At 28.8% G+C, this 63,663-nt stretch overlaps 1 protein-coding gene across 4 annotated transcripts; it reads left to right on the top strand.

Annotated features, from left to right (window-relative positions):
* Nucleotides 1–3,369: 3,369 nt before the first annotated feature.
* Nucleotides 3,370–49,397, top strand: LOC111632101 (serrate RNA effector molecule homolog). Of its 4 annotated transcripts, XM_023376468.1 has the most exons (17): nucleotides 3,442–3,556; nucleotides 20,310–20,570; nucleotides 22,697–22,866; nucleotides 26,459–26,564; nucleotides 26,639–26,708; nucleotides 32,315–32,432; nucleotides 32,913–33,098; nucleotides 36,062–36,222; nucleotides 36,298–36,438; nucleotides 40,070–40,258; nucleotides 40,335–40,502; nucleotides 40,784–40,937; nucleotides 41,039–41,147; nucleotides 45,243–45,396; nucleotides 48,194–48,401; nucleotides 48,474–48,558; nucleotides 49,207–49,285. In XM_023376468.1, exons 2-17 carry the CDS (start codon nucleotides 20,560–20,562, stop codon nucleotides 49,283–49,285), a joined length of 2,109 nt encoding a protein of 702 aa, XP_023232236.1. In that variant the 5' UTR covers nucleotides 3,442–3,556; nucleotides 20,310–20,559. The 4 variants fall into 4 exon arrangements, with proteins under 4 accessions (XP_023232233.1, XP_023232235.1, XP_023232234.1 ...); XM_023376465.1 differs by lacking the exon at nucleotides 20,310–20,570 and having other exon boundaries at nucleotides 3,370–3,556; nucleotides 49,207–49,397; XM_023376467.1 differs by lacking the exon at nucleotides 20,310–20,570 and having other exon boundaries at nucleotides 3,370–3,556; nucleotides 48,934–49,397.
* Nucleotides 49,398–63,663: the final 14,266 nt, after the last annotated feature.

Genomic DNA, 63,663 nt, shown 5'->3' with positions numbered 1-63,663 from the left:
AAGCTAACACATTTTTAAAATTCTTTAAGTTGTGTACAGTAGAAGAATAAAGAATTTTTAAAATATGTTAGATTGCTCACTCGGTGTGATAAACCTTTGTACTTACATAAATCAAATACTGTAATATAACAAATGTTAAAACAAAAATCATATAAAGAGTTTGGTTATTTCAGCCTACCATTGCTATGCTTATCACAATACTTGGGTGGTACAAAATGGCACAATTTTATTGGTCAAGTAGATATCAATTGAAAATGCGATGTATTAAAAAATTTATGATGATATAGTAGAGCATCAATTATCCGAATCAATTGGGGGACTAGGAAAATTGATGTTCGGAAAATTGATTTTTTGGATAACCGATTATGTATGAAAAAATACATTATTAATATAGTATATTAGTATATCCCAATAATNTTTTCAACTGAAACCAATGGCAGTAATCAGTTATTGAGTTCATTTTGGTATTATATTGAAATAGTTTCATCTTTTAATCATTAATTAATTTTTTTAAAAGTGAAATTTAGTGAATATGGATAAGTTTTAATTGTTTCAGTATATTTTCACTGATGGTTATAAAACTTTTCACTATTATTATAAAAATGCTTATTAATGATAGATGTAGATTTGTTTAATATAACTATTTATTGGAAAACAAAAGGATAAGTTTGAGTTTTAAAGGATTATTGGTAAATGTATCATTTCTGTAAAAATTCTGATTGCTCAATTGATTTGAGCAAAAAATGGCTACAGCAAAAATTAAGATTATTAGATTATTTTGTACTTTTAACACTTATATTATATTATACTATAATATTTGATTTATATTTATAAAGGTTATCTTACATAAGAGTTTATCATATCAAGTGACTAAGCTAACACATTTTTAAAATTCTTTAAGTTGTGTACAGTAGAAGAATAAAGAATTTTTAAAATATGTTAGATTGCTCACTCGGTGTGATAAACCTTTGTACTTACATAAATCAAATACTGTAATATAACAAATGTTAAAACAAAAATCATATAAAGAGTTTGGTTATTTCAGCCTACCATTGCTATGCTTATCACAATACTTGGGTGGTACAAAATGGCACAATTTTATTGGTCAAGTAGATATCAATTGAAAATGCGATGTATTAAAAAATTTATGATGATATAGTAGAGCATCAATTATCCGAATCAATTGGGGGACTAGGAAAATTGATGTTCGGAAAATTGATTTTTTGGATAACCGATTATGTATGAAAAAATACATTATTAATATAGTATATTAGTATATCCCAATAATAGTATATTAATATATCCCATGTTTAAATTTTTCTCTGTTGCATATTGTTTTGTGTTGAATTTTCATCGATGTTAAGCCTAGCGAAAATTTTTATAATAATAATCGTGGCTATTGTATCTTTAAGAATTATTTTTTATTTTGTATAAACAAAATAAATATATTGAAAAATATGAAAACAAAAAAAATTATACTTTAAAAGTTAATCTAGTATCAAAAACATTTGATTCAGCAGGACAAAGTCTGACTGGAATGCTTTTGGTTAACTGACGATCTACTGTATATTTTTTCTAATATTAACTCTAAGAAACTACCATTCACAGCAAATGTCAAATGGTAATCTGCCAACCAATCAAATTTCTCAAAAGAACAGACCAAATATTAAGCTCAACACCTTGGAAAAAACCACTTAAATCATATTTTTCACTCATTAGTAACATTGTATTATGTAATTTTAGTATTTGAATGCCATCACATTGCTGATCCAATAGAAAGAAGGGACTGTTGCGGAAGGGGGTTGAAATTAATTTGACCAAAAGTAGTAGTTGACCTCCTCTTGGAAGAGAGAATGTTCAATGACTACTACTTAATACTGGTGTACTATTTATATTTGAAAAGTGATTCATGTTAGACAGGTTGTGATAGTCTTGCATGTGATTGAAGTTTTTAACCATAATGTCCAAAAGGCTTCATATAAGACTTATTTAAGTAAAAAGTCTTGTAAAAATGCAAGAATAATTGCTTTTATATGGTAATAGTGTTTAAATTTTGGCAACAGATTGTATAAACTACATGGGAAGTATGTTCTCTTAAATATTGTGTTTATAGAAAAATTATTGGGCTGCAATTTGGAAAAATTGTACACCAATAAATTCTGACTGTCATTCCCTCTGTCCTATCTTAATCTCAAGAAAGGAGTTAGATAAATGAAGGTCGAGACCAGATGTGGAAAGCTTAGACCAGGAGATTCAGATTAATTATATATAAACTTCTGGTTTGGAATGGAAGTAACATTACTTTTGATTCAAAATTTTGAATGGTGTTAGATGATCAACATGACTCTACTGATAACAGGAAAAGTATGTTGTACAGGAGCAAAACACTCCACACAGACAAGTGCTATGTGCTACCTTTTGCAGTAATGGTGAAATAGTGCATCTTTTTCATACTTTGTCATTGTTCACTTTTTCAGTGAATATTATAGGCTATATTTTTAAAATTATATCCTTTTTTGTAAGAATTATATTTAGTTAATTATTTTGTTAACTTTTTTTTCAATAGCTACATGTAAATCCAGCAATCAAATGTAGACAGAAATTAATCTATATATAGAAATCGAATCAATAATTTTGGGTGGGATGTATGACATGATCTAGGTTATAGATATTTGAATGCAACTGCTGGGTTTTGTAGCAATTGGTTGAACAATCTAGGCGTGCATAGCAAACAAATAAACATCTTCATTTATATATATAAATATATTGTTTCTGTAAAAATTCTGATTGCTCAATTGATTTGGATTGTCATTTGCATAAACTTTATTAGGTTTACATATCACAATAAAGATTTACTTAAAACTGAATAGGTATAATAGAAGTATAGTAATTTCATATTTTAAATAAGAAAATCATATATTATGATTATAACTTACAAAATATATATTGTAAAATGAAATTTATGGAAAAGCATCATTATATACATCTGTAGACATACTTTGGATAAGAAGAAGCATTTGATTGACCAATTCAAAAAAATACATCACAGACATTTGGGTTTCCAGTTCAAATGAAACTTGGTGAGCATATAGCCCTAAATACAACATGTTAATTTAAAACAAATATGTGAATTTAAGGTAAAAACAGTTATTGTGAAAGCATGAATCAATTGCAAAAATTGAATTCCTGTGGCAAGTTTCATAGAAATTCTTACGCCAACAAATTTTAATTATATTTGAAGATTTAATATGTAAATTTGAATTTTATTAATATTAAAATACATATTGAATATATACAAAGGATATATTCAGAATTTATAATATAAAAAATAAGTATTGTTTCATAATAATTTTGAAATATTTGAAAATTTTATTCATTTCAGAGATATGGAACAAGGTATAACACAACCCCCTATGATGACTTTTAAACAATTTCTTGGCTCTCAAGATGATGCTATTGATGATCAAGAAGCTGTGAAAAAGTATAATGAATATAAATTAGAATTTAAAAGACAACAAATAAATGAATTTTTCTTGAATCACAAGGAAGAGGAATGGTAAGTTTTTATTTAATTTTATTTCATAATATAGGATCTAAAACATATTTAAAATTTAAATAGAAATATTAAAGTGAAGCTTAATTTCAAATTAAATTTTTTAAATATTAAAAAAATGTTTATTGATGTTAAAAATTAATTTATTTTACTAAAAAATAAGTAAGTACTTTGTATGGGAAAAATCATTTTGTAAGTGTATAATGCTCTGTAAAAATATAAAATTTTCATATAAAAATTAATCATATTGATCCAGTTTTAAGAATAATGTGTGAAATTGTAAATAATTGTTTGCTTGTATAATACTTTTTCATGCTAATTCTTTTGCATCAAAAGGCTGATGATTATAAGATAATTTGAAATAAATATACAATGATGATCAAGAATATAAAATAGTCACAAAGATAATTCTTACAATATTATCATTATTGGCAAATATGCCTAATCTTTCATAACAATAATATATTTCTGTGAACATAGAGGATATATATTAGGAAAGTTAATTAATGACAATTTTTATCGTCTTTTATACAATTAAAATTAAAAAATTGTGTGACTCTTTTTTATGATACAAATATTTCAGTATTGCTCACACATACATAAATATTATTGTTATTATTACAATATTACGAAAGTTTACAATTTAAACATCAAAGATTTTGCAATGTTTAAAATCACGATATGTAATTTGACTTAAATTTTGTATATATTATTTAAAAAACTGTTAAGATGTAGTATTGTCTGTGTGTGCATGCGCATGCTAACATGAATTAATGTAAAATATTTCTCTATTCTTTTCCATCTTTGAACACAAGTTCTAAAGATAAAAAAAAAACATAGATAATACATTCAGTTTGGTTCATACATTTTAAAGTATCACACACTGTCCTTATCCATATTATATATCAAACCTAAATCTTTGTTCATTTCCTATACTTTATTTAAGTCTTATTTCTTTATAGTCGTGTAAGTTATTTCATAGATATGGTTTCATTTGTCCATTAAGCTTCAATCTTCTTAAAGGCTAGACTTAATGGAATAGGACTTATGTAAGTATATAAAATATATATAGGACAAACAGGACTTAATATCCGAATTCTATTAACTGATATGGATTTGACTTCTCACTTAGAAAAGAATTTTATTACTTTATTTCAATCAGATTCAAAACAATTACAATAGAATCTTGATAGTTTGAAGTAACATGGACTGATGACACCTCAGATAATAGAGAATTTGGATAAAATGAACAGCCACAACCATTTCAGATTAAAAATTGCAAATATAAAAAGATTTAAGAGGCTGCACTTGTCCCATTTTATACATTACTGAATTTAATCATATTTAACAGCAACAATTTTTACATCATTTATTACACAGATTAAAACGTATAATAGTTTTAAGAATAAAAATATGTATTATTATAGTTACATTTTAATATGAATGATTTGTCTCATGTTGAAGCTAAATGACAAAAAAGTAACAGAAACAAATCATTTTGTAATACATGTTATCATTTTAAANTCAAAGTACAAGCAAATTTATGAAATGCAATTAAATAATTGTTTTATAAAAAAATTTTTTTTTTTGGTTCAAATTATTTGTCAGTCTGTTCTTGAAATCTATTGTTTTATTCATTTTTAATTACATTTTGAGTATTACGATAACACAAAATGTTTAAATTACAAACAAATACAATTTTCTATGAAAAAGTAAAATGAAATAAGATTTCTTGCATTTATTCTGCTTTATATTGAAATATAAGTACAGAAGGTGATCTGGTGATTACAATTTATTTTTCAAAAAGTTAAAATCAATTTCAAATAGATATATTTTGTTGTTTATGATCTAGTTGTTCACTGGGAGAATGATTAAATCATGAATAATCTGTGAAATAAAAATATAATCAAAAATCATTTTTATTTTTATGTGAAAAATTTAATATTGAATTTTGTCAATTTTATATATATAACAACACATTCAAATACAGTTTGATCATTTTTAAGATTATGATTATTTGTTGTAAGTTGTTATATTCAGTATAGCTAACATTGGTTCAAATTATTTTGAAAACAAAAGTGTTGCATTTATGTAATATGATGTATTGATTTTTAGAATGAACCAATATTGAAAGTTGTTATTGGGCTGCAAGTTTAAAATTGCAAACCTATAAATTCCCACTGGCACCATCTGTCTGTCTGTCATTCCTTAATCTTGAGAACTGAGTTAGATAGATGAAAGCCAAGACCAGATATGGAAAGCTTAGGAGCCAGAGGCCTCAATTAACTATGCATGTACAGTACAATCTTTTGGTCAAACCAGAAGTTGCATTACTTCATTTCAAAAATTTTCCCCAGAACACAGATACAGTAGATGACCAACAAGGCCCACCAGTGGCCAAGAAATCTGTTCCCTGAATACTTGGAGTCTGGTCGTGGGTTCACGCCTTGCTCGGATGAGTTGGCCATGTGGAGCTTTCCAGGTTTTCTCCACATCTGTAATGCCTAAATAGGGCCAGTTTCTCTTAAAATACACCTCCCGGAAGGCATCCTCCCTAGGCAGATTGTCCAAGTGTTGCATTGCCATAACTAAACAAGCAAAAGATGACCATGACACTCTTGTTGACAAGAAAAGTATGATATACAGGGGCAAGACTACTAAAATCAAGAGCATTGTGCATCAAGATCTAAAAATTGCAGTCTAGCATTGGGACAGTTTGCTACTTTTTTATTTTTGTAATATAGCCAAATTAAGATAGATATGTTTTGGTCTTAAAATGAGATACAATGTAATGAAGAGAATATCTTAATTTCTTTAAATGTATTTTAAAAATTATTTTAATATTTAAAGTTACTATTCTCATTATGGGATATTCTAATTGTTAATTTAATTAACATTCAATTAATTAAAAGTTCATTAGTGCATTATTCATGTAATTTATGTACTTAGTTGTATTACTATGATATATTCTAAGAAGCTGCTGTGGATTATTTACTTTAGCTTTTTTTAAAATTGCAAAAATACTTTGCTTCAGCTTTTACCATTGTTTTTAGACCATTCTGTTTAATGCCTTTAAAATTAATTGAATTTGATGATGATTAATCTGCATAGTGTTTTAATTTTGAAAATTGCAAAAATTTATAGTTAAGATGTTAAAAAATAAAAAAACTATCTAAGTAACAGTATAGAAATATAGCAGCAATAGCACACTTGAAACTTTGATCTTGATATAAAAACTTTTATTATTTATGTATGTTTATGATAGAATATATTAATTTCTGAAAGAAAGAAATTTGAGTAAACCTTAAAACTCCAACTGTTATTGTTGCTCAATAAATTTTCAAATAAAAGTAAAGTTTTTCAAAAATGACACTTTATAAGCGTATAAATGAAAAGTACAGTGGAATTTTGTTAAAATTAACTTTTTATTTTATTTAGAAAAATTAAGTTTATATTATTTGTATCAATTTTAATTATTCAATTATTTTTTGCTTTGTATATAAATTTTATTACAAAAATATTAAATATGCATGTTATCAAAAGCACACAATAGCCTATCTTCAAAAGGATTTATCATCTTAACATTGAGAAACACAACCAAATATTTTTGTATCTAGATCAGCTATAGACAGTTATTTTGACTAAGTTACAGTATCATTTAAATAATTAGTTCATTTCTAATGTCAACTGATAATTTGATATTCTATTTTTTGAATTGTGTCTTAAGTTCCACTTGGAGAACTGATGATAAACTGAATTAGTCTGAAAAAAGTTTTTGTAATAAATATTTCAATTTCTTTAACTTAACAATTTATTTTTGGAATTTTGAATATGGTATTAAGTTTATATAATTCTTTGATCTTGTTTAAATTATAAGCATAAATTTTACTCAATTTCATCTAATAAAAAGCTTATTAAACAAAAATTATAATTATATTTAGCTTTGCATGGCAAAGAAATTATCAAAATTATGAAGGTTTTGAAAAAAATCAAAACTAATAGAATAAAAATAGCACAGAATATAGAACAACAACTAATTTTATTTTATTTTTTGCATTGAATTACATAATTGCAAATGGAGTATTTTTTCCAATGTGTTAACATCAAGTTATTTAAATTAAACAATGGCTAAAAATCACTACAACATAAATGACAATCAATCAAAATGCAATAACTTTCTGATCAATGGGAATTATCCATTTTGTGATGTGAACGAAATGGAATGTGAAATGATTGAAATGGAGAATGTTTTATGCACATTTATACTATTCAATAGTTGGTTAAAGTTGTGATAGTGATAAGAACAATCAGTTCTTTATGATGATAGATGATTAACAAATCCAGAAGATACAAATATTGTAGATAAACAATGATTAAAGTACAAGAGACTAAAGCTCTATTTGAAGAAAATAATACTAAGTTATTATAGAAACAGAAAAATTAAAAGTTTTGATATACATCTGATCAAAAACACTTAAAAATTAATATTTAATTTATTATGTTTTATATTTATTTATTCATATTTGCTTTGCTGAATTACTTCATTTGTTTTGTTTATCAAATGAATATTAAGGATTTATAAACTTGTGCCATCTCATAATCACAAAATAGTTTACAGTGGAACTTGCTTAATGATTATCTCTCATAATGAGTAATTTTCATTACATGCAAAACAAATTGTAAAAAAATGACTCACATAATGAGTGACGAGGAGAGGGGAAGTCCCAAATTGTGTGCGTGTTACATCAGTCTGTGTTTAGCACTCGTTCTGCTAGTATCTTAGTGTCATTTGTGATCACATATTTTTTCCAAACTTGTGTTCAGACATATTACAAATAAACTTCAACCACCATAGCCTGTTATATAATAAACATGCCAAATGATATGCCAAATTCTTGGGCTATGTAAAGGCTATAATTAAATACAGTGGTACCTCAGGATACGAATGTCCCAGCATATGAAATTTTCAGGATATGACATGAAATTCGAACATATTTTTGCTCCACGATATGAACAAAAACTCACTATACGACGTTACATTAGTTCACAGTGCCATTTTTTATTCACTTCTGTTCATCGGTCTCAGTCCGTGTGTTTGCTTCGTCGTGGAAGGATCTCACTCGATAAAGGAAATCTTGAGGTATTATCAGAATGTGACAGATTTTATTGAAAAGAAACATTTCGAAAAGGTTTACACTGACTTAAGCAAATGTCATTTTAGAAACATTTTAAAAAGTAGGCAAAGCCAAACCTCTTTGGCTAGGTATTTTACCAAGCGATCTCTATCCAGTGAAAGTGCTGGTGGAAGTGAGGAAAGAAAGCAAAAAGTAGTGAATAAAAATTTTAAAAAATATAATTTTTTTATCTTTTCTAAGTTATTTTTAAGTTATTGTTACATTATGTTATGTAAGTTANCCTTCTGTGAAAAAATATTTACTTCAGATGAATCTGCCACTCCATGTCTTGCTTGTTATGGACAACATCCTCCAGACCTACAAGATGATCTCTTTGAAGAATTTATCAACATCCAGTATCTGCTTCCCAACACTACTTTGTTACTAGCAGGTTATTTCTAACTTTGCGAAGCTCTACAGTAAAGCTCTTTTTGAGCATTGTTTTGATGTAACTGAAGGACCAATCTCACTCTCAGAGTTTTGGAAATATCTCTTCCACATCCTTGCTTGCGTCAAGATGATCAGGAAGATGTTACCAAGAGAATCCTCACTTCTGTATGGAAGAAGCTTTGACCATAGAGCATTGTTGAATGTGACTTTGAGAGGTTTGAGACAGTATCTGTGGAGCCTGTAGTCAATGAGATTGTGTCTTCGGCCTGGATCATGGAAATGGAGGTGGATAACAATGATATCGATGAGCTTGTGGAAGAGCACAGCCAAGAGCTGACACCGAAGAGCTTATGGAGTTGCATTGTGTTGTGGAGAGTGTCAGAGGAGCAAAACAACTATCTTCTGGCAAAATAGGAATTGTTGACTGAATTTTGATATTTTATGCAGATAAAGGTCTAGCTTAATGATATAAATGAATAAGATAGGTCAGGAATAGGCAACCTGTGGTCCTCATTAATATTTTTTATGGCAGGCGTCGCATAAAATATGAATAAATATATCAGTTTCGTAGCTTAAGGAAGCATGCAGCAAAGATTCAAACATTATTTTCTACAACTTATGTATGGGAATAGTTTTTCCCACAATGAATTTAGTAAAAATTAAAACAAGAAACCAGCTAACAAACTCAAATCGAAACTAATTTAAAACTAGCAGTGACTAATATTCAACCAAATATTTTTGATGTATTAACTTTAAATCAGTTCCAGAAGCTAAATTAAATATACCTATGCTAATTTATAATTATACATGAATTAATAAATGTGATTTACCAGCATTTTTTCCTCTTGTATGCAGCCTGTGTCAGTTCAAAAGTTTTGAAATGTGGCCCTTACATAGAAAAAGGTTGCTCATCCTTGAGATAGGTGATGAACTGGAAAAAAACAGTGGTTTTATATATTTTATACTATAATAGAAACCAATTTATTGGTCTGCTAAAGAACTATTGAACAAAGTACCTTAAAATGAGAATGTTATAAAACATAGTCTTTTTATTGTGGAAGTTAAGATGCACAAAAGTAAATACTGTAATTTCATGCAAATAATTTATGGACTGGATTTAAGAGTTAGTTTGGAAACATATGCAGGGTATCTGCAAATTTTAAATTGTATTAAGAACTCACCAAACAGCTTTTATTTTGTCAAAACTTATGGAAAGAATTTTTAAAAAAAGTGAAAAATTGTTTGTCTAATAGACATATTTATCTTTTTTAAATTTTTTTTTTTTTCAAAATTACTAAAGGCAAATATGTTTAGCTTGTAGTTCTCTTGTTTATTTTATACATGCAAACTTATACTTTAATTGATATTAAACTATGCATTTGAGAGACACACTCAGAGAACTGTTGAAAAATTTGACTATCAATTTTGTTTGTGTTAGTTCTTTACAGCAAAGAAGAGTGAAGAGTTGACTCAAATTTGCATTGTTGGATATTATAGTCTTCAATATTTTAGTAAAATTAACAGTGAAGATGTTAATAGCAATTATTTTATTCATATTTATAACTAACTCTACATCTTGTCTAACTCTATATTCCTCTAAGGCCATACCAACTTTGTTGCTATTTCAAACTTGATCCCAGATTAGGCTCTTCAATGATCAAGTATACATTAAAATAAAAAATTATATATAAAATTACTTTAATATTATTTTAGCATTTATTATCATCATTATCATACATTTTATTTTTATTATTTGTTAAGTAAAACAGAAATGAAGTAGAATAAGGCCAAGACTCCACTAGCGTAAAAACGGGTGTAAAAACCTTCGCTGTAAAAACTTTTAATCACGTGATCTATTTGCATCTGCGTCTGGATTGCGGTGGAGGTCCAGTTAGCGAAGTTTTTATGGCGACGCGACAGTACTATCGAAGTTATAAAGACAATGATTATATTCTACGAGTTTTTTCTGTAATATAATTACAAATGTAGTAAAAATAATATCTTTACTTTCATATATTAACTTTTATTATCGTATTATTAATTAAGATAATATACGGCACTTATAAGCTTAGCTTTTTTCATTACATACTCCTATAAATTGAAGGGTTTTCTTTTGGCCGTCCATAATGCGTGTTTTAGGCATCCATTATTATAATCGGGATACTTCTTATCATAAATACATGAATACTTTTGGATGTTTTCGATAAAACTTTTCAGATCTATTCTAGAGTAGCCACAAGGGAACGTACACAAAAGCTTGTTTTCTGCAATTTTCGCATCATGTTGCAATGACCTAGATTTCACTGACTTCTGATTGGTGGATGGTAATGTTTTATGGCCGTATTTGCGTCGAAAGTTGAACACTGCTCAACTCACTTTTTACACTGGTTTTATGATCTGCTCGGGCGTAAAATATCAGGGTTACCTGATTAAAAGCTTTTACTGCGAGGGTTTTTATGCTAGTGGAGTCTCTGCCTAATGATAAACTTTGGGTGTTAGGCAGTGATTTGTATTTTTAGCATGCAGTTTAGGAGATTCTGTCTTATATATTGTTTCACTCATTTTATAAATACATCTACAATGAACTGCTAATGAAAATAAAATGAAAGAAATATGAGGAAAAGCAATGTTTGAGGTGCTATCTTTTGAATTGCATACTAATTAATTGTCATATTTTCAACCACCATTCTGAGATGAAGGTATATGGTAATGCAAGTAATGTGCAAGTTTTATTTTCATTCTAGTAAATTTTGTGTGGTATATTAATTTGAAATTTGAAAAATCTGTAGTACTCAATATCAAAACTATGAAAAATCTATAACATTTGACATTGCTGATTGAAGATTATAGAAATTATACATTGATAATATAACAATTAAGAAGAATATGAAATATATTTTAATTTATATTACTTGAAATTTAAAATAAACAGTTGGAGGGTTAAGTTTTTCTGCATTTCAGAATAATAATAGTAATAGTAATAAACATTTCAAAATTAGCATAGTTTGTTTAATTGGTGATGAAGTATTGCATTCAAGTTTATTTTTTGATCTGTTTAATTAACAAATAAAATAGTTGAATTATAAGAACATTATTTTTACTTCTATTAAAAAAAATAAATAAAATTAAGAAATAAATCCACTAAAATATTAATGATTACAGAGTGAACTGTGCCTTTTTTGTTTTGTTTTTTATAAAATAAAAGCTTCCCTGTCATTTACACACAATCTTTACAGTAAAGATTGTGTTGAAATTGATAAACAAAGGGTAACTTCTAATTAAGTTGAACAGTTCTTAAGTGAAAGTACCCATATAAGAGATGGGAATTAATGAGAACTACAGTTTAACCCTCAAGTTCTTGTTAATTCTTATCTTTTACATTGGTATGTTCACTTAGAAGCTGTTGAATAAAAATAAAAGCTATTTTAATTAATTTTAAATCTCAAAATTTTTATTTTAAAACCATTGTAAATATTTTAAAGTTCAATTTATTAATAATAAATTTTCAAAATGTAAAATAATTTAAAAGTTTATATTAAATTTTAAATAAAAGCTAATTTTTTATTTAAAAAAACTAAATGAAATGAAGACTAAATGAATAAATGTATTTTTCTTTTTTAAAATTAATATTACTATTTCACAGAATAAATCAGGTATATTTGGTAATTGGGCTATTTGAACTTGTTACAGTACAAGTCTCTAACAATATTGTTGAAAGTATCAAATAGGAGTAAAGTATATGAATTTAGAAGACTTGCTACATTGGTTTGATTAAATGCTATTTTGTTTCTGAAATTTAACATTATATAATTGATACCTATTCTGTAATGTTTGATCTAAGATAAAATACTGTGTATACAGAAAATAACATTGTACCTAAGCTGATGAATATTTTCTTAAAAGTATGTATGTTATATAGACTATATCTAATAAGTTTGATCTTATGTAAGTTCAAACTTATTAGTAAGGGATGTGAGGTAAAATTTTTTTAATATGCTAAATATAGTAATTTCTAAATCAGAAACTATATGCATTTAATATTAATAAAAAATGTATTATGAACTAGATTACCCATAATGTATTCTTAATTGAAGTCAACTAAATAGCCTACATTTATAAAATGATTATTTTAGTTGAGGCTGCATTTACTTGTCATGTGAGAATTTTGTTTAATTTGATTTACATCATTCTTGTTCCAAAACCAGTTTCTGATGATTGCATTATGTAAATGCCAAAAATGTTCAATTTCTTAAGTTTATTAAAGTTATAGTAAATTAACATCAGAAACTGAGTAATTTCTTTTTAATTTTAGTATCAAAGAATTGAACAGTGAAGATAGTTATAATAACTGCAAAACTTAAATAAAATGTTAAAAAAGAAAATGGGTACAATTGTATTTATATATATTTTTATATGCAAATAAAATAATATATACTATCTGTTACAACAGAAGGTTTTTGAAATAAAGTAAATTTACTAAAAAGTACAAATTATAGAAATTTGAAAACTTGGTAAATTGAAATTCTCTTTTATTAATAAAGTAATATTATTTATCAAAAATCATATTGATTAGTTGATCTTCAAATACTGGAATATCTTTTACTAAATATATGTGGGATATATTGTATTTACTCAGTTACTGCACAACTGTTTTGTCTTAGAATTCTTTATAAATAATCTTGATTAAAACTTTATAAAATCACAGATTATATGATACTATTTTGTGTTGCTATTTTAAATATTAATGGAAAATTTGTGGCTAGCATTATTTCAATCAGATACTATTTTCTAAAGTTTAGTTTAACTTGATTAGTTATTGGGCTGCAATTTGAAAAAATTATAAGCTTGTACATTCCCACTGTCATCCATCTGTTTGTCTGTCTTTCCTTAATCTTGAGAATGGAGTTAGATAGATGAAAGTCAGGACCAGATATGGAAAGCTTGGCCAGAAGCCCTGATTAACTATATACGAACTTCCAGGTAATGCCAGAAGTCTTGTTATTTCAATTCAAAAATTTTCCCCTGAGAGAAATTAGATGACCAGCATGACTCTCCGTAACAGGAAAAGTATGATGTACTGGGGCAAGACACTACTAATTTGGAGTGGAGAGCATATATTTTAAATTAAATAAATGAAAAATATGATTAAATTTGCAGCCTGGCATTGTGATGATGTCACAATAAATAATTGCTTGTATTTTAATTAGAATGTATCAAAACGATTTTTGTTGTAATTATTCTCTATAATTTTCTTCAAATTATATTTGTCTAAAGCAGTGTTTTCCAATCTGTGGGTGTTTTCCCTAGTGGGGTATGAGACTATTGCAAGGGGGCATGCAGCATTTTTTAATACAAACAAACAAAAAAATCAAATTGATGTTGAAAAAATGAATTAGCAAAATGGCTATGCTTAATTCACAATCTTTGTCTGAATAACTTGGGTATGAATGCTAAAAATCCATCCACGCTCATGCCAAAACATCTCAACAATAGTTGAGCCCTGGCAAACTATATACTTTATTTAATAAGGTATATTGCTTTATAGGCCATTAAATAAATTATAAGGATGGTATTTATGAAATTAGATTGTTAAAAAAATTGAAGAGTATGCAAGAATTTTTTTCTGATAAAGAGGGGTGGAGGTACAGAAAGTTTGAAAACCACTGATCTAAAGAATTTCTTTATTTTAAGGTCTTTCTAAGTTTACCATTATCCATTTTTTTAAGTCAGTGACAATAATGAATAACCAACACTATTTTTGAAACTTTTATACAGAAAATTAAATACATAATAATTTGAAAAGTTTAACTATAATTTTTATATGAGAAATAGTTTTAATTAATTTTGAATTTAAGTTTAACAACTAAATAAATTTAATAATTATTTTAAAATAATTTCACTATCAGTTAAAGAGTGAAGAAATGGATTAAAATTGTATATACAGTATAGATTTATTAATCTGGAACTTATTGATCAGAGGTGACAGATTATTGAAAATGTCAGATTACCACACAATTTTATTTTTTGAAAATTGATAAGTTATATGTGATCTGAACATTGCAGATATTGCTGTACATTTTGTATCAGCATATACTTCTGTAGGCTTCTAGTTGCACTGCAATTTGAAAAAATTATAGATCTATAAATTTCCACTTATATTGGGAATGGTGTTAGATAAATGAAATTCAAGACTAGATATGGAAAGCTTAGGGGTAGGAATCCCTGATTAACTATATGCGAACTTCCAATGCAAAGTGGAATTCACATTATTTCTGTTCAAAAATTTTGCCCTGAAAAGAGTTAGTAAGAGCAAATGAATGAAAAATATTATTAAAAATTGCAGTTTGGCATTGTCATGATGTCACAATAAATAATTGCAGGTTTGTTTACGTGTGAGGTTTGCCAATTGGGGAGAAAGTGTCACTACAATCGAGTGGTCAGCACTGTCGCGTGGGAGTGGAAAAACTTATTGAGACAGGTCCTCCATCGCAAACAGTTTATTAAATATAAAAATTTCGTTTACAACTACTGTTTTACTTCGGCGTAAGGCCTATCCGAAGAGTGAATCAGTTCGTAAATAAAGTTCAATTGTTTCGACAATCTTCTCTTCTTCTTGTGAAGATGATGACGAAAACGTAGGCTCTGGAGCACACAGCACAGCTTGAAGGGGTGATTCTCGTAGCAGGTTACACTTGGCAAAACTTGCCAGGACGGGATGGTAAAAACTTCTGAAACATCGACCAAGTTTCCGTTGTTGAACCGCAGGAAAAATCCAGAAGCGGAGCACACCGAACTAAGAACCAAGAACGTCACATCCTTTTTTTGCGTGATTTTTATAAATTTTTTCTGGGTCCCAGATCGAACATTCTGATAGGTCAATGCCGATCTGCCCCTGCTCTCTAATTGGTCCCCCCTCCTCATTACGAATTGTAACGAGATTGGAGCCCAGATCGTGGGGTGAGTCAACTCTGACTGACAATTTGATTCCTATCGAAGATGTTCGATCTAAGCACTCAAATTCATCTATTGTTTCATTCTGAGAAATTTGTTTTTTCTTAGAAATTTCTACAGACATGTCCTTATATGGACATAAAATATTCATTTTTCATTTGATGGTTTCTTTTTACAACATAAAATAATAATAGTTATTATGTATTAATTTTTTTATACAAAATTAAGAACATTTTCTGTGCATGAATTTCGACCCATTTCTGCAGCTTCACATACTCATGCTCTACAATTAGTCTGAAGATGATACAGTGTGATTGTACTATGTTAAGATTGTTCTGTGATTGTTGCATAAACAGATATTAGGATAGCACCAATAAAACTGTTCAATTTTACACAAAGTGCAGTAACAAATGATTTGAGTTTTTTTTTAATATATATATATATATATCGACTGCTCAGAGCAAGAGGGTTACAACTCAAAATTTTCGATGTTTTAGTTATTGTACTTATGGGAATGCTTGTATCGAGTTCTATCTTATGTATAAAGGTTATATCTCTAAATGGCTTATTATGGCTCTGGGACGTACATATAACAGTTTTGCAATATGCTAATACACTCTGTTATTGAATTCAAGAGGGTTACATTTTGAGTTGTAACAGTTTTCAGCTTTCAATTAATTGCATTCTTGGTGAAAGAAAGTTGCATATAAAGTTGCAACTCTTTTGCATTCTAAATCTATCTATCTATATAACCCAAAGACCACTGATGGAATAATAGAAGATGACTTCCGGGGAAAACATGAAAGCAGAAAGAAAACTGATGAGGAAATACTGAAGAATGTGAAAGAACACATACTGTCTTTTGAACGTGTTGAATCACACTATTGTAGAAGAAATTCAACCAAACAGTATTTAGATGGCAGCTTAAACATTAGTGAAATGTATCGGCTATACACAGACTATTGCAGAGAAAAAGAATTACCACTTGCTAAAAAACACATTTACTCAACGGTATTTCATTCACTTAATCTTTCATTTCATCAGCCGAAAAAAGATCAGTGTTGTATATGTACTGGATATAAGAACAGTACAGATACAGAGAAATTACAATTGCAGGACAATTATAACACACATATAAAAGAAAAAGAAATGTCAAGAGCTGAAAAGACTAAGGACATTGAAGCAGCAAAACAGGATACAAATAAAATTGCTTGCTGCTTTGATCTCCAAGCAGTTCTCCCTTCACCTTGTGGTGAGTGCTCTTCCTTATACTACAAAAGGAAACTCTCATGTTACAACTTTACAATTTATGATATTTCAAACAGTAAGGGCCACTGTTATTTTTGGCATGAAGGCTTGGCCAAACGAGGTTCAAATGAAATTGGAACATGCCTCTATAAGTTCATTACTTCATTGCCCAATACAGTTAATGAAGTAGTTTTGTTTTCAGATAATTGTGCAGGGCAGAACAAGAATAAATTCATTGCTTCATTACTTTTATACTGTGTAAATAATATAGACCATATTAACACTATTACTCACAAATTTCTCATTCAAGGGCACACACAGAATGAGAATGATTCAATGCATTCCACCATTGAGCGTGAAAAACGAAGAGTTGTTAAAGGTGGGACAATAACACTACCTGCTCAATGGGTACCAGTACTGAAATTAGCCAAGAAAAAAGGCAGCGTTTATAATGTGACTGAACTAGATACAGCAGATATCTTCAATTTGAAAGACTTATCACAACAAATGGGAAACAATTTCTCCAAAAATGAAAATAATAATTTAGTGAATTGGCCCAATATTAAGATCATTAAGGTCATGAAACAAGATCCTTATACCATCTTCTACAAGCACTCATATGCGCAAGAGGATTTTGAAAAGTTAAACATTCGACAAAGAATGAGAGGTAGATCTGCCAAAGTCATGCTGCACCCAGCTTATTCTTCACCACCAGGGATAGATGCTGGAAAGAAGAAAGATTTGCTGGACTTGTGTAAAAGTGGTGTCATTCCAAGCGTGCATGCATCATTTTATAATTCTCTGAAAGTTTCCAGTAGTGTTGAAAAAGACTGATCTCTAATTTGCTTGATAAAACCATAGCACAATTAGTGATACTTTTTTAATGGCTGTGTTAATTTTTTGTGAACTTTCTTACTTTTGTTTTTATTGTTTGTCATGTTTGAACAACATGGGTCTCATAAAACCAGAATGTAACATTACATTTTTCTGTTCTGTTAAAATAAATACTGTAACTTTATATAAAATGTATATTATTATGTAATGGCAAACAGCTGTTCTAAGTAAAAAAGAATGGCAAACAGTTGTAACTGAGAAAACAATAATGACATTTTGAATGCAAAACTGTTGCAACTCAAAAAATATGTAATAATATAACAGAGAAAATACATTTAAATAATATTATTATTCCAACTCAATGTAATGACTATAATTAACATTCAAACCAAATTCCATTGATTTTAAACAATTCCCTGATTTATCAGCTGGAATTGAAAACTTCAAATGGCTCTCCTGAAAAATCTATATTTTTGAGTTGTAACTCTCTTGTTCTGAGCAGTCGATATATTCAGTAGTGAACCTCCTGTTGCAACATCCATTGCTGCATTCCCTTCCTTTGTCTTGAGTTTTTGCTCATGGTTTTTAGCATACCACATGTTTAAATAACTTTTTATTCATGGAATGGATAGGTTTAATGATGTCAAGTCTTACCCAGATGTATGGATGAAAACAAAAGCTAACTTGTGAAAACAAGTTAGTTGATGAGCAAATATTTTCAAAAAAATGTCTAAAAGTTGTGCAGTGAATAGTCAAACTCATGAAACCAAAAAAAGTGAGTTTTAATATTTTTTCTAGTAATGAGGAAAGGCAAAATAAATGAATAATGTTGTGAAAAGAAAATACTTCTAAACATTATTATTAGAACAGTAAATGGTCATTTTTCTGTTTAATCTAAAAAATCATTGCTAAATTTTTGACTACAGGTTTTGAGTGTTTTTAGAAATTTTGTACATCAATCTCCTAGTACTGATATAATTTTTAGTAAGCCTAGTTTTTTTTTTAATGCAAAAATTATTTTGATAAAGATTTCACATTCAAACATAAAAATAATAATACAGTATAATTTTAACATAAACACATTTTCATTGGGAAATTTTATAAGTTTTTTATTGTATTTTTTAAGATTCTTGGGAAATCAAATTCTGATCCAAATCATCCCAGGTATATTATTTTCATTATTTTCACATTAAGATGAAAGCAAAAGCCATAGATAAAAGCAATTAAACAGATATAATAACTACATAAAACCTGATTGAGAGTAATTGTAGGCTTCAAGACTTTCAATTTCTTATTGTTTTATGTGAATATATACAAAAATAATTTATTTAGTTTCATTTCTTTATACACATTCTGGAAAATAATGTGAAATCATTTAAATTACAAATTTGATGTTTTTTTTTAATATCTTTTTAATTTTTATCCATCAAAAATGGCACACACACAAACTGGAACTGTAATGTTCAATAAAATAACAAGTAAATGCAACTTGCAGCAAATAACAAGTAACAAATTGACTTTTATTTATATCTTTATCCAATAATTTATTAGAAAATATGCTTAGTGCTGGTATTTATTTATTCACAGGATATCTTTATTCGTACATCTGGGTATTTAAAGACTTGATGTCATTGTTAATATTACCTGTACTAGCATGCTGGATTATTATTAGACAATTCCAGATTATTGGCTACTTTCCAGAGGATGTGCAGTACATATTCCAAATTAACAAACTTCTACTGTATTTTAGTTTTTAAATCATTTTGAAATATAACAAAGTTTTTATGTTTTAATTTGTATGCTGGAAAAGTCATATTACAAATCATGTAGAAGATAGATAGGAAAATCATCTTTTCAGGGTGAAATGTTACAAATAATTTTTTTATATACATATATAACATCTAAATCATATACTTTACTTTTCAGTTGAATTTCTATGTGGATGCCCAATTTGTATAATAATGTGATTTGTATGATGACAATATCCAATAGCCCTAGTTTACTGTTTTATTTTCTACAGTATTTTATTTCTTATTCTCTTAAAAGAGTCAGCACTAAGACAAAAATCATGTACACTATGTAGATATACATTTATCAAATTGATAAATCAGTCCTAGTGCTGACTTTGTTCTCAAGGATTCTCTCCTTCTGAGTAACAGGTCTTCTTCAACATCTTTATAAAGACCAAATAATGGACTCTTTGATCATCATATGAAATATCACAAGAATGTGATTCTATCGCTTACCATGTTCATCTTTCTTGAACAAAGAAGCAATTCGATATTACTTGTTTAGTTAGGGTTACTGCGCACAACGCAGTTATAGTACAAACAGTGCACTTAGTTAGCTATAGGCGCGTTAGCCCAAAGGGCTAAATCGAACTACAGAATCAACCACTTGTGTTACATCATGAAAAAAAGGTGAGAAATTAGTGTTCCCATGATGAGGTTCTTAAGGTTATTTAATTAAATATTTATAATTTACACAAGGGATGATCAAAAATAAATATTACAATTATGATTTGATTAATTTTAATATTATTAGCATTAATTTATATATTTGTTTAAAATTATTTATTATTGCAGTGAAATTATAATTAAATAAAAAGCTATACATAATATGTAGTTTAATAAAATGATAAATATCGTTAACTTAAAATTATTTTTATTATGTCAAATTTATAAAATTTTATTTTAGTAAATATTTTGTTCTTTTTGTTGTAATATATATTACATTAAAAGTGAATAATTCAGTCAGTCTAATTAGAAACATACTGTATAAAGAAAGTTTTTAAAAATTTAATCTTTTAACAAATTTTAAAGTATTATTTCAAAATAATGAGATTATTATTTATATATAATTTATTTTATGTTTAAAACATTTTAGTAACAATGTTTTTCAAGCAATAAAAAATTACATAATTATACATTAGAAAAAATTAGATTGATGTAATGCATCATTTCTGAATGCCATTGAAGGCCTATTAAGTGGATGCTTAAGTTATTCCCAGTCAGTGCTGAGTAATCAGTATGGTTATATCCAAATTTTTAATAGTTTTGGAGAAATTGGTCAGAGATTTGGGTAGAATAACTGTAAAAATTAATATATTTTTTTTACAAGAAACAAAAATTGCTTTCCATAGATCTTCACTATTTGATAAATATGATAAATTGAAATCTTTTTTAAAGTTCTTAAATTACTTTTGAAAATTCATAATTAATACTTATACTGTACCTCTAAATCTCTTGTTGAAAAACCTTTTCATATTACTGTATGTATTTTTTGATATTTCTGTCACAAATGGCTGGATTATTCTAATTCAAATTGCTCTCAAAATAAAATTTTAAGTATTGGAGTTTACTAAAAGTTAATAGTTTTGTTGAAAACATTCAACTTAGAATTCATCAAATTAATTTAAATGACTGTTTAGACTATAGTAGCAATATTAAATTAATCATAATGGCATTTATTTATTGAAATAGATGTGAATATAAAATTTGAAAAAATATGAGAAATATTGCTATTTCTTATTATGTTTTAAGAATATATTATATTGAAAGTGTTATAACTTTAATAATTAAGGGATTTAAATATATAATCAATAATTGAGACATATAAAGGAAAATTTGCTGAGTTCTTAATTCAGTTTCTTCAAATTGAATGGGAATGTAACCAAATGATTGATTAATGATCAATTGAATGATTAAGTATGATCCTTGATCACTATTTGTTTTTATAAAATTTGTAAATGTAGCAAACACAGCATTGATTTTGCTCTACTTAAAGGTTTTAAAGATTTATGGAAAGTAATCCGAATAGTCTTAGAAAAATACTGGAAAAATTGATAATTGATTTTTATTTTATTAATATAAATTGTTGACATACACTAAATTTAAAATTTAGTGTATGTCAACTATTTTATAAAAGAGAATTTAATGTTTTATTTTCTATAAAATGTTGACATTAAATTAACAGGTTATTTTTTATATAATTATATGTTATGAGTAGGTTTTAAAAAAGTCAGTTACTATTACTACTATATATTTAGAATAGAATAGAATTAATACTGGATAATAATTCTATTCTATTCTTTTTTAAAATTATTATTATAAAAAAATATTTAAACAAATTTTTGTAATGGAATAATAAATATGCTAATGACTATATTTTCAGAGTTGTTGGAATATCAGAGATTTGAATTTATTTATTACAAAAAAAGTATGTACGTATATAGGTATTAATAAAATCTTTTTGGATTTAAGATACAGCATAGTTTTATTTTAAAATGTAGTTATTTTACTAATATACAAATATTACACATACCAAAAGTTTACGAAAGCTGTAAGTTTTAAACCATTGTCCATTTCATAAAAGAAATTAAAATTAAATAGGAAAATGTATTAAATTCCAAATGGAATTAACATTCACATCCTTTGATTACATGAAGATATGGTGGTTTTTAAAATTTTTGATCATCCCTTAATTGAATATGTATTATAATATTTGTTATTTCTTAGTTTGTTTAATATATCTTTCAAATTTAAAGGTTTAAATCAAAATATCATCCCGAAGAATGTGGGAAAAGACGAGCTGATCAAGTGGCCGCTTTAAAGAAAAGGCTTGATGTGTTTTTAGAGTTATTAGATAAAGACACTATTGATGCTGTGAGCATAGATGTTGAGAAATCAGATCAAATTGTCCATTTGTTAGATGCAGGTAAATATCTGATATAAAATTGTTTTGCTTAGATAAAACATTTCTTGAATATTTGTAATAACTTTTCTGAATAAAATGCATTTTTTTTCCTTATAAATTTTTTATATATCTGACAGATTGCATGCATTTATTTTGTTTTGTTGAAAATTAATATTTACTTGATAAAGATTTTGTTTTTTCTAATTATTTTATAAATATTGTATTTAAAAAGAAGATAATCAATATAACAATTTTACTGTTATTTTATTCCATATTTTTAGAAGTCAAATATTTATTGACAAGTTAAATACTTTAGAAGATTACATCTTCATTTTTAGAATATAAATACAATTCTTGCTTTTTTTGTTTTTTAATTAAATATAACAAATTCCTTTATCCCTTCAGTGAATATAGTTTTCAGGAGCTCACAAGAGGGTGCATCTCAGCAGTTACACCACATGTGTAATATTACTTGATTTAAGTCAATAATTAATTATTGCTTTGAAAATATGAATCAGATATACCAGAAAATTAATTTTACGACATTTTAATGAACAAATTGGTTATAAAATATTTAGATAATAAAAAGAAGTCACTCTATTTCCATGTGATGTTCACCTTTACACATAGCACATATAATCACTATATTACTATGCAAAGTATTATTTCAAAATAATGAGATTATTATTTATATATAATTTATTTTATGTTTAAAACATTTTAGTAACAATGTTTTTCAAGCAATAAAAAATTACATAATTATACATTAGAAAAAATTAGATTGATGTAATGCATCATTTCTGAATGCCATTGAAGGCCTATTAAGTGGATGCTTAAGTTATTCCCAGTCAGTGCTGAGTAATCAGTATGGTTATATCCAAATTTTTAATAGTTTTGGAGAAATTGGTCAGAGATTTGGGTAGAATAACTGTAAAAATTAATATATTTTTTTTACAAGAAACAAAAATTGCTTTCCATAGATCTTCACTATTTGATAAATATGATAAATTGAAATCTTTTTTAAAGTTCTTAAATTACTTTTGAAAATTCATAATTAATACTTATACTGTACCTCTAAATCTCTTGTTGAAAAACCTTTTCATATTACTGTATGTATTTTTTGATATTTCTGTCACAAATGGCTGGATTATTCTAATTCAAATTGCTCTCAAAATAAAATTTTAAGTATTGGAGTTTACTAAAAGTTAATAGTTTTGTTGAAAACATTCAACTTAGAATTCATCAAATTAATTTAAATGACTGTTTAGACTATAGTAGCAATATTAAATTAATCATAATGGCATTTATTTATTGAAATAGATGTGAATANTAAGGTGAATATCTACAAAAATATTTAGTATGAATATAATTAAATATAAATAATTCTATATGTTTATATATAATACTAAAAATAATCAATTTTTAGTTTCATACTTGACAACGAAATTCTGTTTTTAGAAAATCTCCTGCTGCATACATTTTTTTTTCTTTAATGATTATATATTCTTTTGATCATTTGAAAATATAAATAACATAAAAAAAAATAAATAAGAAAAATTGAAAAGATAAACCTATTGTTTCTATTAAAACTAGGGATGGGTAAATATCACTTTTCACAGATTCAAATATTAACCAGATCTTGAATATTCAAATACTTCAATACTCAAATAATTAGTGAATGTAATTATTTTATATAACTTATTTAGTTAATAATTTATTATTTAACTTTATTTATTTCTACTTATTTAACCCTTTGGTGAACATGCTCTTCAGGAGCTCACGAGAAGGCGCATTGCGGCAATTACATATTATGTAATACCACATATGTAATATTACTTGATTTAAGTCAATAATTATTTATTGTTTTGAAAATATGAATCAGATATACCAGAAAATTAATTTCACAACATTTTAATAAACAAATTTGGTTATAAAGTATTTAGATAATAAAAAAAAGTTACTCTATATTCATGTGATGTTCACCTTCACACATGGCACATATAATCACTATATTACTATGCTTTTTGTAAACATTTCTACCCATTCTTGACAAATTGATTTTTTCCTATTGTTTTTGTGTATGCCGCAAATAAAACAAATTCTAGGTTTTTGCTACTACTTTGGATGGCTCTTCGTTTTCCTTGTATTTTTCCAAAAATATAGACTAATATAAATTTAAAAATTTATAGAAACTCACAACATTGTTAATTTAATATATTTATTTAATAAACTTGCAAATATTGACCTACTTTATTAAAAAAATTAAAAACATAAATATAAAAGTATACTGATATTTTACTTACATGGCAGGGTGTGTAGCGGCAGTTACAATGCAAATGAGGTATGACTTGATTCAGAGACAAGTAACAACTAAATGGTTAGTATAACTGACTCGATTTCATAAACATGTTGTAACGTGTAACATGAAGAGAGAATACTATGACATACTTCTGCAATAATTAAGTACAACATCAAACAAAAGACTGTATCTTTACAGGGCGTGTTCACCTAAGGATTATACTAGTTTTAACTCTTTAAATACAAGATTGACCAAAATTGCTTTAATTCATTTGAGATGAAATTGCCAAAGGAAAAGTTGTTTGACTGGTTTTGCTGTACAAATTCCCCTCAAAGCCTGAGGGGTAAAAACAATTTTGTCTCTAGGTACTGTACATACATAAAAGAAGAAAGAGCAAAAGTTAAAACATTAAATTGGCTTTATGAACCTGCATTTGTGTTATATCTGCATAAATAATGTATAAAATCAAATTTTTTATCTTGTTTCAAATAAAAAGAGAATGAAATTCTTATTTTATAAACATAAATATAAAAGTAAATATAAATATTCTGTATTTCTACATATTTGATTTTTGATTCAAATTTCCTTTATAGCAGTTGTTTAGTAGTGTTAAAGGTATCACTTAGATATATAAATTAGATTAACTTTTTGGGATAACCTAACCAGTTACTTAAATTTTAGGGCTTATCAGGTAACTGATGAGGTTATCACAAAAAGTTAATATAGCTAAAGGGCAAAAAGCAATGAATGATATAAATTAGATTGTTGTTGTGCCATAAGCAGTCTAACAAAAAGAGTTTTCAATAAATTTTTTCTGTATAATTATAGTTAACTGCTAGGAATTCATTTGTCAGAAATCCTTTTATAAGAAATTGATGTATGATATAGTGTGTTTATAAGATGATTCATATTGTAAATTATATGTAAATGGTAATTATTTCTGTGGTTTAAAATTTTAGAGATTATTAAAGCAATTTTGACAAACTTACTATTTCATGTACCAGTCAAATAAATATGCTATTCAGATCATATAATTTGACTATACTTATAAGATGAGAAATTTGATATTATTTTAAAATATTTACATTGGAATAAAGAAAGGCTTTTAAAATATGGGATAAATAATAGCTGTAGTTTATTTTGATGGATTTATTATGAATATTTTTATATTTTAATGTTATAAAAATATAAATAATAAATTCATGACATTTCATTTTTAATGGATGATTTTTAGCAATATTGTATTTTAATTAAAATACATATTGATTAATAAAAAATTATTAATTTTATAATTACTCTATAATTTTTATTTAGTTGTTATAAAACTAGAAGGTGGTACTGATAATGATCTCAGGGTTTTAGATGAGCCTTATGAAGAGGAAAAACCTAAAGAAATGGAAACACTTCCTTTAATTAAAAAGTAAATTATTATTTTCAAATCAATATTTCATTTCACTTGTACAATGTTTTTAAATCTTTAAATTATATTTTAAGGGATGATAAAAAATCAAACAAAGATGATGAAGAGGATGAAGATGAAACTGAAGAAAAACCAATAGTAAAAGTAATTAATTCTTATTATATTAATGCATTTAGTAAAAATACATTTTTCAAAAGAAGTTTCCTTGTGTTCATGAAAATTTTGTACTAATTAACTGTAAGATAACAAAAACCATTTGATTTTTATGAATTTTATTGATTTATTAAATTTACAGTTTTTTAACTTTTTAACAAAATATGTAACTTAAATTTGAATAATAATAATAATAATAATAATATCACAAATATAATCTCGCATATCAGTCATTTGTTTAAAAAAAGCAGCAGTCAATAGACATATATATATATATATAAACAAAATTATTTAAATTTATTATAATTTTATAATTAAAATATTCCAAGATTCTTTTTGTGTAAATTAATAAAAGTACATAAAGCTGTGTTATTAAAAAACACTTCATAGATTTAAATTGATTAATTTTGAATTATTCAAAGCATTTACTGTTATTGGTTAAAGAATAAAAGTAGTTGATGTCTCCGACTAATGGAATCATAAATATTTATACCATGTATTCACATATTGTTTACTGAAAAAATTTATAGACATTTAAAAAAGGCATTTTATTTTATCTGCATAAAAATTTCTGCTTTATCATGTCTATATTTTTGAATGTATTTATTTATGACTCCATTATCAAGATATTTTGTGTTGATTTACAAATCTGTAAACCAATACAAAATCATAGGCAAAATTACTGTAAAACCAACATTTTAACAGCAAAATTGCATGTCAGTATGCACAAGTTGAATTTACCAGATACATAGTATGACATATCTGTATATCCTTCATCACAGTGGATAACTTTCTGCTTAAATACAACTTTATAGAATATTTATTTTCTGAAGTTCACTCAGCTTGTTGTACTTCAAAAGCCCACTCAACCATTCCATAATTAAAACCAAAGTAGTGAGAATACCATATCTATGCTGATATTCTAATATATGCAAATAACTGAGCAGTGTGAAGAGCAAATGATGCAAAAGAGACTGCATTAAGTTGCTTTGATTCTAATGCAAACCCCAATTTTTGAGACCAAAAATATGGTGCACATTAAAATCAAGAAAATAGTTTTTTTATATCATATATTATTATAAGGTTTTAAATATAAGATGTAATTTTTAAATAAAAAATGTATTAGCATTTCTTTCAGATATACTGTTTTTTTCTGAATATGAGATGAACATTTTTTCAAATTTCATTTTCCAAAAGTCAGAAATAGCACATAACACATATTGCACAAAATACAAATTTTGAAAGAAATTTTAATGATTTATAATAAAATTGGTTTTACCATATAATTGATATTGTTTCAGTTAAAAAATAATGACAGAGACAAATTACAGTTGATTATCTTGATTCCTGTAATAGATTTCTCTATTCATCTCATTTCATTATATACAACTTTTCTGTTGACATTAAAAAATCCCAACATGATATCTATGTTAGAAAATTTTTGTTTAGTTAATCATTCAGCCAAATTAGTTAGGTATTTATTAAATATTTTTTTGCATTGAAAATATGAAAATTCATAATTTATTTTATATTTAAAAAATGTATTTATTACTGTGTGAATACATTAACTTTTTGCATTTGCTTCTTCAATACAGGATGCATATTACATTCCCAAGCTAACCTTTTTCAAGTTTTAACATTCATTTCAAAAATTGGATGTGCATTAGATTTGATGGCACATTAGAATTGAGAAAAAACGATTTATAAATATATTCACAAAATTTAATGATTTATCTTATAGTAAAAATATATGCAGTCATAGCTCAGTTAACATTATTTCTGGTAACAAAGCCTTGATATAATTGAAGTACATAATTTCCAGCTTATTTAATGTAAAAATATTAAAATTTCAAAATCAACACATGGAAGTCATCCAGTTGCCAAACAATGATAACTCGTCATGTATTTCAAGTTATAGGTGTATATGCGTGTTAACAGTTTTGTGCATCATCAGAGTAATTTAGTTATTACTTACACTTTGTAAGGGTTGTTTCAGTGTGATGTACTGCAATAAATGAGGTATGAAGAAAAGAATAAATTGTACTATANCATAAAGCTGTGTTAAAAAACACTTCATAGATTTAAATTGATTAATTTTGAATTATTCAAAGCATTTACTGTTATTGGTTAAAGAATAAAAGTAGTTGATGTCTCCGACTAATGGAATCATAAATATTTATACCATGTATTCACATATTGTTTACTGAAAAATTTATAGACATTTAAAAAAGGCATTTTATTTTATCTGCATAAAAATTTCTGCTTTATCATGTCTATATTTTTGAATGTATTTATTTATGACTCCATTATCAAGATATTTTGTGTTGATTTACAAATCTGTAAACCAATACAAAATCATAGGCAAAATTACTGTAAAACCAACATTTTAACAGCAAAATTGCATGTCAGTATGCACAAGTTGAATTTACCAGATACATAGTATGACATATCTGTATATCCTTCATCACAGTGGATAACTTTCTGCTTAAATACAACTTTATAGAATATTTATTTTCTGAAGTTCACTCAGCTTGTTGTACTTCAAAAGCCCACTCAACCATTCCATAATTAAAACCAAAGTAGTGAGAATACCATATCTATGCTGATATTCTAATATATGCAAATAACTGAGCAGTGTGAAGAGCAAATGATGCAAAAGAGACTGCATTAAGTTGCTTTGATTCTAATGCAAACCCCAATTTTTGAGACCAAAAATATGGTGCACATTAAAATCAAGAAAATAGTTTTTTTATATCATGGTTAGGTTAGTTTAAAGCGAAAAAATGACACATTCGGAATGTAAGATAAATGAATATAAAACTTCTAGAGCTGTTTTCAAAATGATATTTAATATAGAAGTGAAAGTATATTTTTTAGAAGTTTCAAATAGTTTTTTTATATCATGGTTAGGTTAGTTTAAAGCGAAAAAATGACACATTCGGAATGTAAGATAAATGAATAAACAGGATTTAATATCTTCTTGGTTATTTCAAAAATTTTATAGACTAATAATTCTATAAGTTTATAACTCAGATATAAACTTTTAGATCGATTCAATATTTTTTAATGTATTTTATTACGTCCCTCTTCTGACATATAAATTGATATGNTCTACACGTAATCATATTACCTTGGAGAAGTACCAGGTGATAACCCAGGAGTATTTGTTGGAGATGCTCGCCGTGGAGGAACAGGAGGAGGCCCAGAAATAGGTGGTCTACGAGTAGATTGTGGTGAGGCACGGGGTGAAACTAATGGAGATCTGCTAATAAGATGTAATTTTTAAATAAAAAATGTATTAGCATTTCTTTCAGATATACTGTTTTTTTCTGAATATGAGATGAACATTTTTTCAAATTTCATTTTCCAAAAGTCAGAAATAGCACATAACACATATTGCACAACATACAAATTTTGAAAGAAATTTTAATGATTTATAATAAAATTGGTTTTACCATATAATTGATATTGTTTCAGTTAAAAAATCATAATGACAGAGANAACCAAAGTAGTGAGAATACCATATCTATGCTGATATTCTAATATATGCAAATAACTGAGCAGTGTGAAGAGCAAATGATGCAAAAGAGACTGCATTAAGTTGCTTTGATTCTAATGCAAACCCCAATTTTTGAGACCAAAAATATGGTGCACATTAAAATCAAGAAAATAGTTTTTTTATATCATATATTATTATAAGGTTTTAAATATAAGATGTAATTTTTAAATAAAAAATGTATTAGCATTTCTTTCAGATATACTGTTTTTTTCTGAATATGAGATGAACATTTTTTCAAATTTCATTTTCCAAAAGTCAGAAATAGCACATAACACATATTGCACAAAATACAAATTTTGAAAGAAATTTTAATGATTTATAATAAAATTGGTTTTACCATATAATTGATATTGTTTCAGTTAAAAAATAATGACAGAGACAAATTACAGTTGATTATCTTGATTCCTGTAATAGATTTCTCTATTCATCTCATTTCATTATATACAACTTTTCTGTTGACATTAAAAAATCCCAACATGATATCTATGTTAGAAAATTTTTGTTTAGTTAATCATTCAGCCAAATTAGTTAGGTATTTATTAAATATTTTTTTGCATTGAAAATATGAAAATTCATAATTTATTTTATATTTAAAAAATGTATTTATTACTGTGTGAATACATTAACTTTTTGCATTTGCTTCTTCAATACAGGATGCATATTACATTCCCAAGCTAACCTTTTTCAAGTTTTAACATTCATTTCAAAAATTGGATGTGCATTAGATTTGATGGCACATTAGAATTGAGAAAAAACGATTTATAAATATATTCACAAAATTTAATGATTTATCTTATAGTAAAAATATATGCAGTCATAGCTCAGTTAACATTATTTCTGGTAACAAAGCCTTGATATAATTGAAGTACATAATTTCCAGCTTATTTAATGTAAAAATATTAAAATTTCAAAATCAACACATGGAAGTCATCCAGTTGCCAAACAATGATAACTCGTCATGTATTTCAAGTTATAGGTGTATATGCGTGTTAACAGTTTTGTGCATCATCAGAGTAATTTAGTTATTACTTACACTTTGTAAGGGTTGTTTCAGTGTGATGTACTGCAATAAATGAGGTATGAAGAAAAGAATAAATTGTACTATAAGAGGAAAATAACATTTAATAGATTATAAATGAAGATGGCTCAATAACTAGGTTTAAAAAATGTGGACAAAGAGGATGTATGAAATTTATTAAATGCAAAAAATAGTTTTTCAATGGAAGATCTGGAAAAATTTGTTAACAATGAAGCAAAAAGGAGGACAAAATTAAAGAAGTCCCTACTGAAAAAGTGTTAGTAACCAAAGATGTTTTAATGACATTGAAAATGATCATGATTTAGGCAAAGAGTTATTGTTAAGTAATCAGTGTTAATTGCAACAAATCTATACAGATAATTGTTAAATGAAAGAGAAAAATAAGCATAAACAATCAACTTTAGATTCCTATTTTAAAATGTCATGATTTTATATATATATATTAGATAAAAAGTCAATATCACATTCCAAAAAAAAAAAATGAAGCTTTTCTGTTTTCAAGAAGTCTCATTTTCTTTACATAAGAACATATTCCTATTATGGCCATAGTATTTTTTACCTCTGAGAACAAAGTTTTGCTTAACAATAATTTTGTGGAATGCATCTTCTTTGTTGATTGAGGTATGCCTGTATCAATAATTAGTTATTGATATCTGCATTTCTGATTTAATAATTTAATCATTTTAACTTAATAAGCTGCTTCATTATTGAATATGAAATTAGATATCTCATTGGAAGGTGTAATCAAAGTAATTGTATAAACTTCTTTTCATTTAAAATAATAGAAATAGAAATGTGAATAATTTATTGCAAGAAATCAGAACTATTATAATTTATGCAAATTTAGATGATATTAATGTATACTAAAAAGCAAGTTATCTTTAATACTTTTTCAATTTTTGTAATTTCTAGATGGAATTATATATAAATGTAAATTTAATTTCTGATTTTAAACAATATATTTGCTAGTATTTATTTCAGAATTTTCATTTGATTTAGGAACCAGAAGAAAAGATTGAACCTCGCCGTAAACGATCAAGAGATTATAGCTATGATGAAAATGATGACAGTTCTGCTGATTCAGAGAGTGAATTAGAACCTGCTGCTGCTGCTGCTGGTGAGAAATTATTTTTAATTTTAAAGAATTTAAAAGTAAAAAATTATATTTTTATGTTTTGAGCAGTTTCAAGACTTTTATTGTAATAACAAAATGTATGCAATTATAATAAAAATAGAAATCCACACTACTTTTTCAGGTGCCAAATATTTTATTGTATGTAAAAGTGTTTTTGATATTTTGAGGCTAGTTTCAGTTGCAGAAAATCCTTGAAATGGAATATCAGTCTGAGCATTATAGACTATAATCAAACAGTTTTAGTTTAAATTACTGTTGTGTACTTGTATTTAGTAAATACATAGCAGAAGCATAATGTAGCTTGAGGCAATGTTTTTTGTCTACATTTGTGTATATGGAAATTTATTTCTGTACATGATTGCTGATGAATTAATTAAAATTTAAAAATACTTTAGTATTTGATATAATTTGTTATTGAGAATATTAATTAATATAAGCAATAAAATACTTTTAAAATTTTAGAGGAGGAATGTGAATCTGTCGTTCTTGGAGATGATGCTTCAGATGTAAAAAAAAGAAAAAAGAAAAAGAAACATAAAGAAGATTCACGAACAGAACAGGAAGGCAGTATTGAAAAGGATGATGATGATGCACCTGTAGAAGAAAAACAGGAAAATGAAGATACTGAAATGAAGAAGAAAGAAAATAGTAAATTAATTTCTTTCAAATTTAGATTATACAATGTTGTTCTTTTTTTTAAATGTAATAAGTTGAAAATTTCATATTATCATAATATTTCCTTATACTGTATAATAAAAAATATATCGGATTATTATAGTTTTTGTCATTTTTTTTAATTTAATAGTAATATATATACAAAATGCTTATTAGTAAAGATCATTAGTCAAATGTTTATATTAATGTCTTTTTAAAATATTTTGTGTTGTAACTGTTCTATCAGATTTTTAGAGTAATAATTTGAAATATTAGCAACAAAATGCTAATGTTTGTATAAAAGTTTTTTATATTTAATAATAGTGATTCAGTTATAGCTATTACAAATATAAGATAAAATGAACTATTCTATATTTATTTATTAGGATAATATTTAATGTACTAATTAACATAGGATATTAAGGCAGAGATCACATCTAAATTAAAATTCTTGCCAAACTCAGCAGCATATCTGTTGTCAATTAGTAATAGCAACTGTAACTTCAGTTTTGGAAATAAGAATGATTAGCAGGCAAGGATGGAATAAACACTAGATCTTTAATGAAACATCAGAAGAAAATCAAGAGGCACTAAATCTGGATAACAAGGTAGTGATGTTATTGTGGGTTGTGGATTGGTTCTTCTTGACAAATATATTACCTGGGTAACATTTAAGCAAATTGCAGAAATTTGAAGACGGTAGATACGTTCCGTTCTTTATGAATCGATTTCTTACGAGTCCTTGCCAATCACAGCCTGACACATGTGAAGTTTGCAGACTACGGCTGTTTGAAAGGTTTTCTTCCATAAAATTAATCAATTCTAGACTAATCCAACTCAACATTTCCAAAATACGTATATTTTTTTTGGGAATAATCCGTATAAACTACGTTATAAACAAAAAATTGTAGGATCACTTACGGAGTGTGCACCATTCGACATCGCCATTGCTCAAGCTTGTTTTCGTCGCGGAGCAGCACACCAAACTGTGGCCGATTTCTGATAACTTATTTTTCTGCGAAAACTTCGTTGAACTTTGGAGACATCATTAATATAAATAATTTTTATGGCCATTGAATAAGAAATGTTTCTTTCACAAGAAACGTATAAAATTACAGTACTGTATTAGAGTTACGGTACCTAATTTACATACTGTACAGACGATAGTAAACATCTTACTTGGCTAAACTCTCCGTAGCGTGGCGCTAGACGGCGGAAAGTATATATATAATTATAATAAAGTTACAATAAATTAAATTAATATATAATTATATGTACAGTACCTAATTTATATATAATACTGTACAGATGATAGTAATCTCTCCGTAGAGTGGCGCTGGACAGCGGAAAGTAGTTCGGCTGCCTGATGACGTTTTATGTAATTATAGGAGTTTTTTTACCGTTTTTTATGGATACCGTCGCAATTTTTTCGCCGTCTTATAGGAATCGTAATTATAGGAACCCGTCTTATAGGGGTCTACTGTATTATAGGATTTCATTAAAGAGCTAATGTTTATTCTATCCTTGCCTGCAAATCTCACTGACTCAAAACTTGAATCTTTGTTGCAGTTATTTATAAAACATATGTTAACTCAAGTTTGACAAGAAATTTAATTCAGATAGGATGTCTGTCATATCACCAATGACACTCACATTAAACCAAAATGACTGTTTGATATAAAACTTGATGTGTTTTGCTATAAAGTAAGCAAAAACAACATATAGTGAAACCAGTTTTACTGTAGTGTAAATAATATAAATAAGATATAACTCAGTTAATATCATTCTAATTGGATCTGTGTCAACCTCCATCACTTCATTATACCTTTTGTTGAGGTGCTTTTGACCAATAATTTGCAAAAGTATCACAAATGGTCATAGTTTTGAAATATATTTTTATTTTCAGTTTTCTCTACAAACTTAATTACGTAGTTCAAGTGTTCTTTCATTTTACTCAGCTTCATTTTTTGCAAATTGCTATTATTTTCTTTCACTTTGTATCAGAAATCAGCATTCTCATCGCATCATGTCTAAATATCTTATGTCAACTGATAACCTGGATTATTTTAATTAGCTTCTAGTCATGCATATAAACATCCTCTAATGTAACTTCCTGTTTCTCTACTTTGACATAGCGCTCCATAAAAATCCTGTTTCACGTGTTCAATTGTGTGTGGTATATAATATCTCTCATTCAATAAAAGTTTCTTTCAGGATTTTGTCAGTGTTAAAAATTTAGTATCTCTTATAACATCTTAAAAACTGATGATTATGTATGTACCTCAATTTCATTTTTAAGTTCTAGAAAGACATACTCTCAAAAACTCTCTCTCTCTCTGGTCTTTTTTCTCCATTGGTTGGATCTTCAACCTTCAGGATTATACAGGTTTTTTTTTGGCTGTGTATGTGACACCTTATTCCATAGATTGATTGAGAGAAGTGATATTTTACTGACAGATAAATGCACTTATTTTGCCTATCGTTGCTAGAAAGCTTTTCAGCAGTTAGCAGCATTGTTAGGAAGCTTCTTACTTGATAATGTTCAAATTCATTGAGCATTATTGAATATGATTATGGCCTTCACTTCATCTGCAGACTTTATCTTAGACAACCACTCCCACAGAAGGAAAAAAAAATTTTTTTTTTTAGAGTGGTTGTCTGAATTATTAAGGTTCATATTAATGAGGTTTCACTGTACTTATTAAAAATACATTAAAATAAATAATCTTTTATGCAATAAAATGTTTAATTCAAATAATTTTAATAAAATAGTTCTGTAATTGTTGCTTAAGAAATATATTAAATACTATTGATGATGAAAACGGTATTCAGAATTATTTTAACGTATTAATTATTTTTAGCTGTTTTTAATTTGAGTATTTAATAAGTATATATTTTGTTTGCTTTATTATTATTATTATTATTATTTTAAATTAAGTTTTACAATTTAAATTTAGATATATTTGAAGAAAAAGATAACAAAAATATAGAAACTACAGAGCAGGATAAAGAAGTTATTGCTGAAGATTCTGTTCAAAAACCTCGACCTCTTCACAAGACCTGTTCAATATTTTTAAGAAATCTTGCACCTTCCATCACTAAACAAGAAGTGGAAGCTGTGAATATTTTTTTTTTTTATGGATAATTTTTCTACATATATTCAAATAATTACTTAATTTGTATTACTTTACAGATGTGTAAACGATATTCTGGTTTTCTGAGAGTTGCAATTGCAGATCCACAACCAGAGAGACGGTTTTTCAGGAGAGGTTGGGTAACGTTTGAACGCACAGTCAATATAAAGGAAATATGTTGGAATCTGAATAATATCAGAGTGAGTTTTCTTATCTTATATATAAATTTCATTTATTTATCTGTTGAATTTTGTTAATATTTCTGAATAACTAGTGAGTGTTGTTTTTTACATATAACTAAATGAAATTTATATGATTTATATTTGATGGTTTATAATTATAAAATAATAAAAGCTTTTGACTGCAATAGATGTCAAAGTTAAATTTTTAAAATTTTAATAATTATAGTACTAGACATCATGTGACTTTGTTGTATTGCAATAGAAATGAGGTAGAGCTGGAAAGAAGTGATCCTTGCACTTGTTACACACAAAAAAGGTGATCCTTATACCTGACAGTCGTGGACAGGTGAACTTTGCACTTGCTGCCATGAAAGAGGTTATCTTTGCAACTGCCAATCACAAGAGAGGAGATCCTCTTACTCTGCCAGCTACTGGAGATGCTTGCACTGCTTTCACGCCTGGCCAATGGACTGGCTATGTGGAGTTTTCCATATTTTCTTCTTGTTAGTAACACTTAAATAAGGACCATTTTTCCATAAAAGATCTCCTGAGAGGCATTCCTTCCTTGGCAGATTGGCCACATGTTGCAGTGAGGTATATGAATAAGCCTAAAACTAAATCAATTGATGCCAATTGCTTTGTTCTTGTGTTCTGTTCATTTTTTGAGTTTGTTTTTTGTTAGGTGCATGCAATGCTGTTTTATTTTTATTTATCTTTAACCCCTAAATTCTGTTAGGTGTGCTCAAACAGCACGGATGTTATCACTTTGACCCAACTTTATATTGAGAATGAATGCATGAACCCTTATTTCTACATTTACATTTATTGCACTTCTGAATTCTTCATTGCAGTCAATATAAAATGGCAAAGTTTTATCAAAATTGGCCCATCAAATTTTCAGAATGAACTCAATTCTATAAGCAACATAGAAGACATGCTTGCAAACTTGAGACATCATGCAATATCACTTTGTCACACACACTTGTTAGGACCCTAAATCTCGAAAACAAAGTCATGGACCCCAATTTTATATTTCACTTTTTGATTCTTCATAGTCATTAATGGAAAAATAGAAAAGTTTTATCAAAATTGATCAAACAGATTTTGAGAACAAATGCAATTCTGTAAACTACATAGAAAAGGCTTTGCTAATACTCCACCTCAAATATGAAAAACTTCTATTGCTTTGTAGTTGAAATTAGAAAAATATAGATTTTGCTGTGTCTAATGTTAAAAAGAATTAACATTGAAATTACATAGATATAATTTATGAAACGTATAACAGTTTAACCTATGTAGTTATAACTGATATAATCAAATTAAACACAAATTGGTAGACATGCTTGAACCATACTACAAGTTTATACCACAAACAGTATTGGAAAACAACATGCACAAAATGTACTATGACACAGCCGTAGTCACAGATAAAACAATTTACCACAACAAACCAGACATCACACTCATTTACAAACACAATAAAATCACATACATTATAGACATAGCCATTCCAAACACTCACAATGAACAAAATACATGCACTAAAAAATTATCAAATACACAGAACTCGCCCAGGAAATAAGGCATCTGTGGAGGATGGATAGGGTGCTTATTGTACCTGTCGTTCTCTCCTGTACAGGTGTGATACCATACACACTACACAAAAGCCTGGAAACATTACAGTTGAATAGAAATACATGCATTACACTGCAGAAGGCCACTGTATTGAATACATGCCATATTGTTAGGAAATTCCTGAATACTGACACTGACACACTTATTCAATTTTAGTTTTGTTTTAGTTTCTATGCTTGACTTTGGTCCGGCATAATACACAGCCACTGGTGTCAACAGAGTATAACCCACTTAACCCAACATAATAAATAACAAAAAACAATAAGTCTAGGAATTATATAAGTACATGATGCATTCAAGTTATAACACCTCTGATTTTTTTTTTCTCATAAACTAATCACACAAAAACTTTGAAACTTGTGTCACTTCTCGACGTAATCTCCCTGAAGCCGTACACATTTTTCACATCATCAACGCTGGCTGCTGCAAATGCTTCTTTAGGAGTCTGGTTTGACCACTGGAAAACCACTGATGCAATAGCAGCATGGCTAGTGAATGTGTGATCACGGAGAGTGTCTTTCATCATTGGAAACATCCAAAAGTCACTAGGAGCCAGGTCAGGTGAGTAGGGAGCATGAGAAATCACTTCAAAGTTGTTGTCACAAAGAAACTGCAGCGTTGTGTTCACCTGATGTGCTGATGCATTGTCTTGGTGAAAGAGCACATGTGCAGTCTTTTCTGGTCATTTTTCACGCAATGCTGGAAGGATTATTATTATTACCTTACTGTCCTTATTTAATTTCTTATATGTTTGTCAATGTGCACCTGTCACCATAGTGCCCTTTGGAATGCATTGAGTAAGGATTATGCCATCGCTTCCCCAGAACATGGCCACCATCATTTTTTCAGCACTGGTGCTTACCCAAAGTTTTTTTGGTGGCATTGAGTTTGTGTGCTTCTATTGAGCTGAGTGGCATTTCATTTCAGGATTGAAAAATGGCATCCATATCTCATCCATTGTCACAATTGATGAAAAGAAAATCCCATTCACGCTGTCATCAGGCATCAATATTGATTGCGGCTGGCAACATGCCACCCGCACAGCCTTGTGGTCATCTGTCAGCATTTGTGGCACCCACCTGGAGGACACTTTTTGCATTTTCAGATCTTCATGCAGGATTGTGTGCACAGATCCCATGAAAATGTCAACTTTGGAGGTGATGTGTTCCACACTCATTCGACAATCTTCCAAAACAACTTTCTCCACTTGCTTGATCATGTCATCAGATCAGCTGGTGTGAGGCCAAGGTTGTCTTTGTTTGTTGGCTCATGACGTTCTGCTTTCTTTGAACTCTTGCACCCACGAATGCACATTAGACACATCATGACACCATCACCACATGTCTCACTCAACTGGCAATGAATTTCAGTCAGTGTCACACCACTCAAATGGAGAAAACAAATGATTACACACTGTTCTTGTAATGAAAATGTTGCCATTTTAAGTATCAAAAACAGTCCTCACTCTTGCCATTGCTGCTAAGTTCTGTGTGCAGTACAGTGCTGCCATCTCTGTCACGCATTCACAACAAGTGCATGCTTATTTTAAAATAAACTGCATGTTTCTATCTGTTTCCAATCCTGAGAAAAAAGATCAGAGGTGTTATAACTTGAATGCACCTTGTATATGGAATTTTTCAGCTTTCTGTTAAGATGTAAAAACCATTAAATAAAGTAAGTAATGAGAAACATTTGTTTTTAATAGATCTAGCATTTTGCAAAATTATCTGATCACTATAATCATTATTATGATTTGCCATGTTTTCAGATTTTGTCAAAGCAAGATAAAATAAAAATTAAAATAAAAGTATTTCCAGTAAATAGTTAACATATATGCACAATTCCAAGTTTTACAGAAAAAGATTTAATACTTGAGTATCAATTTGTGTGTTAAAAAACAAATGAATTTTTTGTTAACCATAAAAATTTATATTTTGTGCTATTTATGTACTGTACATAGACTTTAATTGTGGTTATCCTTTTTTAAAAATTATAATGATGATTATCTTTACAGTTACGTGATTATGAATTAGGTGCTATTGTTAACAGAGATCTTAGTCGTAGGATCAGATCTGTTAATGGCATAGCTTCACATAAACAAGTCGTAAGATCTGACATCAAACTTGCTGCTCGAATTATTCAAAATATGGACGAACAAAGAAATCTCTGGACAGATACAGAAACAAAAGAAATGCATGATCAAGTAATTTTATCATGTTTTAGTTCATTATTAATTTTTTTTTAATAACTAATGTATCTTACGTTGTTATTACTTTTAGAATTTTGGATTAGTATCAAAAAATCCTCTGTTGAAAAATATAACTGACTATTTGATTGAAGAAGCCAATGCAGAAGAAGAAGAACTTTTAGGAATGTCAGAACAAGAAGAAAATAGAGATGGAGAAGAAAGTGGATGTACTTTGGAAAAGGATGAAACTCTTATAAAAGTAATTGTGAACAGTCATATACTTAATTGATTTTCTATTTCCATTCTTTGTTATTTGTAACTGAATTATTTAGATTTTTGTTTAAAAATATAATATGTATATATTAATCTAATCTGTTTAATTTATATTACAAAACATAAACTCTGTCTGTTATTTACATTTATTATAATGTAATAATTACAAATTTATCTCGGTCACATTTTTCCTTTTATGTAACACATTCATGTTTTAATAATAATTTTTTAATCAAGTATTTTAATATTATGTTATTTTTTATGCAGGTACTTGATCGACTTCTGTTCTACTTACGAATTGTGCATTCAATTGATTATTATAATCATAGTGAGTATCCTAATGAAGATGAAATGCCTAATCGTTGTGGCATCATTCATGCTCGTGGCTCACCACCTTCCAGCAAAGTTACACAGCAAGAAAGTAATTTTTTTATATACTTAAATTATTAAAAAATTATTTGATTATTTGTTGCCATATTTATAAGTTTAATTAATAAATATTTATGTTACTTTATGTTTTAGTTAATGATTATGTAAGTCATTTTGAAGGAAAAATTTTACCCTTTCTTCAACCACAAGTAAAGCTTAGTGAAGAAGAAGCTGTCAAACTTGGAAAAAAAGACTCTGCAATGTATCCTTATTTTGAAGAAACTTTATTTTTACAGTCATTATGTTTATTTTCTATTAATTAATATAATGTTAATATTTGAAAGATTATACAGTAAAACCTCGATCTTTATTTTAACCTTATTGGTTCTAGCAAATACCCTATATAATGTAGTTTTTTACTTCTAAAGTCAAACAAAATTTTAAGTAACTCAACATTAAGTTGAACTAGTTGAATGCTTTGGGGGCCAAACAACCTATTAACTTCTGTGAATCTGTTTGGAAAATTTCCTGGTAAAGTGGCTTTAATACAACTGGATAAGCAAGCTAGTGAGAATCTGTTTAAATGAAATGGACATAATTCATTTGTTGTGATATACCATCTATTCGTGAGCAGGGTTTCTAGTTTAATGGTAAACCTACCATATCTAATAGAAATATTGAAATTTGTTGTAATGTATTATGCAAAATTTGATTTTTGAATAAATTCAGTTTAGCGTAGAAAATTTTGTCATGTGCCTAAATTCATGATATTTATTTAAATCATTGTAGCCTGATATATTGTTCTAATAATGATTAAAATAAATATATTTAAATTCATGGTATTTATTTAATTCTATGATATATTTATCACAGAATTATACTCCTACTGCTTTATATTTTGCATTTGAATAAAAGCATTTTCTATTTTCATGTATACTGCTATATATAGAACTTTCCATAATTCAAACTGGCCAAGTTTTGAATTTTTAAAATTCAATATTTAGAGGTTTTATTGTAATTAGTCTTCTTACTTTTATGTCATAGTTATTATTTAAATATTAGTACAGATATTTTGTTATTGAAGGATTATACAGTAGAGTCTCAAAAACTCAGCCTAATGTGGACCGAAGGGTGGCCGAGTTTGTGGAAATGCCGGGTTATCGGGAATTGGGTTAAAAAAAAATAAGTATGAGTGTTTCCTCAGAAAATACTGTACTGTAATTACAGTATTTTCTTGTATGTATTGTTTACTTGAGAATACAACAGAGAATAAACTGCCCAAATACCCTTAAACAAAGGAAAAGTACATCCTTTATGAAGGCATAGAGCCTTTACTACATGAAAATGAAAATTAATGAATACACTGTGTACAGTAATTTACTTGATAAGACAGACCTCAGAAAAATACTTTATGAGGCATAAAGCTGTCTATGATGAAAATTAATTAACTAAGGATTTTTTTGCCCTGCCAGGGCGTGGCCGAGTTATATGGACTGCCGGGTTATCGAGACTCTACTGTATTAGTTTTCATATAATTAATTGGTAATCACAATAAAGTAAATTTGCTACGAAATAATACAAATATGTCATCTTCAAGTTGTGATCCAATGTTACATTATTATATCTTAAACAGTGTTTTGATAAAGATATCATTTTTATTTATGGTGTTAAATGACCTTTTTATTATAATTGGACTTCAATTTGAAAAAATTGTAGATCTATAAATTCCACTGTTGTTCATCCATCTGTCTATTTCTTTTCTTAATCTTGAGATTGGGGTTAGATAGATGAAAGACAAGACCAGATATGAAAACCTTAGGGACAGGTGGTCCTGATTAACTATATATGAAATTCCATTGCAAACCGGAAGTCATGTTGTTTCAATTCAAAAATTTTCCCCTGAAAGGTGTTAGATAGTTGACCGGCACGACTCTATTGTTAAAGGAAAAGTATGATGCACAGGGACAAGCCACTACTAATTTGAGATGGAGAGCGTATATTTTAAATTAAATAAATAAAAAATATGATTAAAAATTGCAGCCCAGCATTGTGATAATGTTGCTATAAATAATTGCTTGTAGCATTTCAGATATTATAATGAAAATGAATTTAATATAATTGACAAATTAAAGAACTAGTTTTAAGTCATTGTTTCTGTTGATTTTATATTACAGTAATTTTGTGCAATGAGAAATTAAATGAATTTATAAAAATGCTTTTCACTCAATCTGATTGCTGAAAATAGTATTGAATATTTAATTCAAACATGCCTTTAAAAAATTAGGAAATTCTTAATTCAAATGTTAAACAGTTAATGATAGAAATTCACTTTTGCAATTATTCTGAAATATTTTAACAGTAGATTAAGTTAGATATTTTAATATTTTATACAATATTTAACATAAATTGCTGACAAAACAACAGCTAAGAGAAGGCAAAGACATGAATGGAAATGAAAAACACTAATATTTTTAGTAATTACATGCAGAAAAAGTTTCTCTGTTATATGCAATAAAAGATTAATTGCTGAAACAAATTTGTAAAATTAATTTGCCATTTAAGTAAACAGTTTTAAGTTTTACAAATAAATAAAATGCTAAAGAAATAGATTTAAGAAAATCAACAATAGAAAAATGCAAGCTAGTTATGTCTTATCTAACAGTAGAACGTTTTAGAAAGATAAAAGTTTTAAACATTTGTTGAGAAATTAAAATATAGATTAACATTTTGTTTATAGACAAGTCATGAATATGATTCATTGTAAATAATCATTATTATATGAAGATATTTTTGAATGTCTCATATCTTATAACATTGATTATTTGTCATGAATTGTGTTTAGTAAGTTTATTTATTTGCATTGTTAACTTGAAAAGTGCAATTTTGAATATCTTTTGCAATTTTCAGGTCAACAACACAAATAAATAGCTTACTAATACAGTGAAACCTCGGTATACAATATTAATCCGTTCCTGATGATTGGACGTATACCAAACCAACCTTTCCCATAAGAAGTAATGTAAAAATGATTAATCCGTTCTCACGTAAAAAAAATGGCTGGCTTTAAACACCTCACTTTCCTCGCTAGTTCCTGCTTGTGTTTTCATGAGATCAGCATGTATCTTTTTATCTTTCTAGCAAATAATTGCTTCTGATATGCTGTCTCTATCACACTGTTTTTCAGTTATCCAAAGCAAAAGCAATTTCTCAACATGATCTAATGTCTTTGATCTCTGTTTAGAAATTTATTTAACCCCTTTTGCAACCTTAGCAGATTTAATAATGTCTTTATTTTTCATGATTGTCAATATCGTTGTTCTCAGAATACGGTATGCAACAGTTAAAATCTCAAACATGCATTCATGTTTCTCAACAATTTCTTTTTTCAGTTTCATTGTGATTCTAGTCATTTTTTTAGTTTTCTGTTGCTTTTTGCAATTCATGATTAATAAAAATAATAAAATTTTACATACAAATTAAAATCAGAAGAAATTTAACAAAGTTATAAACTGTTGCACCGCAAACGTCTAGTCTGGTCTAGTACACCGATAATGCTACTTGTTCATAGATGGGGCAAAATTTGTTTCGTTCAAACAGGACTTATTCCGAATTGGGTTTATTCTAAAACAGATGTATACCGAGGTACCACTGTATAGTTAAAATCAGACAAATTTATATTACAATATATATGCTATATGCATGGGCATTTTTGCTTACATCATTAATCTATTCCTGAAAATTAGATGTCCTTCAGGAAAATGTTAACCAGGAGTTTATTTTCTGTTACTTTAAATGGAAAAATTTATAATGTATTACATCAACTCAAACTCCTAGTTAATTTCTGAGAACATAACATAAATACAATTCTGATTTGATAGATAGATTTTACTGCCTATAAGTTACTATCACATCTGGTTTTAAAATTATAAAATACTTAATACATTATTTTCTGATTACCAAGCAGTTAATATAGTTCTTAACAAACAGTTGCAGTAATATAGTTAACAATTTGCATACTATACTGCTGATATTACATTTATGATAAGGCATGGCAAATAAAAAAAAAAGGAATAAATTAGAGAATTAATCAGTTAATCAATTTTTCCAATTTACAGAAGTGCATTATTAAAAGTGTGTTATTAATTATTATTATAGAAATATAAACTGGTTTCTGTTGAGTATATCAATTTTGTAAAAGAAAATGTATAAATTCCATAATTTATAATGTTATAATTTAATGAAATAAGTAATTTATATGTTATATGAAAAAATTTTCAAATTAATTTTGAAGTGTTTTATGAAAACTTTCAAATCTCAAATTTTAAAATATGGTTGTTATATCCTTAATATAGTTTAGCGAAGTAGAGAAATTTGTTCAAGCTAACACTCAAGAATTAGCAAAAGATAAGTGGTTATGTCCATTATCGGGAAAAAAATTTAAAGGCCCAGAATTTGTTCGAAAACACATATTTAATAAACATTCAGAAAAAGTGGAAGAAGTGAAAAAAGAGGTAAATTATTAATTTTCGAATATTATTATTAAATAGTCTGAATACTATCAGTGTGTTTTTAGTACATTTGAAAGTGCATCCAGTAGAGAATTTAGATTTTGTCAAGAGGAATGCATTTTTTTTAGTTTTGAGGTTGACATTAATATAATATATTATACAATCATTCATATTGCAGTTAGTGTTCCTTTTTTCCTATTCAACACTGGCTGGAGGAAAAATAATCCAACATTATACAAATTACATAGTAGTTCAATTAAGCAAATTTTGAATGCTAAGATTTCCACTGGAAAAAAATGTACTTCTAAAACTCATCATTTTGAGACCTGTGGCTCTACAAGCAGAAAATAAATACAGAGAATATGTGCAGCACACACATGCTATAGCATGCATGGCCAACATATGGCTCATCTAATGAATTTATGCGGCCTGCAAAAATTGATGAAAACTTCTGACGCCTAAATTAAAAAGGTCAACAACTCACGTGCTTTTAGAGATAACCCTCCATTACAAATCTCTTAAACAGTACAGCATAAAATGCTGATAAAGCATGATAATGTGAAAAATGTATTTGTAATCTCTGTGTACAATTTAGTCTCTACGTGGTGACACCACAATGAGGTCTCATACCACCTCAAAATCTTCTTAGGGCAGCCTCTGGTTCGGCCCATGAAAAAAGTTTTCTTTCCAATTCGGCCCGGGGCAAAACTGTTGGCTACCCCTGTGCTATGATCAGTTTCTGGGTATAAAACTTCATATAATATGTGAAATGCTACTCATATTATGGCAGATCAGCTTCAAGAGAAGAGCATGTTCAAGCATGGTCATGACTATGCTTGAACATGCTCTTCTCTTGAAGCTATTTAATGAAAACAATGCCAATGATACAAGTGCACTTTGAGACTTATGACATTTTATGAAATTGTTCCAAAGTTTTTCATTGTTTTTAGTACCACAAAGTCCCATAGTAGTGAATTTTTGGAATTAAATGTCTGCATACAAAATTTGGTTGAGTTTGGACATATTGTATTGGTACTTTAATTGTGATCATTCTGTGCATTTAATATTGAATATTATTAGAGGTCCTTATTTTATTCTATACTTAAGATTTTGCTTTAACACAATTGAAGTCAAAATTTCTTAGGTTCCTTTCTAAATATTTTCAAAAAAAATTTTATAACATTGTTAATAATGTAAAATAAATAAACTGTTGGAAGCTGATGTAGATTTTGTTTTATCTTCAGTGTTAAATAAACTGAATATTTTACATTCAGGAAAGTATTAAATATCAAATCTTCATAGTGTATTTTAGATCTAGGATAATTACCTTTACCTTTCTATTGATTCTTTCATTGATCCTGTTACTTAAGCTCCAAGATCTGCTAATTTCTTCTTGAATTCCAGTATTCTTAAAAGCAACATCTGCTCTGACACCTTTTTCTATTTTATCTGTCTTTTTTTATTTTTATTGAGTTTAACACTTATTGTTTACTTGTCCTATATCTTATACATAATACCTTTTCATCATACCACAAATTGACAGTTCACTATTTTTTTTAATATTTGTATTTACATGTATTTTAATTAAAATCAGTTGTAAATTTTTTTCATGTTTATTCTTTTCATTTAATTGTCACACCATTATTTCATATAATTTCAATTATAAGTTTATATTTTCAAATTAAATCAACAAAAGCATTTTTCTTTACATTTGTATAATTTGGAATTCTTGGTTATTTCAATTTTGGTTCATTCATATTATATATACTCAGATAGTCACACAAGGCATTTGATATCAAAGAATTGTGGCAAAATTATTAAAGAATCATTCATATCTTCTAATACAATATTGAGAAGCTGTTAAAAAATGGCATGTTAAAATGAATTGAAGAATGCTGGAGCTTTCTAATGAAATAATATTTTCAACAAGTTTAAAATTCTTCTGTTAATTTTTGTTTTAATAAAAGTTGGTGAAACTAGCCAGTAAAATACTTCAGTATTTTGATTTACAGCTTATTTCACCAACTTTGACATGGCTATAAAAATGCACAGTAGTAGGGACCAACCCAGAGGTGGCCAGTAGTTTTTGCTCCCGGGCTGAATTGGAAAGAAAACTTTTTTCACGGGTCGAACCAGAAGCTGCCCTAGGAAGATTTTGAGGTAGTGTGAGATCTTTGTGGTGCTACCTCGTACAGACTAAATTGTACATAGAGATTAAAGATACATTTCTCACATTATCGTGCATTATCAACATTCTATGCTGTACTTAAGAGATTTGTAATTGAACGTTAGCTTTAAGCACACAGTGAGTCGTTGACTTTTTTTTTTCTTTTTTTAAGCATCAGAATTTTTATAAAACTATTCGGACTTGAGTAGCTAATATTGAAAGATTAATCACGGGCCGCATAGATTCATTAGATGGGCCAGATTCGGCCCGCGGGCCATATATTAGCCATGCCTGTAGCAGCCTATTTACTTAATGAAGGGAACAGATTGTTTAATAAATCTGCTATGCACTATGCATTACCAAGAAAGAGTTCTTGAACTTTGTAAAACTTCCAGAGTTCCAACTGAGTACCATGCATTGCCTGTCTAAGATATCTGTTGTTTGAACTTAAAAAACGTTTCTCTTTTGGTTACATTATTTCAGATTAGGGCAAAAGAATTCTTTTATGAAAACACTGAATTTATAATTTTTAATTTCATTATTTTGTCAACCTGTCAAGTGTTTCTTGTGGTTTTATATTATAGTTTCATAATTAATAATTTTTCTCCTTTATAATAATTTCTTATTTTTTAGGTTGAATATTTCAACAACTATTTGTTAGATCCAAAAAGACCACAACTTCCTGAACATCCTTCCAATCGTTCTATGGGACCTGGATCAAATATTGGACGAGATATACATCCAATGATGGGGCCATATCATGGTGGAGCAGGAGGATATCCTCCAATGCCACCACCTTATGGTAGTAATTACAGGGGACCTGGTGGACCTGGATTTCAAGGTTAAATCATCGGGTTAATTGTGTTTTGTTATTCTCTCTAATAATTAACTATTTATTAAATTTTCTATACAGGATATGGTAATCCAGGATTTGGAGGAAGAAATAGTTTTGAGTCATATTCTCGCAGTGGCTATAGCAAAAGAAATAGTTATGGTCGGTAAGTTATGTAATTTGCATTATTTCACCGAGGTTGCGTTATTTTTTGTTTAAAAATTAATCCATTCCTCAATATGCAACGTACATGTATAGTGAAACCATACTTCTATGGTGTTAAAAATTATTTTAGTCTGATTTACAAAAACTCCACGGGAATGGGTTAAACACATTTTTGTGTTTATATGTACTGTAATTTCTTTTCCTGTCTGATGTAGACTTAATTAGATAAATCTATTTCTTTTATGAAATACATTTATCATAAGTGGGAAGATTTTATTACTGCTTTATTGCTTTCCTTTAACTTGTTTGTCAAAGAATTATTTCCAAGCATTTTAACACAGCATGCCAGAAAGCCCTTTGCTTCATTTTCTTTCAGTTGCCCTGATCCTCGAGAAGTGATCGCCTATCACGATCTGGATAACCCACAGGACGTGGAGATATTTTAATTCGTACCTTGATTTTGTATATATTGAGATTTCGATAGGCATTTCTGCTATCATAAATGCTACTCAAACAGCGTATGCAGACTTGATTATGAATGGGAAAAATATCTAATTACTAATTTTAAAAAGCGGCATAATAACATTGATGTTACTGTAAGAAAGGAACGTGTACTGTAATGTGAGTATTTGCATCTTTCCATTTCCAGAAGAAGTCCTCGTTCGGAGCCCCGAAAAATCATCACATACAGAGACCTCGATGCACCAGATGAATTTGACTTCTTATAAAAACTTTTAGATCATAAAACATAAAAGTCATTGTGTAATTTAATGTAATGTAAGACTTCACTGTCATGTTTTTCTACAGTAAAAATAAAAACATTTCATCAAAAGAAAAAAATAATTTCTTCAAAGTAGTTTCACGTTGTTGTATATTACTATAAATATTTATTTAATATTTAGCTATAAAAAAAGGCTAAATAATAATGTAAATAATACATTTTATCTAAATAATGATAATCATTTTAGAATTTACATTATCTTAAAATTCATAATAGATTATTCTTATATTTAGAATAATGTAGCTTTTTTTTTTATTAATAAAGCAATTTATTTGTTCACTCTGAAAATGACCAATGGATAATGTGTTTTTATATTAAAAAAGAAAAATATGAAATATTGTTTAATAAATTTATTGCACAATTTATTATTCAAAATTTGTAGTTTGTCTTTTTCTCTAATAATTTCGTATTTAAAAATATTTCATTGTGAAAGTGAACATCGAAACACAGTAAATAAAAATATTAATGAAATGACAACATTTATAGTAGAACAAATTTTATTTTATTTTATAAATAAATCTTTCCAGATATGCAGAAAATTATCTTAAATTTTCAAGTTGTTACGGACGAGAGTTTAGTTCATTCTGTAAAAGCAATTTTACTATGATCTGTAGAAAGAATTGCGTATTTAAAAAAATATCTTAGTACTGTACTTTACAAGAGTAATTTGTTGTAAGAAACTAGTTGATAGAGCAAAAATTCTAAATAGCAAAACAAATTATCATGCATTTTAACGAATGAGATTATATAATTTCATTAAAATTTTTAAATTAAATAAATTAAATTTTCTCTTACATTGAACAAAAAAAAAAAATACAAAAGGAATCGCAATAACACAGCAATGTGACGATCGTTAAACTTATTTGTAGAATTATTTAAATTAAATTGTCACTGATTGAATGTAAATATATGTAATTAGGTTACCCATCGCGCATTGCTGCGATTCAGAAGAAACGAAATTCAAACAAACTCGTTATAATATTCAATTTAAATTTTATCATTTTTATTGAAACTTATTAATATTATATTATTATTAATTTTCATCGGGAAAACATTTCAAAGTGTCGTTTCAATTCTATTTATTTATTGGAGTGCTTGTGGATACACGGTATTTTTTGTTTTTCTGTCTGGTGCGTACACGAATAAATCAGGTTTTCCGACGCATGAGCTGGCCACATACAGTTGTCCATGTGAGAAGCACGGATTCTCCAAATCTAGCCCACACACTTGCAGCGATTGTCAGAAGTGCGATATTCCCCATTTTTATATATATTTTTAAATCCTTTATAATTTTAATTATTTAATTGCTCCTTCCTCTCTTCCTTGGCATGTTGTGAAATTTCTGATAGTTGGATAATAAACGGTTTTATTGTAATTTGTCTTTTTAAATTATTTTGAGTTGATATTAAAATTTGGAAAAGGAGATCCCTAGATCGGTAAAATAGGCGAATTTCCTCCTACAACTTCGGTTGTTGTTCGGGATACAGTTAAGGTTTTAACAAAGTTCGAGCGAATACATAATTAGCAAAAAATAGTTGAAATAAAGTGATTAAACAAAAATTATTATAAATATCGTAAATAACAGTTCACAAATGCATATATAGAGATATTTTTTTGAACGGGGGAAATGGTCTTCACAATTTGAAATCGATTGAATTCACGATGAAATGCTCGTATACACGCGCATCGTAGCATAAATGTACTATGCCAGAAACCTTTGCGGGAGTATATTAAGCAACTTCCCAAAGTTTCATGGCAATCGGGTAAACGGTGTGGTAATGCATGAAGGACACATTCATTTTTATATATATAGATAATGTATAAGATGAAAACCGAAAGAAAATTTATGTCCATTGTAGACGCTGTTACATCTTTGATTAGTTTAAAATGGAAAAGGTTTCATTATAAACCAATCGAAAGGGTATAACAGTGTCTGAAGGTAAAATTAGTCGTCATATCTATTCGTATATCAACTTCCAACTTTCACGTTATCATTGCTTGCCAGTTATACCTGTATGAAAGAACTTGCCTTTATTAGAAAAATGAATCCATACAAGGCGTCACTCTACTGTTCTGGAGAAGAATGATGTCTTTACCGCCTCGTTCAAAAATTAAATGAAAATTGTATCCAAAAAGTATTTCTACACTATATTATAGTAAATGGCATCAGAAAAATCTGATGACATTATAACGTAAAATTTTTATTATGCTTGTATTGATAGTGTGCATAAAGTTACGATGGACGTTTTTATAATGTAAAATACGTCTTGCTCAAACTATATTATATACGCTAGTGTTAGGTTTTATTACAATGCATTTTTAAATGCTTACAGGCTTAAACGAGCTTATAATGCATCAAATGCTTCACTGTATAGGTACAGTGAGTGAAACATTTGATATGTTTAGATATGTAACATGAAGCAATTTTTCAACTTTCATGACGATCTTGCCCGATCTCAAGCCATGGATAAAACAAAGTTAAAAAGAACAAACTATGTAAAACAATAAGGAACTTGTTAAAAAACTGTAATAAATGATTTTTACTGAATGTTTTACTTAATTTAATATTAATTTTACTACTATTGCATTTTTTTAAAATAAAGTTTATTTTTTCTCTACCAAATATGATTGGTTAACCGAAATTATCCCGCCCAGATTATTGAAAGAATCGATGTTCTATTGTACTATGAATTAGGCAAATGAAGTACTGTACCATCATAGCAGAGTAAGTATTATCTCTTTTGGAATATGTTCTTGATAGTCATTTTAAAAAAGTTCAAGTAATGGCTACGGTAGAAATTGAGAAATATCAAATAAAATGTATATATTTTTTAAGGTGTCTGCTCGACTATTATACCGGTCTGCAGCATTGGAAAATGTTTAGAAATTTTCATTAGTGGGATGATTGGATATGTTTATCCCATAACAGGGATAAACATATCCAATCCAAACATATCCCTGTTATGGGATAAACATATCCTAGGCAAATGTAGTTTTCTTGCAAGTGACGAAATGAGAACCGGAATGTTCCCTAAAAGTTAAAAAGGATCTTAAAATTTCCTTGATCGAAATTCGATAACATTGAATCATCTCTGTTCCCTTGTAATGTGATGCCTTCTTCCACAAAATATTAAACACTTTTACTAGATTTTAATTAAAACACTTATTTTCCTAACAAAAGTAAATTACGCTAACTCAATTGCATATCTAACCTTTCCGCGGGAGTATTGTAAGAATAAAAAAAAAATTTATAATGCGAATTTTTGTGATAATCACAAACAGCGTGTGATTTAAGTTCTGCTAATGCCTTGTTCCAAGCACGGAAGGGCTCTCCTATAAGTCGTTTTGGGCGCCAACGGGATGAATCATGAAAAAATGGAAAGCTAAGCAAAATAATCCATCCTTATGAGTAATAGGCAATAAAATTAAAAATAATGAATCAATCATGACAACAGTGGCGATTAGGAAAGCCATTTGATCTCTGTCAACAAATTTTGATACAAGGAAGGAAAATTTTTAGTTTTTGATATCCTCATTTACAGTTGTGCGTTCTTCCAAACAGTCGGAAATATCTTTGTTAGTTAAATTATTTTCTACGTGCAAGGTATATTCTGATGATGTCTGCTAGTGGTTCATTGAAATATTTTTCAATGCTTTCCTCTTATCATTTTCAAGAACTCGATTCTTTTTCACAAGTAATGGAATTGTTTTCTGTAACAATTGATAATGGTGAATCAATTTCACTTTGTTGAATAATTGCAGTCGTCCACATTTTTCAACTTGCTCCTTATGTACTCCAACTGCATTTGCTGTCAAGCGACCTGGCTTGAGAAACACTTCCACAAAAGTAATTTTCCTTTTTATGTTTTATCCCAAAATATTTGCAATTTCTGGAACACCCATATAACCTCTAGCCCTTCAACCTTAAGAATGACTAAAATTTTTCGCACACCCCGCAAAAAGTGTATATTCCAACATTTTTGTCTTTTATGGAATTCCCTAATCTCCAAATTCTATCGTGATCATCACCATGAACCTGCCATAAACCAATCACTAAAGGTGCGCGAGCAAGATAATTGCAGATTCCCCCCAAAAGTTACCTCGGAAAAAATGTATGAAGTCAACACTACATGGGACCCCTAATTTAAATTTGCCTGGACCCCGTGAAGCTATAACGTGCCACTGTTCTTTACAATTTTGAAAAGCTTCCTGTTTGATCCATTACATTCAGGAGCAGCATAGGTTTTCTTCATGGTTTATCTATTGAATGTTAAGTAATAAAAGAAATGAATAACAAAATGTTGAAGCAGAAAACCTGTTATATAATAAGGAAAACGTTTCCGTATCGTGAAATGTTTTTTTTCTGCTCTAGAAATCAATGCTAATCCCATGTCATACGAGGTGACTTTACTCGCCGCTATTAGTAGCAGCAACTAAATCGCTACTAGCTTGTCACGCGAGATTTTATGCTATTCTTGATTTACTCGCCGCGAGTATAGTCGTCAAGATTCGGCAGAGATCATATATCTCGTCAATCGTTATTTTGCGACATTTGATTTATTTTACGTGTGCCGAATTAGAATAACGAATGTTGAATGATATTAGTGAGGCTGAGGCCGAAATTTTAAACGCGAAAACATGTACGTCAGACGTTCAGCGCCGCTTTTCTGTAAGCCTAGAAGTTTGACAATGGTGTTTGGATGGTCAGTGGAATCGTGCTCGACATTCCAAACACCATTGTCAAACTTCTAGGCTTACAGAAAAGCGGCGCTGAACGTCTGACGTACACGTTTTCGCGTTTAAAACTTTGGCCTCACTATTAAAATTAATAACCGGAGTATTCGCAAAAAGTGGAGTGGATCAGTCGGAAAGAAAAACTGGGTGCTTCGACTACTCTTAAGAGAATTAGTTACAGAGGATCCAACTTAATTTTTATTTTCAGTTGCTCTTCTGTAAGCATATTGAAACCCGTCCCAGTCAGTTCCCGTAAAATGTCATCGTTTGACTACTTCTATCCTCTTTGCCTTCTTTTCTCCATCCACTTCATAGTCCACGATAGAGAAGGAACTAAAGAACTCGCAATTATTTATAAACTCGATACTGGTGGAACACGTGCGATGTAAACAATTACACAGTGACTACCTTGTCACGTACCAAGATCGTGGAAGATAAGGTTGCCTCATTGGGAAGAAATGCTTCTCATTGGTTGCTTATTTGACGTCACATGGATTCCAAAACGAAACATCTTATTAGCTTGTAGCTTTAATTACATGCTAATATTTCATTAATTACAATTTATAATTAATTAAATGTAATTAAAAATGGATTATTATAAGAAAAATCCGGAATATTAGGCAAATCTTCGTAATTTCTACATTGAAATTAAAATGCATTTTTCTACTTTGTAAATGAAATCGATTTTATCTGTTTTATGATGTAATAATAATAATTTTTTAAAAGATTAATTTTGGTAAATTCTACGTAGGTGATTTATATATAAGTAAATTAATTTAATTCCTATCGTCAAACCACATACTCTTGTTATTACAATTTACTTTTCTTTTCGCAGAGGAACGTTAAATTCTTTAAAAATTTCAATTTAATCCATAAACGTTGCTTTACACACGTGTATGTAACATATGTGGCAAGTCAATTGTTTGTTTAATGATGTTTTAGACGCAACGGTTTTACATTTGAAACGTGGTTTTCACAGGTTTTGTAAAAATTGATTCCATTTTTTAAACTAAATTAAAGAAATTTTCTGATGGCCGTGATCCATGAAACGATAAATCCTGAATATAAGGCATTATTATATAATTAAGTTCATTTTTACTTTGGTGACTGAGACTTCCTAAATCTGGATATTTTCTTTTGTTTTTCCTTTCAATTCATCCTGTTAAATATTGTAATCCATCATTTTTTTAATTCATGTAATAGATTTTCTTCTACATTTTCCTCAGATATATCACATAAATCATCATCATTTACATTTACACTGCATGAATTTTCAGATATTCCTTGTTCTTTAGAACTAGACATATCTGAAACTTCTTGAAGTAAATTTGCCTCTTCAAACATTTCATTTATTAAGTAATTTTCAGATATCTTCGGTATTTAATTTATTTTGTAATTTCTATGTATAACCATTCTTTGGGATTAAAAGGGCGTTATACATAGAAATTGAATAAACAGCAACCATACTATATTAAGCATTTTGTAATATTCCAGGTGATTTACCTAAAATTATTATTCTCATTCTATATATAACTTAAACAATACAGTGAGCCGTATTGTTTAGCATCCTTAATTTCTGTGTATAGTATTGCTACTTTGTTTGTTAAGTTATGGCAACGATCTGCCTAGGGGATGCCTTTTGGTAGGTCTTTTTAAGGGTAACTGGCCCTATTTAGGCGTTACAGACGTGGAGAAAACTCGGAAAACTCCACGTGGCCAGCCCGTTTGAGCGAAGCGCGAAATTAACCAAACTCCCACAGCCGATTGCAGAGACAGAGTTTACGTTAAACGTCGTTTATCAACAGAACGTCCTATAGACGTTGGCTGGCTGAACCGCGGTTTAAAATGCGTTGCAAAGACGACGATCGTCTATTTCTGATCGTTCTCTAAACGAACTTCGGCAAAACATTGGCTCTTACTTACTTCGCTATTACTCCCCTGTTTTAGGAGTCGTTCGGCCAATCGGGTTATTCGTTTGTGACGTCAGAAATGGTCGCCAGCTATATTCTGAAAACGTCCAGAAATAAAATCTTAAGGCCGTCAAAACCATTGTTCGGCAATTAATGACAATCCTTTTCCATTTCGATATTTAATTTCGTCGCCAATACGGTTTAAAATATGAACAAATCCATATTTAGAAAATTTATACCGAATTCGAAATTCGTCTTCGGAATATATTTTTAAGGAATTATTTCGACATCTTATTACTGTCGAAATGAATAATTTTAAATATTTTATTATTAATATTACATTTTTTTTATATCTATAAACAGATTTCTGTAGTTATTAAAATTGTCTCGTGTGTTTAACAGTGCAATGACTCCGAAATGCATTGACGTTTTATAACCGACACGATACTCGAATTGTAAGTAAATGCATCTGATTTAAATTAATTGAAGTTTTAAGTCTTCACTCATTTGAATATTGAAATTGGAACATTTAAAACAAGTTTACTGTTAATTAATTTTACTGTTTTTGCTCCAAGCAATTAATTAGTGAATAATTTTGTCGATTCGTACCGTTTACAACATTTACCAAAGGAACGATATCTATTTTTATCTAAACTTTTCCACGAACAAAGCTACCACTCGAATTGAAAAGCCTCCTAAACCTGCTGTCGAGTGAGTCTAGAAAATAGATCAAATAACTTGTTTCTAATCGCTGCCTACATTGTGGCAGGCGAGAAACGCCGTCTCTGCAATGAAATTTTTCTGAACAGCGGTCTTCCCGATCTGTAAACTGCCGTCTGTCTCTAAACGTTGTCTCTGCAATCGGCTGCCAGTGTTCAGGGTACGAAGACTGCTTGGCCACTGGTGGGTCTCGTATTGCTAGTCAGTGCCCCGCGGCGCACTGACTAGCAATACTATACACAGAAATTAAGGGCCACTGGGTTCACGCCTCGCCCGGATGGGTTGGCCATGTGGAGTTTTTTTTTTTTTTTAACTCTTTTCGTACTGTGGGCATTTAGAGGGCCTCATTTAGCAAGCCCATTATGAGTTAAGCCAGACCCACAATGATGCGGCCGGGTGGTCAGGGACGGGGTCGCCATATCCGGTCGGATTACCCCCGAAAAATTCCTGGGGATTTCTCGACCCATCCGGATTCGAGCTCGGGTCCCCAGAGCTGTAGTTCTGCCATCTAACCTCTCGGCCATCCGAGTTTTTTCCACGTCTGTAACGCCTGAATAGGAGCCAGTTACCCTCCCAGAAGGCATTATTCCCCGCGTAACGACCATCATAAACGCGTACAATTACGATTACAAGACAATTACGTCACACTTTACCACGGAACGATATAGGCTAGAAGCTCATGCCTAACTAGCCGATACAAGACAAGACACGCAGTAGCGTAGCGTAGTGGGGGCGGCCCGCCCCGGGCGGCACTTTTTAGGGGGCGGCAAAATTTCACAATAAATAATAATAATATCTTGTAAGAATTTGAACCATTTTATTTCATATTTTCGTGCACCTACGACTCGGACCGATTGAAATGAGCACAGAATAGTGTTACCATCCATCCGGATAGTCCAGGAATCGACTAGCCGTCCGGGGATATCGTGCGCGACCTGTTGACTTTTTTTTTTTTTTTTTTTTTTTTTTTTTTTTTTTTNGTTTTAAATTCGAATTTGTTATTGCGTATTGGTTCGATTATAGAACGATTGTAAACGTTTCAGAAAATTGATCAAATTGAAAATAGTTCGTTTGATTTTCGGCAATTCTCTTCAGCGGTAGGTGTTATATAACAATTACTATGGTTATTGAAATATTGGATGTAAATGGGGTTTGCTTGCAAAACCTCCGCTGACGAAGTCGCGGGTAACAGCTAGTATATATATATATACACACACACCTCCAATATCCAATACAGCTAGGTCACTTGCGTTACTCCTATCCAAGTCTCCCTAGTCGCTAACTGTAACTGATTTAGAACCGGCATGCACTGCACATTATTCTTCGCATTGGAAAATGATATACGCATGCGTCAGAAACTTCTATTCGAACAAACCTCACCTGCCGTCCGGGTCAGCGATTTTAATAAGGTGGCAACACGGAATTTTTCATTACTTATTCTGTGACGTTGAGATACCTAAATAAGGGGGGCGAAATTTTCCTCCGCCCCGGGCGGCTGACACCCACGCTACGCCACTGAAGACACGACACAGACATTAAAATCGAGTGAACATGAAAACTGGATGTGTGACATGACTATTTTCATGGAAACGGAAGCGCATAGATTATCACATTGGAGGATATTCCAGATTCTTGAGAGGCCGGATTAGTGAGAGTTTACTACCATATTTATTCTAACAGCGCAGTTACAATATTAAAAAAGTTATAGATAGTGTACTAAATACAGTGTAATTAGCATTCAAATGAAAAGTTATTAGTATTATTTATCATTTGAAGTAGTATTAAATTATTTTTATCTTATTCTGTCTTCTTCTTTTTACATAAATTAATAAATAAAATGCAAAAATAAATTTAAAAAATAATAATAATGATGCATTATGCATTTATTTGCATTTTGAAAACTGTTTACATGCCTAAATTTACAGAGAATTTTGGGTTAATTATTATTAATATTACTTAAAATAATTTAATAAATCAACATGCATAAAAATTAAAAATAAATATTTATCTCAATAATAATTATATATTATAGTCTAATATTGAATATATTTTTTTTGAAATTTATATTATTTATTTAAAGGAAATTATAATTACTGGTAAATTTTAACGTTATTAATATTTATTTCGAGAAAATGAACATTGGTAGCGATAATTTTATATCCCACGTTCTAATATTTTATAAATTAATTAAAATGAAGCAGAAAACATTCTCTGAATCAATATCTTTCGCAATTTAAAGTTTTACTGGTTTAGTTTTTCGAAATTTATCCTAATTTCGAAAAATAAACCAATTCTTCTTTTTATAAAAATGCCAGTTCTTGTATTTACTGATATAGATGAACTAATTTTAATTTAATCTGCTGTAGTTTTACATCGAGGCGATAATTTTTATTTTATATGAAATAAACGGATATGAAATTATTTACAATTTACTTTGAAACTTTCCAGGTTATTACAGTATTTTGTTTATAAAAATATTCATTTAGTAGTAATAAAAAATAATTCGATGATTATTTTCATGTATAATGTAAATTTTCAGATTAAAAAGTATATTGTATTAAGTTATGGCAACGAAAAACTTGGGCGATCTGCCTAGGGGATGCCTTCCGGGAGGTCTTTTTAAGGGTAACTGGCCCTATTTAGGCGTTACAGACGTGGAGAAAATGCAGAAAACTTTACGTGACAAGCCCATCCGAGCGAGGCGCAAAATGAACCGAACTCCCAGTGTTCAGTGTACGAAGACCGCTTGGCCACTGGTAAACCTGAAAAGCTTATAAGTAGCTAACCAAATTAATATCTTTCCTGTATAACTTAGACACATGATCACTATATATAGTGCTTATGGTTTTGGCACGAGACACTATTGGGCTGAATTGTAGCAAGAATCGGTAAAAAGCCAATTAAATCTGCAGAAAACAAATATAAAGACAAGATAAAGTGAATAGGCTAATGAAGAAGATACAAATACATATACAGTATTATGCAGTTTATGCCGCCTGTGCATTGGTTATTAAAGTGATTGTGAATATGATAGGGAATGCCGATTATAATATAGTTAATTTTTTAGAAAAATAAATACAGGTTGGGCCATAATTATGCCCCTATTTTATTTTAAAGCAATTGTGTTGAATTCGTGCAATTTAAATTACATTCTGTTGAAGGATTTTGAGTCTCACTTTATTTTAATTTGGTCGCCCACAATGTCAATGCACATTCTCATGAGGCGTTTTGTTTCTACTAATACTTCGACATTTCTGGCGTCACAATATGCGGAGTCACCATGATTCTGTCCACAAACTACCGAATAGAGAGCAGCTTCGTTGCATAAACGTGATTCTTCACAAAACCTCAGAAGAAATCCAGGTGGTAATGTCGGGCAATCTCGGAGGCCATGGAATATCGCTGCCCGCCCAAACTAGTGTCCAGGGAAGAGATAAACAAAACTCTCATGCTCAATGATATGGAGCTCTGAGCAAATCCTGTTGCCTTTTGTCTGGAAGGATGATTTCAGGCAAGACAGCGCTGTAATGGCATTTCCATGAAAAAGATAAGATCTCAGCACAGTCATCGTGGAGAGAGGCACACGACGTTAACTTTTGAAGAATCTTGTTGATATTATCTCTCTACGAAAGGTCGGCTTTGTCCCATATCCGGCAATTCCATCGATTCACCCCTCGTAAGGCGTGATATTTGAAATTCTTCATCGGGATATGTTTTGTAATATCATGAATTGAAATTTAATTTGTAAGAATTTTAACACGATTTGCTCAAAATAAAATAGGGGGCATAATTACGGATTACCATGTAATTATACATTCCCAAATATAGATATAGTTCATGAAAAACTATTGATAAAAGCTCTTACCTCTTTCAAAAATCTGCTTTTATAGGCATGTATCCTAAAACTGTGCACAAATTTCAGTAGCGATTTTCAGTAATTGCACATGTGCACGAGACAGCATAATTCTTTCTAAAATGTTCTTGATTCCATTTATAGAAAAATTTTACATAAATAACGTTCCATTTTAAAAATTGAATCATTAAGAGAATTCTGTCGAAGAAATGTAATTGGCAGATTTTATGCTAAAAATTGACGGAAGTGAATGTTCTGGTAAAAATTACTATTTCACCAAAGAAGGGCTTGATGTGAATCCTTCAAATAACATTCCAAGTTTTCGTCGATGCTTCTGGTTTGGGTGGCAGTCAGTCAAAAGGAGTTCACAGGCTTTCCTTGCCCCCGTCTCCGCTCTCCATCACCAAAGAAGTATATTTATGACAACAGATGTATTCAGAAGAGACTCGTACTCTTCCTAAAGAAATACTATTCTTAGATCAAGAATATGCCTTCTGGTCAAATATGGCACCGCTCATAATCACGAAACAGTGATTATGAGCGGTTCTATGTCTGAACCATCACAGAATTCGATAGGCGTCCATCTTCCGTGAAGTCACTGTTTCAAATATTCCGCAACTGAGACCGATTGAGAGGTTCTGGTGCCAATTGAAGCCAAAAGTTTATGAAAATGGTTAGGAAGTTGGATCCGCGAAGGAATTAGAGGACAAGATCATGGCCAAACTTTGCCACTTGAAAACTGACCATTTCAGGAGGTTAATGGAATGGGTAAAGACAGTCGGTACATTCCAATTTTCAACACGAGTATTGAGTGTTGAAACAAACAATTTGACGTCATCAACGACGTTCCAACTTCGAGTACGAAGTGCTTAGTTCCCATAATTCCATTCTCAGCAAGATGGATTTCATTCAAATGTTGCACCAATTACCCATAATTCATTGGAAAGCAAGGTTCAACATATTTGTTGAGTGCTGAGTGTGTTGAGTCAGCGTTGACAACAGCGCCACTTTAACGTTGAAAAAAGAACGACTAACGTTGAGATCAGCGCTTAGTCAGCATTGAAAATTGGAATGTCCCGTAAAGTTCGAATTGCAGTCGTCCAATTGAGGTCCAGTCCTGATCATCTCATATGATATTAAACAACCTATTTGTATCCCAAAAATCTTATTTTAAAATAAATAATGAATTTAAACAAATTTGAAGTTGTACAGACCTTATATCCATAGTGGTAACAATATCTTGCCACTCCTTACATTTTACGTCTGTTCGACATCTTTACGTTCAACCAGCATTTAAGTGTACTGTAATTTTTAATAGAAAATATAGTTAGATAAACAACGAATTTCATACAAACTATAAAAAAATAATCAGGTAAATTGTTTGCATTCTCGGTCACGTTCATAACAAAGCTATCGTGCTGTGCTAGGAACCATACGTTTTTTTTAATGGTTTAATTATTCGTATAACAATGCTTACGAACCTCTACTCTTACTTGAAACAGAATAAATTTCAATTAGCTCAAAATTTATTAAAGGTGACAAGACGTAGTTACTAATCATGTACTGTATATTAGTACATGATTAGTAATTACCAGAGAATTACAAAAATGCTGTTTTTTGTAATTCTCTGGCTGGAAAAATAAACTCTGATAATTCATCTTCATGATATTAATTAATTATTAATGACTAAAATTTTTCAAAGCCATATTTTTACAATTATTATTATTATTCTTTTAGAGAGAAAACTGTTATCAAAACAGGCGTAAAACTGGGACGTTACACAACAAACAAACCTATAAAATAAAGAAAAATATATTTATCTTCATCTACTTTGATCATAAACATGATATATATACACTATCACAATATACAATACGAAAAATAAAAACTTTCTTGGCGTTGTTGCCAATAATAATTAACTTGGCGGTTGTATCAAAATAGTGAAATTTTCTATTCACGACACTAGATGTCGCGATATCGCTCCTTCACGGTTCAGGTTTGCGGTTTAGGTTAATAAAAATAAAAGATGTCATTCATCTCCTTTAATCATAAAGAATTACTCGGTAATGAAGGCACCGAGTAAACCATAAGATAAAGAAGATTGGTATCTGTGGCAGCAACAATAGCTGACTATTTGCATTACGTGAAGTTCTTTCATAATTAATTTTTTTTTCTCTCGAAACAATCAGTAGAAATTAATTAAATTCGGATTATTTTATAACAGATGGGTGATTTTATGTGTAATCAAGCTTTAAAAAATCTTATTTTTAAATTATCATTTCAATTTTCAAATTTTAAATTATCATCCAAATTAAATTAGGATGGGATTCTTATAGATGTAGATTGGCGTGTGACTTTTTGACTGTTTTAGGAGGAATTTTATCCAGAAAACTGGGAAAATGACTTCCAATCATTAACAGATGTCAACTCTGATTATTTTATTATAATTATTTATTGAACTACATCTTAAACCGAATTAATTATTACAGAATATGAGCGTAATTTAGTAAAATTTTCTAGATTCTGGTGTGCAATTTTGTCGATTTTATACTTACGTCATTTCTGTATATGTAAATCGAAATCTGAATCACTATTGTGTGGAGAATTGTCATTGGGTATTATATTGTTTCTCGAGTAATGCAGTAATAAAGGTCAGCACTCGTTAATTGACGTTTCTATCATACAATAAAAGGGATCATTTTCCTGATTTTGAAGAGATTAACATATATAATCTCAATATATATTATAATTTATATCATTAACACACATTGCTTTTAAAGAAATTTTACTTTTACTTAATTTATTTCTAATTATAGATTGTGTAAAATTTTTTAATAAAATGTTTAAAAATAATAACCTTATTGTAAAGTGGAAAAAATTTACTATTAAAAAATAATTTAGGTATTTTTAATAGTAAATTTTTAATAGTGAAAATTCAATTTTAGCTATGTGTATAGCAATCCTAAAAAAATTTAATATAAATTAAAAATTAAATTTGATTTTAATTATTTTATTTTTTATTTATTTAATATGTCTTGTAATTAATTTGCTTTCTTAAGATTGATTTGAATACTTCAAGGTCTAAGAAATCATAAAAATATCTTAGAA

The sequence above is a fragment of the Centruroides sculpturatus genome, unplaced genomic scaffold, assembly GCF_000671375.1.
Source record: "Centruroides sculpturatus isolate CEXI.00-Female unplaced genomic scaffold, Cexi_2.0 scaffold748, whole genome shotgun sequence".
In the NCBI taxonomy this organism is placed as follows: Eukaryota; Metazoa; Arthropoda; class Arachnida; order Scorpiones; family Buthidae; genus Centruroides; species Centruroides sculpturatus.
This window is presented reverse-complemented; position numbering and strand designations above follow the sequence as displayed.

What these genes read in the sequence shown, in the direction of transcription:
- LOC111632101 (XM_023376465.1), top strand. Translation starts at nt 3,387, where the DNA reads ATGGAACAAGGTATAACACAACCCCCTATGATGACTTTTAAACAATTT. An exon ending in ACACTTCCTTTAATTAAAAA is followed by an intron (nt 26,565 to 26,638) that starts GTAAATTATTAT and finishes TTATATTTTAAG; the next exon opens with GGATGATAAAAAATCAAACA. An exon ending in AAAAGAAATAGTTATGGTCG is followed by an intron (nt 48,559 to 49,206) that starts GTAAGTTATGTA and finishes TTCCATTTCCAG; the next exon opens with AAGAAGTCCTCGTTCGGAGC.